This window comes from Hakea prostrata, chromosome 3 (genome assembly GCF_041222555.1).
Source record: "Hakea prostrata isolate BN-2017 chromosome 3, UWA_Hpros_2, whole genome shotgun sequence".
In the NCBI taxonomy this organism is placed as follows: domain Eukaryota; kingdom Viridiplantae; phylum Streptophyta; class Magnoliopsida; order Proteales; family Proteaceae; genus Hakea; species Hakea prostrata.
This window is the reverse complement of record NC_142602.1, coordinates 64,077,449-64,149,537: the sequence shown is the minus strand read 5'-3', so window position 1 is coordinate 64,149,537 and position 72,089 is coordinate 64,077,449. Positions and strand designations below refer to the sequence as shown.

Sequence of the window (72,089 nt, the reverse complement as noted above, 5' to 3'; positions counted from 1 at the left end):
TCTCGGGTTTAGCTTCATTTGATGTTTCCGCAAAGATCGAGAATACCTCACCAAATCTGCAATATGATTTGCTTTTGTAAAGCTTTTCACTAGCATGTCGTCAACATAAGCTTCAACATTCTTTCCTATCAGCTCTTTGAAAATCTTGTTGACGGCCCTCTCGATATGTTGCTCCCGCATTCTTCGTGCCAAAAGGCATGACCTTGTAATAATAGCTCTCACGATCAGTCATGAAAGCCGTATACTTCTCATCCTCCTTATTCATAAGGATCCGATTATACCCCGAGTAGGCATCCATGAAACTTAAAGTTTCATATCCCTGCAACCGCATCTATCAAGAGGTCAATCCGAGGCAACGGGTAGCAATCTTTTGGGCAAGCTTTGTTAAGATCCGTGTAGTCCGTACACATCCTCCACTTCCCATTCGCCTTTTTTACCATTACCACGTTGGCCAACCAAGTTGGGCACTCAATTGGTTCTATGAAACCAGAATTCTTAAGTTTTTCAACTTCGCTTCGAACGGCTTCATACTTTTCAATGGAGAAATTTCTTTTTTCTCGTATCACCGGTTTCGCCTTAGGGTCTATCCGTAGTTTGTGCTCGCAATGGCCCGATCGATTCCGGCATGTCCTCTCAGCAGACCATGCAAATACATCTTTATTCTCGCTGAAGAAATAACTTCAACTCATCTTTAAATTCTTCCAAACTGCTCGTACCCGATATAAGTAATCTTTTTCTCATCCTCGGCACACACTGGATTTGTTCCAGCTTCTCCACCGGTTCGGGTCTTTGCATCTCTGTCTCTTCCCGATCATCTCGAACTTCTATGGGGAGGGCAGTTACCTTCCTCGGGCCCTCCTTGTCTTTTAAATAGGCAACATAACACCGCCGAGAGATCTTCTCGGTCGAGGAGACTTGACCAATTCCCATATCAGTCGGGAATTTTATCTTCAGTGTGCTTTGTCGAAACAATAGCACCTATCTTGGATAAAGATGGTCGCCCGAGGATCATATTATAAGTCGGGCAGTTCCCGAACCACCAAAAAATTGATTCGGACAGCTTGTTTCCTTAGGAAAACTTCCAATGGATAAATCCAACCGGACCGATCCTTCCGCCACCGCAGATGACCCCCGCAAAACCATATAGATGTGTGGATGAAGGTTTCATCAAGTCCCGATCCACCTTCAATTTTTGATACACTTCGTAGGAAATTAGGTCACCGCAGACTCGTATCAATCAAAACTCTATGCACTTCCCGTCGTGCAATCTCTACCTTGATGACTATAGCATCATCATGAGGTAAACAAACATCTCTTTCGTCTTCCTCGCTAAAGGTGATAGAATCTTCACCATTCAGCTTCTTCCGCTTTCGCGTCTCTCCGGCTCCAACAAATTTGGATTTTGTTTTCAAACTCCGGAGTGATTCGGGCTCGGTCCCCCCGAAGATGGTAAGGATTGGTGACCGAGTAGCTTCAATCACCTCCTTGCCCTTCTTAGATTTCGGGGCCTCCCTTGATCGTTCCGAACTAACCGAACGATCCCTTTTAGGAGCAGCCGCACGTGGCTCACGTGGCTCCTCCCTTCTTCTCGCTAACGAAATCGGGACAGATGTCCCCGAGATATTAATCTCTCAATATCCGCCTTCGTATGACGACAATCATTAGTATAATGACCATAGTCCTTGTGGAATCGGCAATACTTTTCTCGATCCCCGTCGCTTCTCCGGTTTCAAAAGAATTTTAGGCGGCCACTTTAAAATATTTTTTCTTTTGAGGATATTTAAAATATCAGCCCGAGGAGCATTCAATGGAGTGTACTCACTTTTACCGGGGGACCTTTGGCGCCAAGGCCGAGATTTTCCAACCCGATCACGAACATTTTTCTTTGGCTTCGCTTCGCTCAGAGCCTTCTGTTCCTTATTGGAGACTTTATTATCTCCTTGGCGCGCATCTAGAATCTCCATGACTTCAGCCCGCTTTCGGCATCTCTCGTACCAACTCAAAGCATAAGTCGCAGGCATATCCCGTAGTAATAACTCCAGGAGTTTCCGATTAGTGAGTCCCGTGAATAGAGCAGTTTTGGCTACTTGTTCATCCAAATTTTCTATCTCCATCGTCACTTTGTTGAATCTTTTCGTAAACTCTCTCGATTGATTCGCTCTTTCCTTGTTTGACAAGAAACAAGGTTTCTTCCGTTTTCTTGACCTCGTATTCCACTCGAATCGCTCTATGAATTGGCGCGCCAATTCGCCAAAGTTTACGATCCTTCCAGTAGGGGAGGTTCGAAAACCACTTTTGTGCTGCTCCAGTAAGTGATGAACCAAAAACCCCGCATAAAATTTCATCGAATTACCCGAAACCGCCATGGTCTCGTTGGTAATAGCCGATGTGAGTCGTTGGATCTCCGGAGCCATCGAATGTTGAAAAGGTAGGCAAACGGAAGTTACGGGGAAACCGATATCCCGCAATTGGCTCGGCAAAGGGAGTCTTCCGAATGACCGAGTAAATATCCTCGCTATTCTTCCCTTAGCCAACCGCCCTAATTTCTCATTGATGTTGGCCAATTCCCGACCAACTGGGTCGGGTGATCTTCAAGCAATATGATCACGACCTCGATTAACACGATCATCCCGTGCTACTCGATCATCACGAACAGCCCGTCCTTCCCGAGCATTCCGCTCGTCGCGAACCGCTCGATCATCACGAACGGTTCTTCCGACAAAGGTGAGTGAGTTCTTACCCCCGTATCCAACCTTGTGTTTGAATCAGCTTGTACTCTCTTGCGGTCCGTCGAACCGATCGTCTCGCCTCGGTTGATCATCGATCCTCCTAAGTCCTCGGTCTCCTTCACGGAAATTCTGATCGATATTCCGGTCTTCAGCCAATCTCTCGGTCACGTGGCAATGCACGTCTCCCCGAATCGCGCCGATCGTGCTCTTGTGGTAAAACCACTCGTCCGGTGAGCATGCGGAGTGCTTGGCTCACCTCCAAGAGTTGAATCTTTACCTGATCCAATTGATCTTGGATTGTATCAGGAGGAGGATTACGTCCTCCCCGGCCACCATCTACCTCGATAGGATTTTGGCTTTCCGGGGAATATCTCGGATTATTCACCCCGTGGATCCGAACACCGGAATTGCGTTGTGCAGCAGCAGCTGCGGCTGCCGATCTAGTCACCATGGCTTTTCAAGTTGTTTCCCACGACGGCGCCAATTGATGCGTCCAAAATCTGCTCAACCCTTAGATCTCCTCGTGATGTCCTCGCAAAACGAAAGCGTCAGATGTGGCCCGACCGCCGGGGTCGGGAGTCCACCTCCGAAGGCTAAGTCGCTTGATGAACTTAATCACAAACGGCTCGCTAGAAGCGCAGAGCTAAGGAATGAAGAACCGGGAAAGGTGATCTAGATAGCAGATCGCCGATAGTTTAGGTCTATCAAGCATGTATCCGAACCCGAGTCTCGTATAGTATTCTTTTCCATCCCCTCACCTTGTATGGTAGTGAGGTTTATATAGAGTGTACCTTCGAATCTCCTTCGTTGGATGCACTTGAGCCTTCTTCGGGTAGTCGTTGGATCTTAACAGTTAGATCCGTTGAGCAATAGACTTCTACTAGTTTGGACTAGTAGAGGACTCCTGAGATAACCTTTAGGTTATGTGATGATTATCCCTTCGATAATGATTATCCGCAGCCATCAATTCGAGTCGGCCATCATTAGGGTGATTACCCTAATCCATAAGTAGGATTAGGGTGCGCTTGCAGCCGAATAAGATTTCTTCTTCAACAAGCCATCTTCTGGATCCGGTTCGCTCGGGAGCGAGTCGGTTCTCTCCGTCTCGACTGGGGTCGAGGGTCGGACAGGTATGAACCCGGTCTCGATCATAATCTCTCCGTATGGTATGGAAAAAAAAAATAAATTTATTGTTAATTGGGGGGGGGAAATATATATTTCGTGGGGGGTTGGGGGGTGGTTGTGGTGAAATATATTTTTTTTTATTTTTTTTTTTGGTGTTGGGTTTGTGGGTGGTTTTTTTGTTTTGGGGGGGGGGGGGGGGTGTTTTTTTTTTTTTTGGTTTGTTTTTTTTTTTTTTTTTTTTTTTTTTTTTTTTTTTTTTTTTTTTTTTTGTTTTTTTTTTTTTTTTTGTGGGGGGGGGGGGGGGGGGAGGGAGAGAGGGAATAAGGGGGGGGGGGGGGGGGGGGAGAGAGAGAGAGAGAGAGAGAGAGAGAGAGAGAGAGAGAGAGAGAGAGAGAGAGAGAGAAACTTGGGGGAAAACAAACTGGAAATTTGGAATGAAGTTCGACCATCTTAGAAGTTAGAAATTAATTGAAAATTGAGATAAATCTTTTTCTTTTTCCCTTCGAGCTTACATATAATAACCATAATTTTCATCGAATAGCAAATTAAAAAACCCTAGAAATTTGGATTTCTCTATTTCTCTAAAATCTAAATGGGTATAAATAGTTAAATACATATTGAATATAAGTTTTGGATTATTTGTTGACATCTTTACTATTTTATTTTCCAGAACTGAGTTTGGAATTTAAGAATTTAATTACTTTAATATGTATTTTAATTACTACCTGTCTTACATTTGATATTTACGACCAAAGATATGGCCAATTAAAGCTAGGGACAAAGCCAATTAGGGCCTGGGCCAATCAGGGCCAGGGACAAGGCCAATCAGGGCCAGGGACAGGGCCAATCAGGGTCAGGGTCAAGGCCAATTAGGGCCAAGGACAGGGCCAATCAGGGTTAGGGCCAATCAGGGCCAATTAGGGCTAGGGACAGGGCCAATCAGGGCCAACCCATCCCGACCCGGCCCAATTAGGGCCAATTAGGGCGGGAATGGGCTTGGCTTGGCCCTGTAGGGCTTAGGGCCAGGGACAATAATCATTGGCCCTGAACTAACGCCAGGGCGGGAAAGGGCTCAAATTATACCATATAGGGCTGGGCTTGGGATTACAAAAGCCCGGCCCAGTTGCAGCCCTACTAGCAAACACTCTCATTCCTTTTAGATCTATTTTTCTCCATTGAATCTACAAATTAATGAGATCATGAGGAAGGTCACATGCTACTATAATGGCCAACTTCTTTATTCTCATAGTCTTTGAGTGAATCCCCATTCACTCTTATTTTTCCATGAAGATCACGATGTGATTTTGGTAAAAGCCTAGTATGAATCTATGTAATCATTATTCCTTTGATTTGATTGATTTCCTATCCATGCTAGATATATTTCTAAGTTTTTTCAGACCTTGATCCATTGTTTTCAGTCTCAGAGTGAGTCTTTGTTCACTCTAATCTATTCGTGAAATCTACGGACTGATTTGAATGAAGTTTAATATTGGACATATTAGATTTTTGATCCGTTGACCATGATTGATGCCTATATCACGTTAGATAGTCTCTTTATATTATTTCAGGGTTTTTTCCTATGAATTTTGGAATGATTGGATCTCAAACGATGAGTTTTCGGTCAAATCTAGGTTTTATTGTCCGTACACAGTATGCTTGGTTGACTGCCTTGGTCGACCCAAGCGACCAAAGGGTATAGTGACAACTATCCCTGTTTTGGTCTTGTTTTGTCTCTGATCCTTTAGGATTTGTTCCTAATGATTAATTCTCATATGATTAGGGTTTCTTTGGCAACTATGAATGTAAAACCCAGCCCTAACCTTGACCCGGAAACCTTGTTATTTGTAGGTCCAGTGACCCGAAGTAAAGTAAGAAGTCAGCTTTGGGCCATCCCAGTGGAGGACTTGTTGTCTGGCTTTGAATCCATGAGAGTTGATGATGAAGTTCTATTTATGGAAACTGAATCTTGATGAAGATCGGATTAGTTGATGGACTTGGAGTGCTCTCTATCATGGTTTGAAGGCATTTCTACCTATTAGGTAAGTCACTTGATATGTGTGCAAAACCCCTTTAGGATTGGATTTGATCTGGGTCTTCAATTCCCTGTTTTGGAATTCTTGCCGCATTGGTCGACTGATTGGTCGACTGGACCAGTCGACCAATCCACTCGACCAATGGGTGCTGTCTTTGGCAATTAGGTCTTGCGTCCAGTCGACCAATCCACTCGACCAATGGGTGCTGTCTTTGGCAATTAGGTCTTGCTTGCTCTATTTAAGTCCAATCTCGAGTCTACTTCGTATTTGCTGCCTCCAAACTCTTTGGAACGAACCAAAGACCTCTCGCAAGTCATCTCCCTTGCATCCTTGGTGATTTTCTTGACGGATCTTCGTCAAAACTCTTCCTTTTGCATCAAAGGTATGTCTACACTCTCTTCTTCTCCTCCATCTCTGTTTTTCTTTCCTTTTTGAGTTGAGACAGTAGAGGAGATGCTGCATTCTCTGTTGCAAACATCTCTGGACTTGTCTCTCATGATCATCCTAAGGATTAATGGCTAAAACAATGATCTTAACCATGATCATTGCAAGCTTTTGAAGGAATCATGATCAAACCATGATCTAGTCTTTGTTTAACTTTTGATTTGAATTCGATCTCCTTGGATCTTCTATATTGATCATGTTAGTAGTCAATTGCTGTGTTTTCTTTTCATGATCCATGATCTATCAATCTCTAGTTGTTTCTCTTCTACCATACCATGTTTTCTTCATGAATCATGATAGTTACATATATGGTAGGTTTTGTTTCCTTATTTAGATTTATGCTCTTAGGTCTATTTTCTTGAAGATCTAAGTATGCTTTTCATGATACCTTTACCTGAATCAATGATTCATTCTCCTATTGTTCTTGTCTTTGATTTCTATCTTGAATTCTTCAAGATCCATGATTGATCTAATTATGGTAACTTTTTGTTTCCTAATTTGGATCTTGATGACTTGATTTGATTAGTGTTTTGAGATCCCCTATATGTTAGGATACTACTAATGTAGTTTACCCCTTGATTAGTACCCTTTTGAACCACCAAATTCGGATTTTATATCTCAAAACTCTGATTTTATAGGCTATTGTCGCATTGGTCGACTGATTGGTCGACTGGACCAATCGACCAATCCACTCGACCAATGAGTACAGCAACTCCAGAATTGGTCTGTTTTGGATGTTTTGATATCTTTTCTGTTAGGGATCTTTCCTAATATGTTGTATACACTTGTTTAGGACCTTCTTCTCAAGTTTGTCAAGATCTTACTTGATTTCTTAGGATTCCTTTGCGAGTTATAAAAGGTAAGGATGGTTACTTCTTTAACAACATAAATTGCATATCTTAGTTTCTATATTTGAATCTTGTTAAGTTATTTCTTTAATTAGATTCTTATAATGTCATACTACTGTGGTACTGTCTTGACATCAGTAGCATTACTTATTCATATTGAATTGACTCATGTATGATTTACTTACCAGTTATATACAAATTGATTGTAGTTATTGATTTCTTTCCATATATGAAGTTACCATATATGTGATGATATGAATTGATGCATGTGTATGCTTAAGTATGGTTTGGAAAGGAGAGGTGTCCTTTTGACACTTCTGTCCTTGGACTACTACGGGAATATTATGGGATGTTTCCGGAGATGCCCTCTGGACACCTTCCTAAACTGTTGGATGACATATCTAGGACTGTCTAGTAGTGTTGGGCTAGGATGTCCCGTTATGTCAGACCCTAATCGGAGGGGTATTGAGACCGAACGACCCGTGGTAGCAATGGGGATTCATGGGCGCTCAAGACCGGTAACCAACCCGTGAGAAGACAGGAATCACATTGTGGGGGCCATTTATTGGTAGGGTTGCATATGGATAGACTTGGGCTCACGGGCGCTCAAGACCGGTAACCAACCCGTGAGGGGACGTGAGAGCTTCCCGTTTACCATATGTGGATAACCAATAGGGTTGATGAGTCCGTAGTCAGGGACTATGATGACTCTAGTGTGAAGGATACCGGAAAGGATCGTCAGGGACGAGGAATGGACGTATCTGGATCTGACTTGATGTAACTAAGTAGAAGACTTGCATTTGGCTAGGCTTTACCCTGACATGCGCCGGTACTTAGACCAATGGTGATGTGAGAGAGTGGTGACCTATACCCCTAGCCATGGAATGTCCCGAGGGATGCCTGACCCATTACCAACTGATGATGAGTGATTGAGACCTTCCTAAAGAAGTACGGTGCTATGACTTAAAGCATGTCTGCCAATAGAGACCAGCATATGTAGAGTTAGATTCATTCATTCATTGTTTGTCTCATACCATATTGCATTTATGTTTGTTACTGAAATCCCGCCATTTATGTTATTATGGATTTAACTGCCTTACTGAGTTTCTTTGAAACTCATTCCTTTATTGTACAATGTTTGTTAGACTATTCTACAGGTATTGAATATTATGACGGTCCCTATGAAGAAGCGCAAGGAGAAGAGGCATATCTCCAGGAAGGTGATTGCGGTTACAACAATTACACTGAAGATCCCGCGAGTGGTTATGCTCCGTACGATGCTTAGTCCGACCATTGAGTGGAAGCGCCCTTGTGCCGTTTATGAGATTTATACTTATAGGGATGTTGTCTATAAAGTTGAGCACAATTTAGTTACCCATTGTACCTGCTACTGGGATTAGATTCTGTCTTGCTTATTCTCTTTTAGAACTACTTTTCCGCTGGTTGTAGAGTGGGATTTTGCCTCACTTTACTTATCTGTTTTAGACACTCTGACTATATCTAGTACTCTGATTTATATATATGATTCATTCTTTCCTTATTTGGATCTATGGTTTATCTTCCGCACTTTTATTATTATTGTTCATGATTATGTTATTGTTTATGTGGGAGGTTGATTACTCGATACCTGATCTTCGGGCTGTGGATCACACTCTCGGGTATACCAGATAGGGTACCGGCTGGGAGGATGTGACAATGAATCTACCTTTTGATCTATTCTTCGGAGATTTCAAATCAAACCTAAGGTAAAGATGTTCACTTACAAATATCCTAGATTACATTCTTATGAATAGTGGAACTTGTATGCACGATCTTATTATTATCTTTAGAACTTGTTTATGAATGGTATATCTCTGTAATTTTATAATGATTCATTATATGATTATGCATAATTGTGAGAATGTGATTGATTGGAATGGATTATGATATGAATATGGAATCATATTGTGATGTGATTGCCTAGGTTGTAATTGTGGAATGAGGAATGCCACTTGGGTGTTTTTGTCATTGGACACCAGTGGAGGTGGTATGGGATGCATTCTTATGGTGCCCCTTGTTGCTTTCCGTGATTACTAGTTGATATACCTAGGACTTGTCTAGAAGTGTTTGGCTAGGAAAACCTCATCATATCTTACCCTGTCGGCGTGGGTATTGAGGCCAAGTGACCCATGGCAGCAATGGGGATTGTGGGCACTCAAGACAGGTAACTGATCCATGAGAAGATGCAATTACATTGTGGTAGGGTCGCATATAATAAGCCTGGGTTCATGGGCACTCAAGACCGGTAGATACCCCATGAGATGACATAAAAGTTTCCCGTTTATTATATGTAGATGACCAATTGGGTTAAGAGTTCGTAGTCCGGGTTGGTTGGAGCCATAGGATATGATGGCTCTAAGGGGAAAGGTACTAGAACGGATTGCCTAGGGCAAGGAAGGGAAGTATTCAAACCCGAGATTGATATGACTTAGTAGATGACGTGCATTGGGCTAGGTATAACCCTAACACACGCCAGTACTCATACCAATGGTGATGTGAGAGAGAGGTGACCTAAACCCCAGCAATAGTGATTGTCTTAGATGGATGCCTTAACCCAACCATCGCAAAGAACCCATGAAACAAAGATTTTTTAGGGAGAGTGACTGAGACTGCCCAGAGGAGTATTGGTGTTTTATCTTAATGCATGTCTGCCACTAGAGACTAGCATATGTTAGAGTTATAAGCATATTTGCACATTGTCTCATATCATATTGCATCGTGCCTTGTTATTTGTACTTGAACTACTTGATGAGTTCTTTTGAGCTCACCCTTCAGGGACAATGTTTTCTCTAGACTTTGCAGCAAGTTTCAATGATGCCGAGACCCAAGAGTACGAGACCACGACGGGTGATCCATATAGTTTACAAGGTATTGCGATCACGAACATCAAGGTGAAGACTACTCATGTGATGACTGTGCAAACCAGGATTAGTCCAATCCTAGAGTTGGAGTACCTCGTGTTAGAGACTGAAGTCTTAGAGTTTAGACATTACCTTTTTGATAAGGAGGCCTATTTTGACTAGGATTTACAAGAGTTTTGATATTCTTTTCAGTTGTAATATATTAGTTTGGATTATACTTCTACTTTGATTTTAGAGTTTAATTCCACTATACTCTATACGATTAAACATTGGAATCATATTTCTTCAACACTTTGATATTGATTTGATCTTTCTGAGATCCATTCATTGATCATTTTCTTTTAATGACAATTTTACATTGATTTAATCTTGCTCTTAATTATACTATTGTGCTATGTGGGAGGATGATTGTTGAGACTTGGTCTTCGGGGCTGTGGATCACAGCTCTAGGTATTGCAGTTAGGGTACCGGCTGGGTGGATGTGACGAAGTGAACCCTAATGTAGCCGGCACAACTGTTGTAGGTGGTAATGCAGTTATACACAATGGAGAGTTTCTTGAGACTTCAAGTACTGAACTTCACTGGTGTGACCAAGGATACTCTGTTTCCTAACAAGTGACTTTGAGAAATGGAGAAAGCTTTTTGGAATTTGCAATGTTCAAAAGCTCAAAAGATTATCTTCACAAAACAAAAACTCCAGCATGAAGTAGATGCATGGTGGAACACAACCTGCCCAATTTTAGAGGCTTTGTGTTAGATTAGAGAACCAACATTGGCATCAGAGCCAAGTTCCACCTTTCTTTTTTCCTCCCGAATTCTATTGTTTCATATCTGGATTGGATCCAAGTGGGAGGATCAAGGGTTTTATTGGAACCCTAAATTATTATTGAACTAGATAATTTGATTTGATTTTGAATGATCTAACTGGAAGAATCATGTGTGAGTTTCCTTCCATTTTTTTGGATCCAAGTGGGATTATCCTCATAGTAGACGTTGTTAATCCATGAAAATAGTTTTTTTTTTCCTTGGATTTTTTATGCATTTTTTTTTTTTATGCATGGGATGATGAGATCCAATAATCTAGTCATGTGTGGGCATTAAGGTTTGTTTTTGGAAGGAGGAAAAAAAATTTCCGTCTAGATAGAGTGTCGTCTCATACAAACGAACTTCCAAGTGACCAGACGGAATTTCTGTCTGGGCAGATGGACTCCCAGACAACAATCCATCTCAAATAGATTGCCAAATGGCGATCCGTCTCAAAGTCCGTTTGATAGTCCATCTAGTTCAGAAGGTGTTTCAACCTTCTAAACACCTGTAGCTCGACACTCTTAGTGATGTTTGAGCATTGAGAGGCTAATGGGGCTAAGTGGGAGCTATTGGGGTAAAAGCGTTATGTGTGAACCACCTCATAGCAAAAGCATGAATTTGTCTTTTACTTTTATAAGTAGGAAAGCAATTTTAATATGGGTTATTTAACTAATGAATCATGCTTCTAGCATAGAATGAAAGTAGTATATAAATTCTCTGTGGATTTGCATGAGGATTTGATTGGATGTTTGTTGGCATTTCTTTTAATTCAAATGTCTATCCCGTAGGTTGACCATGCTAGTGTGAATTTGTTTCTACTTGTGTTTTATGCTAGAAATTTTGAACTCATCATTGCATGTATTATCTCTAGTTGATATGGTTGCAACTAAGAGCATTGTTGCTGACCTCACCAAGGGAGATAAGCTGAATGAGATGAACTATGATCTTTGGCACCAAAAGGTGCAATATCTAGTTGGAGAGCAAGACATGCTGGAAACCCATAAACCAGATAGTGCCCCCACCTAAAGAAGGTACCACTACATAGCATCATAGGGACCTTGAGATCTACAATTCTTGGAAGAGGAAGGATAGGGTAGCTAGGATTACCATCTTGAGCTCCATGAGGGATGACCTGATGCTTCGATGTGAGAAGCACCTAACTGCAAAGTCTTTTGCGGCAGGCAATCAAGTTCCAGTATGGAGGGACTTCCACCACCAAAGGCCACCAGCTCAAACTCACTTTCAATGGTTATAAGATGCGCCAGTGTCATACCATGATGCATCACATAACCGTCATGTCCAACATGATAAGTGAGTTGAGCGCATGTGGGCACCAAAAGATTGATGAGGAGCAAATCTCTGCAGTCATCAGGTCATTGCCCAAGTCTTAGGAGCACATGAAGATCTTCTTGACACATGTCAATCATGTCAAGACATTCAATCAAGCTACCAAGCACCTTGAGCTAGAGGAGGACCGGATGATAGTTGATGCCCTCCCACTATGATAGTTGTTGATGAAGCAAGCACTAGTAAGGGTGAAGGCTTTAAGTGCAGGAAGGATAAGGTTCAAGCTTAACGTTCCAAGCAAGGAATGGTCCCAAGCGTTCCAAGGATCCAGAGGGGGCAAAAAGAAATCGCCTATGATTTGCTTCAATTGTCGGAAGCCTAGTCACTTTGCTCATGATTGCACTGAGTAGGAGGTATGTACTTTGTGTTATACTTCATCTTGTTATGTAACAAGATGACTTCAGTGCTTGTTGAATTAAATCCTCTGTGAATTGTTGATTCAAGTGCGATAAAACACAAAACAATTGAACATTCGAGCTTCGTGGAATACCGTCATATTCTTAGAGGAAGCAGAAGAATAACAATGAGGGAACAGCTCGAGTGTGGAGGTCCATGGTGTTGGCATGTGCAAATTAGTTTTGCAAGGTGGCCAGACGTTGTTACTCTATGATGTGTTGTATGCTCCGGATATTTGGCGAATCTTGTTTCTGTTATTTTCTTATGAGACATGGTGTCACATCCTCCCAGCCGGTACCCTAACTTGCATACCCGAGAGTGTGATCCACAGCCCCGAAGATCAGGTATCGAGTAATCAACCTCCCACATAAACAATAACATAATCATGAACAATAATAATTGATGTGCAACAGATAAACCAAAGATCCAAATAAAGAAAGAGTAAATCGTATATATAATCAGAGTACGAATTATAATCAAGGTGTCTAAATCAATAAAGTAAAGTGAGGCGAAATCCCACTCTACAACCAGCGGAAATGTAGTTCTAAAAGAGAAGAAAAAAAAAAGGAAATCTAATCCCAATAGCAGGTACAATAGGTAACTAAATTGTTTTCAATCTTATAGACAACATCTCTATAAGTATAAATCTCATAAATGGCACAACGGCGCTTCCACTCTATGGTCGGACTAAGCATCGTACGGAGCATAACCACCCGCGGAATCTTCAGTGTAATTGTCGTAACGGCAATCACTTTCCTGGAGATATGCATCTTCTCCTTGCGCTTCTTCATACGAGCAATCATGATACTCAAAACCTGTAGAGTAATCTAACAAAACATTGTACAAAAGGAATGAGTTTCAAAGAAGCTCGGAGCGTTAAACCATGACAACAAATATAACAGGATTTCAAACAGAGTAAATGCTATATGGTATGAAGCACATGATGCAATATGATTCTAACTCTATGTATGCTGGTCTCTATTGGCAGACATGCTTTAAGTCATAGCACCGTACTTCTTTAGGAAAGTCTCATTCACTCATCATCAATTAGTAATGGGTCCTTCATCCCTCAGGATATTCCATGGCTGGGGGTATAAGTCACCACTCTCTCACATCACCATTGGTCTAAGTACCGGCGCATGTCAGGGTCAAAGCCTAACCAAATGCAAGTCTTCTACTCAGTTACATCAAGTCAGATCCAGATACGTCCATTCCTCGCCCCTAGCGATCCTTTCCGGTATCCTTCACACTAGAGTCCTCATAGTCCCTGACTACGGACTAATCAACCTTATAGGTCATCCACATATGGTAAACGGGAAGCTCTCACGTCCTCTCACGGGTCGGTTACCGGTCTTAAGCGCCCGTGAGCCCAAGTCTATCCATATGCAACCCTACCTATAAATGGCCTCTTTCGAGTATCCACAGTGTGATCTATGTCCTCTCACGGATTGGTTACAGATCTTGAGCGCCCATAAATCCCCATTGCTACCACGGGTCGTTCGGTCTCAATACCCATCCGATTAGGGTCTCACATAACGGGACATCCTAGCCAAACACTACTAGACAGTCCTAATATGTCATCCAACAATTTAAGAAGGTGTCCAAAGGGCATCTCCGAAAACATCCCATAATATTCCCGTAGTAGTTCTAGGACAGAAGTGTCAAAAGGACACCTCTCATTCCCAAACCATACTTAAGCATACACAAGCATCAATCCATAACATCACATATATGGTAACTTCATATATGGAAAGAAATCAATAATAACATTCAACTTGTATATAACTGGTAAGTAAATCATACATGAGTCAATTTAATATAAACAAATAATGCTCGATATCAAGACATTACAAAGAGTATAACATTGTAAGAATCTAATTAAAGAAATAAACTAACAAGATTCAAATATAGAAAATATACAATTTATGTTGTTAAGGGAGTAACCATCCTTACCTTTTATAACTTGCAAAGGAATCTTAAGAATTCAAGTAAGATCTTGACAAACTTGAGAAGAAGGTCCTAAACAAGTGTATACAACATATTAGGAATGATCCCTAAAAGAAAAGATATCAAAACATCCAAAACAGACCAAATCTGAAGTTGCTATACTCATTGGTCGATTGGATTGGTCTACTGTCTCAGTCGACCAATCGATCGACCAACAGAAGGGTGGCCTACAAACATCAGAGTTTTAAGAATAAAGAACCGAATTTGGTGGTTCAAAAGGGTACTAAACAAGGGTTAAACTACAATGGTAGTATCCTAACATAAAGAGGACTTCAAAACACTAATCGAATCAAGTTTTCGAGTTACAAATTAGGAAATAAAAATTACCATAATTAGATTAATCATGGTTCTTGAAGAATTCAAATTACAAATCATAGACAAGAACAATAGGAGAATGAATCATTGATTTTGATAAAGATATCATGGAAGGCATGCATAGATCTTCAAGAAAATAGATTTAAGAACATGAATCTAAATAAGGAAACAAAACTTACCATAGATGTATCAGCCATGATTCTTGAAGAAAGCATGGTATGATAGAGGAGAAACAACTAGAGATTGATAAATCATGGATCATGTAAGGAAAACACAGCGATTGACTACTAATATGATCAGTAAAATAGATCTAAGAAGATCAGAATTTAAATCAAAGACGAACGAAGACAAGATCATGATTACGGACATTGCTTTAGCCATTAATCCTTAGGAGGATCATGAGAGATAAGTTCGGAGATGTTTGCAACAGAGAATGCAGCATCTCACCGTCTCAACTCAAAAAGGAAAGAAAACAAGGATGAAGAAGAAGAAGAGAGTGTAAACATACCTTTGTGTAAGAACACGAGTTTTGACGAAGGTCCGCAAGATAAACACCAAGAACGCAAGGGAGATGACACGAGGAGGTCTTTGGCTTTCCAAAGAGTTTGGAGGCAGAAAATACGAAGTAGACTCGAGATTGGACTTAAATAGAGCAAGCAAAACCTAATAGCAAATACAACCCATGGTGATTGATTGGTCGAGGTCCAGTCGACCAATGAGTCGACCAATCAATTCAGCAAGTTCAAAACAGGGAATTGAAGGCTCAGATCAAATCCAAACATAAAGGGGTTTTGCACACACACCAAGTGACTTACCTAATAGGTAGAAATGCCTTCGAACCATGATAAAGAACACTCCAAGTCCATCAACTAATCCGATCTTCATCAAGATTCAGTTTCCATAAATAGAACATTGTCATCAACACTCATGGATTCAAAGTCAGACACCAAGTCTTCCACTGAGATGGCCCAAAGCTGACTTCTTGCTTTACTTCGAGTTGTCGGACCTACAAACAACAGGGTTTTCCAGGTCAAGGTTAGGGCTAGGTTTCACACATGGTGTTAGAGTTGTATTTGATAACAATTCTATAGTTTTGAATCTAAGTGATACAGTTTATGGTAGTGATTTTCTCCAAAATGGTTTCTTGTATTGGATACAATTGATAATTTATCTAATTCTAGTAGTGTTTTTGTGTGTCAAAATACTATATATTGATTCTATTGTGTGGCATGCTAGATTAAGGCATATTGGCCTAGATAGGATGAATAAGTTGGCAAGGGAAGGCCTCTTGGGCTAAGGTTTATTATCTGAATTGTCAACCTGGGAGTCATGTCTAGTAGGAAAAGCAACTAAAAAACCATTTAAAAAGTCTTTGAGAGCCACTCTTCCTTTAGAACTTATCCATTCAGATGTTTGTGAACCAATGAATGTGCATATTAGGAAGGACAAACTTATTTCATCGCATTTATAGATGACTATACGCGGTATGGTCATATTTATCTAATTTCTCATAAGTCAGAAGCTTTAGAATGTTTTAAGAAGTTCATGAGCTTAGTTGAGAATCAGTTAGATAAAAGAATTAAGTCTTAGAACGAATAGAGGTCAAGAGTATCTCTTCAATATGTTCAAAGGGTTGTGTGATGAAAAGGGGATATCTAGGCAACTTACTATTCTAAGGACTCCACAACAAAATAGAGTTGCTGAGAGGAGGAATAAAACGTTGCTAGACATGGTGAGATCCATGATGGTGCAAGCAAACCTACCCATCTCTTTTTGGGAGATGCTTTGTTGATTGTAGTCTATATCCTCAACAGAATTCCAACTAAATCGATTCCGTCCACACCATATGAGTTATGGACCGGAAGGAAGCTAGATTTGAATCACATGCATGCATGGGGATGTGTAGCATATGTTCATTCTACCTCTCACCAATATGGGAAGCTTGGACCCAAAGGAAGAAAATGCATCTTTGTGAGATATTCTGAACACTTGAAGGGCCATGTCTTTATTGGGCTAAATGAGAGTGAGAGGAGAACAAAACTAGAGTCTAGGGATGCGACATTCTTGGGAAAAAATTTTCCATCTCTTGCAGGAGTTAACAAAGAGTCATTGGAATTCTTTGAAATACAAAATAGTGATCTTGTCACTCCAGGAACTCAGATTCTAGATAGTGAACTAGGGGTTCATCAAGAAGATCCTAGTGGGAATGGGAGTGCAGATGTGATAGCTCCCTCAGAGGATGAGCAATCTAACATGCACTTGCATCATAGTGAGCACGGACTAATTCCTCGATGACATTTAGACACAGTGGATGAAGCTACATGGGAGCTCCTAAAGAGATTGATTATGAGACAACTGAGATGACTCCAGTCGATGAGCAGGAACCAAAAAGTGTGCATGAAGCTCTTGTGGAAATGAGCTCAAAGAAGTGGCTGAAACCTATAGAGGAAGGATTGGATTCAATGAGAGTTAACCATGTCTGGGACTTGGTTGACTTATTGTCGGGCCAAAAGGAAATTGGGAACAAGTAGGTTCTTAATATTAAAAGAAAGCCAGATAGATCTATTGAGAGATTCAAATCTCATTTGGTGGCTAAGGGCTACACCCAAAGAGAAGGTGTTGATTATGAGGAAATCTTTTCCCCTATGGTTAGGTTTGCCTCCATCCACCTCATATTAGTCATTGTTGCTCATATGGACTTAGAGCTTTACCAAATGAATATGAAGATTGTTTTTCTCAATGGAGAACTTGAGGAAGAGATCTATTTGGATCAACCTCAAGGCTTTGAAGCTAAGGGACTACAACGCAAAGTGTGCAAGCTAAAGAGATCCATATATGGCTTAAAGAAAGAATCTACACAGTGGAATGTGCGCTTCCACCAAGCTATGATGGAACATGGTTTTTTCACACTTGAGGAAGACCACCGTTTTTACACCAAGAAATCCGATGGTAATTTTTTCATTCTAACACTGTATGTAGATGACATACTCATGGCTAGCAATAGGAAGAAGCTATTGGAAACTATTAAGAAATGGTTGTCCTCCATATTTGATATGAAGGACATGGGTGAAGCAAGCTATGTGCTTGTTGTCAAGATTGTCAGAAATAGGCAAAAGAGATTACTGGGTTTATCTTAAGAGACCTATATTGACAATGTCTTAAAGAGATATCAAATACACAACGGCAAAACCAATAGATACTCCAATGGAGAAGGGTTTGCATTTGAGCCTTGACATGGGTCCTAAGACTCTAGAAGAGAAAACCAAAATAGAAAGAGTTTCATATTCCAATGTTGTGGGTAGCCTTATGTACGCTATGATATGTACTTGGCCGAATATTTGTTATACAGTGGGTTTGGTTAATCGGAACCAATCAAACCCAAGCATAGAGCACTAGAAAGCAGCCAAGAGAATATTGATATATCTTAAAGGAACGACTAACTACATCGCTGCATTACCAAGGATTTGATTTGTGATTGGTTGGTTATAGCGATGTTGACTAGGCTAGAGACATTGATGACCGCAAATCAACCTTTGGATACGCTTTCTTGCTAAATGGCGGGCCATTTTGTGGTGTAGCAAGAAGCAGACTTGTATAGTACTCTCGACCATGGAAGCAGAGTATGTGGCATGCTCAGTTGTGGTATAGGAGGCTATTTGGTTGAGGAGGTTCCTATGACATACTAGATTTCTATTAACATCCAAAGAGCCTGCCCTTGTCTTCTATGATAGTACGGCAGCTCTTAGTTATGTCAAGGACCCTACGTCTCATGGAAAGACCAAATGTATACAAGTGAGATATCATTTTATTAGAAACATTGTAGGAAGGAAGAAAGTTGTATTTAAGCATATATCTACTGGTTAGATGGTAGTTGACCCTCTTACCAAACCTATGTCAAGGATGTTTTTATTTCTCATCTAAAGTCCTTGGGCTTGGTAGATTTTGAATTATTTATGTACTAAAAATTTCTTATTATTGAGTAATATGAGTTAATTCCAACCTTTATTTTTCACTTTTTGTGTGATTGTGTTCTTCTAGCATGGAACATGAAATGTCAATAAGCATGATAATGGCTCACTCACACAAGCATTCACTTATGGCGATTTGGTAACGAGCAAAGATGAGACAGATTGTGAATGACCTTGTGTAGGTCAAATCAAAATCATGTTGTCACCTTGATTTTGGAATCAAGATGAGATTCTATATGGTGAAAACAATCGACATGAATGTCTCCACTATTCATGTTGCTTATAAAAGCTACGTGTGAGTATTTTATGTGGCGCTGGGATAGCAACAATAAAGAAACTCGGGTTAGGCACAAGTGTTACAACTAGAATAAAACATGTATGGTGTTGGGAGAGACATACATTCTATTGTGTATAGAATGTTTCACTATAGCACGTATATCATACTACATGTGCTTAGCAACCATCGAAAATGAGAGGATGGATCCCTTCTCCTTTCATTGTGTGAGTCTTGGACTTTATGGTCCATTAGTGTCCTGGACTATGTAACATGGGAGATAGCATGATAGTCTAGATATATTATTCTAAAGAGGAGAAGGATAGATCCTTACCTGGATGTCGTTAATCCCAAAATAAAAATTGCAGCGGAAGAAAATAAAGATCCACGTACTCGTTCCTCCACGAAATCCATCACCATCAAATCCTCCTCAACCTTGTGGAAAGAGAATAAAATCCACAACTCAAGTACCTTTGTGGATGGATGGTCAAAGTGCAAGATCGAAGTAAGCAAGAAGAAAACCTCCATGGATTTTTTTCTTCCACCGTTCTTGCGTTTCTTGGAGAGAGAGAGAGAGAGAGAGAGAGAGAGAGAGAGAGAGAGAGAGAGAGAGAGAGAGAGAGAGAACGAGAGCCAATCCAACAAATCATGTATCTCACTTGTGTGTTAAGTGGGTCAACGATTACCAAAATATATCCTCATATAAATAAATTTCCACAATTGCCCTTGGGCATATTCAAAATCCCAAAACTTTGCATAACAATGAAATTACTTGGGTTATGTTCAAGAATGCGTTATGTAAAAATTACTTCCTTGAAGCAATTAAGGACGCTAAGGATTCTGAATTTATGGCACCAGTCCAAGGACCCCTGTTGGTGTTGGAGTACCAACAAAAGTTTGAAGAACTATTCTACTTCGCTCCTAAGTTAATGAAAGTGAACAGTGAAAAGGTGAAGAAGTTTTTCAAAGGACTTCAACCTTCTATCAAGACATACCTCTCAGTTCTACCTATAGAGAGCTATACTAGATGGTTTAGAATTCGAAAAAGGTGGAAAAGTCAGAAAAGGAGAACTATCATCTTTAGCGGACTTTGCAGAGCAAGAACACTGGCTATGTCAACAGAGATGATAGAAAGTTCAATAGACCAGCTCCATACCCTAGTCCAACATTTCAGCCTAGGAGTATGGGACATGGACATGGGAATGCACAAACTGGACAGCGCGGAGTGGTGTCAATCGACGAAGAACAAGAAAACCAAGAAAGAGGACACCGAGGGAAGTGTAGAAAAAACAGGGGACAAGAGACAAACAAAGAACAAAAAAACGAACAAAAAAACAACACCAGCCAAGGCCACAAGGCAAAGGCCCAGCGAAGAAAGCGAAAAGCAGAAAAACGCAAGACACCGAAAAAGGCAAGGAGGAACAACCGGACAAAGAAGCACGGGGGAGGGGCGAGAAGAGGGGGGGCCGGGGGGCGGGGGGGGGGGCGAGGGGGAAACGGGGGAGGGGCAAACGGGGGGGGGAGCAGGGGGGGCGAGAGAGGGGTGGGCATTGTGGGGGGGACGGCGAACCGGGGCGGGGGGCCGGAACAACAGAAGAAGAAAAAGAAAACGGAAGAAGAAAACGGGGGGGGGACAGCGAACGGAAGGGAAGGGACGGACCGAAAGACGGGGAGGGGGGCGGGGGGCGCGGAGGCAAGGGGGCCGGAACCAAAGGCACCAAGAGAGCAGCGCACCGACACCATAGGTCCCGAAACCGCCATGAAAGTTGAAAGGGAAGAAAGAAGAAAAGCAACCGCCAATACCGAAGAGCAAGAAAGAAGGGTCACGGGGAAGTAGATTTACGGTTTGCAAGATTGTTCAATCAATTGTTCAATTAAAACTGTTCAAAAAATCGGTCCATTATGGTCTTTCAGACTAGTTGGTACTACTCAAGCCCTTCAAGCCAGTTTATGCTAATCAAAAGCCAGTGAATTAGTGTTGTAAGAGCACTCCATGCACCCACAAGAAGCTTTGTGTTGATCATAACTATCTCCCATTGACGCCTCCAATATCTCTTTAGAGGTGTCCTCCCATGCATAGGGAACTTCTCCTTATTTCGGTAAAGGCATCTAAATGAAAATACAAAAAATCCACAAGGATGAGTTCTAATGAACTCAGTAAGGCAACAATTCCATATACATACTACAATCACATCATAAGCAAAAGATGAAATAATGGAATGTTACGTTAGGAATACACCCTATCATCTGACTATGTGAGTCTCAAGCTAGCAGACATGCTTTAAGATAAACACCAGCCTTCCTCTAGGTAGGTCTTATCACTCTGATCTCTCACGGATTGCTACCTCTGTTGGGATCCCAAATTAGGGGTATAGTCCTCATCATCAACTATGGCTAGGGTATAGGTCTACACTCTCTCACCACAACCAGTGGTCTGAATACTGGTGCATGTTGGGGATTCTAAACCCAATGCAATGGTCCTAAGGCAACACACTACATGTGGCCCAAATAATTTTCTTCATGTCTAGTGCCCTTTTGGCAAAGTGTCCTTCTCCACCTATGAATGTAAATTCTCACAAATTGATTACCTCTACTGGACCTCATTCCTTAAACCTATGGTCACCCACATATTGTTGGGAGTACCAAGTCTGATAATCCCCAACTCATAGTCACAACATTCAACCACATCATACCATGAAAGAAGTATAAGTACAATACACATCATCTACAATTCATCATCAACAAGTAAACTAATATGACAGCATAACAAGTTATAGGTGTAAAATCCCTCGGATTTCTATCCATTTAACCCTACAACTTTGTACCATTCAAGTTAAGCCCGAAAGTTCGAAAATGGACCCCATGGTAGTGGATAACCCTATAAACGACTCAGCCATTCTATTAAAATTCAAGAGGAGAGAGAATGACAATCATTAAGGCTTTAAGAGGAGATTTTGGCACGTCCGAAAACCGATGGAGGAAGACTCAAATGTCAAGGTAAATACATCAATATGTAGGCCTTGAAGAGACCTTTCAAACCATTCGGGGATCACCGAAATCGGCCCCAGACTAGGGGCATTGAAGGGCCGGTCGACCAGGCCAATGGATCGGACTGGTCCGACCCCCCTGCCTAGTTCGGGGTAAAAAGGGCATTTCGGGCTTAAAAACCATATTTTATGTTTCCACTCCTCATAAACAGATTCTTTATGCTAGAGAGGTGCTGAAGGCCTAGGAGAGGAAAAACCTATGGGATTTGGTGATTCCTTCACGTATGGTGACGCATTAAAGCCCGGATCGTCACAATAATACTTAGAATGGTGAGTATTCTTGAAAACCCTCTTTTCTAAACCTAGTTTTGATGGTATTTATTAGCAATAAATGCTAGGTTATGGTTGTTAGCATTGTTGGGTTGTATTGAATGCTTCCCCTTGTTTCTCTTTGTGTCTCCCAACATCTTTGAGAGTTGGTTTTGAGAATCTTTGCGTTCGAAACCATTTTGAACCTCTCTTGAGATGCATGCGGACAAACATAGAGAGCCAAATTGGGGCTTTTCATTTGAGACTTAATTGGGATGTTTGGATGGTACTTTGGGGACCCAAATACTATTAATTTGAAGACCCCAAAGTCTCATTTCAAATTGATTTCAAATCGAGTTGAAATTGGGGATTTTGCTCATGACCATCCTAGCGAGGTGGTTGACTAACCGGTCGACCGGTCCTGTAGACCTATCCAACCGGCCATATTCGGGGTGTGTGCTTTGGTTCTCTTTTGACCCTCGATTGATCCCCGATTGTTACTCACTCACTTTCTTATGTACCTAGGGTTTATTTTGGTCTAATTGCACTCTCTTTGGTGAATCTCTTGGGACTTTGAAGAGAATTATTAACTTTAAAATGTGACAACAACACTTAACCATATCTTGTGTAATTGTTGGTGTTATTTGAATCATATATTGCTATCTTATATTCTATTATAAATTGTGACTTTGGGCAAACGGAAGATATTTATGTGCACTTAGACCTAAGTACATTGTAACTAGGTGTAACGCTCCGATTCCCAATATGGGAAATTAGGTCGATACTTAACCCAAGAATCAATTTCCCTTAGGTAGCGAACCAACCGTGATAATGACCATAAATTCTATAACATTAAACTCAAAAAATTTAGAATATTTAAGCACAAAAGTCTATTTTTAAATTGTAATAAACTAAAATATTTTCATTATTCTAAAATTTCCAAAATAAAGGGTTCGACTATTATATTTATCAAATAAAACATTTCATCACCAATTACATAATTATTTAAAGATAGATAAAAAAAACATATTTTATGTCCTTAATAAATAATATATGAATGAGGTTCATCAACAAGATGGGTTTCTTTTGTCTCACGACTCATTAATTCCTCAAGGTCATGCTCTATACATTCACCATCTGGAGAAAAATATTAGGTAAATTTCGAAAAACTTAACAAGATCAAATCCAACAAGATATCGACATGTTTAAAACAACATATCAAAATAACACAAGAAATCACAATCAAATGCAATAAATAATGTAATAATGCTAATGTACAAAATTATTATTTATCTTATTTGGAAACAATACAATGCCCCATGTCGTTACATGGCCTGCACGTTTTATATAGCCTTGACATGCGTATTGCTCCATTTGGTATTCAATACATCATACTCCATGCCATTACATGGCCTCCACGTATTATACAACCCTGGTATGTATGTTAATCCCTCCAGTGTTATCATGGGTTTTCCCAATAGGAAGGGATGAAGGTTGATCCACGTCGTTACATGGTCTACGCGCGTTACACAACCCTATCAACCCATCCAATTCTCTATCGGACCATGATAAATGGAAAAGTTCATGTCTTCTTCTTTTTATAATGCAATATGCAATGCAATGCTAAATTTTGATATTCATATAAATTTATAAATATTCAATAATCATGGCAAATCATAATAGCAAGAAGATATATAACACAATGATTCAAATTTCATTCATAGATAATAAGGATTATCACTAATAATCAATGTTGAGATATTTCAAATTGTAGATATTATAAAATATTCACCAAAATAAAACATAAACGTCCAACTTGGAATCCCAGAAGGATCCCCCCCTCCCCTCCTAAAAAAACAAAAAAAAAAAAACAACACACACATTCCCCACAAAAAAAAAAAAAAAAATCTCCCTCTATCTTTCCAAAATTTCCCATAAGGTGATTAAATCACTCCCCCTGCATTTATATGCAAGAAATTCATAATAACAATCAATTAAATTAAAGATGAATTCAAGGTTAGTATTGTTTAATTATATAAACTTTTTATTTAAGGATATTTTGTTGTCTCTTGACTTTGTTATTACTATTTTATCCCATGTACTTTTCCAATTACTATTCCAACATTTAACTTTATCTAATTACAATGCCCCCTAGCTCCATACAGTTTACTAATGATGTGGCATCTATATTCTTGCAAAATCCCATAAATCACCCCCATCTTTTTTTTTTTTTTAAGTTATAATACTACCCTAATCGGAAAAAATTCAATACTTTTTTAAAAAAAAGATACCCATGAAGGAAATTCTGATTTTTTCCTTCTCTAAAAAAATAGACTAAAGATGTAATTAAATAGAAATATCAAATTTAATTCACAGCTGAAAATTGAAATCAACCAATATATACATTATTACTAATATATCAATTGCTCTCATATGCTAATTTGTTTGGAAAACTTCCATCATGGTGATTATGGAAAATTTAAGTGGATGTGAAAGTTCAACAATCACTCCAAATCACTAATTCTTATAATATTGCAAGGATAATTGCATGCAATATAGTTTCAATATGAAGTTAATGCCAAATTTTTACTATTAATTTTAAAGGCAAATAGAATTTCAATTTGATGTTAACCACTTACACCGAAGGGGGGGGAAAGACGGGGTGTTAGTAATAAAACCAAGGGGGGCATAGTGGATTTCACAAAAAGGGAGTATTGTTTAATATATACAAAGTATAAGGAGGCAATAGTAATTATCCCTTTATTATATTATGTTTAAAATATTTTAACTCTCAACGTAATTGTTTTTTTCTTTATTTTGTTTTCTTAAGTTTACAACACAAATGAAGTATCTTCCTAAATACTTAAAGTATTGATTATAAAGTATTTAAGATTTATTAAGCAAATAATAATAATAATAATAATAATAATAATAATAATAATAATAATAATAATAATAATAATAATAATAATAATAATAAATACTTAACTGATATTATATTTATTAATTTAATATTTGAGTATATTTAAGTAAATTGAATAAAAACAATTAATGCACTTGTTATTTAGTTATTGGTTTCATTACTCCCTTTTCATTAAGTAATTAATTTATTGTTATTTTATTATTTTATAAAGAAAAGGTAATTACTATAAAACAAAATAACATATATAACTAAATAATATAATTAATGATTAATTTATGAGAAAATTGACCAAAATACCCTTAGTAAAATCTAGGGGTATTACACTACATGTCTAGTTGTGTTGGCTAGGTAACCCCATGAGTGTTACTACCCTTTTAATAGGGGTATTGAATCCGATTAACCCATGATATCAGTGGTTGGGTCCTATGAGCATCAAGCAGGGCCACTACCATCATGAAATGGTAAGGTTGCATATGTATAGTATTTGGGCTCATATCACTTGCAGCACGATGTGCGATTTCGCAAGGAAGCTACAAGAGCGTCTACCTATACATATGTGGATGCCATAGGGTTGACAAATAGAATCTAACAGATGCCTCCCGTTGAGAATCCCATTTCTAGGTGGATAATTATATCGAACCAACAAATGCCTCCTGTTGAGGAATGATATCTAGACCATATGTCATACAAGACAATATGACTATGCATTGGGCCTAAGGTTCTCTTTGAAACGCACCAGTTCTCATACCAAATGTTGGCCTCCAGAATAGCTAGGGCATTCCTCAATTACATGTGTAGAAGACTGACACCATGCACACATAGCAATAGATTTGTCAATAAAATGTGTTTGACTTGGTGTGATGGTGCAACTTTAACTACCAAAGTCTCTAACTTTTTCAAAAGATTATCTATTTGTACATCCTTATGAACTTGGCTATCAATAAAATATACCCTACAAGTCCTTTTAGATTCTTGAGTTGACTCCCATTCTTTAGTTCTATCTGCTAAGTCTAAAAAAAATTCTAAGCTTTGGAATCATTAGTGAATGATTTAAATCATGTGGGATACATAGATTCCAAAAGTTGCTCGTCAGTACCCTTATAAATTAATTTGCATAAATGTCATAATTCTAAACTGTGGTGAGGGCATTCTTGGAGGAGGCTTTGGAACTTCTCCATTACCTTAGCAAAGGACTCATTGGGTTTTTGACGAAATTGAAGAATGTCATTTCTTATTTTATTCATCTTTGAAAAAGGAAAGAAATTCTTCAAGAATAGAATAGTGAATTGTTTCTATGTGATAATGCTATCCAGAGATAAGCTATAAAACCACTTTTTGGCTTGGTACTTTGATGTAAATGTTATAAATTGTAGTCTTATTATATCATCAATGAGTTGTTGTACTTTCATAAGGACACAAACCTCCTCAAACTCCTTAAGGAACAAATACGCATCTTGATCAGGAAACCTATGAAATTGGGGTAACATAGATAAAAAATGAGGTTTAAGTTCAAAATTATTACCTCTCACGTCAATAAATGTATACGAGAGGGTTGTGCAGATCGAATTGGATAAAATCTATCTCTAACTCTTAGGTAGAAGAGGTTCTAATAACTAAGGGCCTCACATGGTCGAGATTTCACAACAACAAAGTATACTTGGATAAAAGTACGGTTTGGTGTGGAATGTCGAATTCACCTAAATATATCGACAGATTTTTGTGACACACATAGCTTGAAATCTATCCACCTAATGCAATTATTAAAGGCTCTTATGAAAGAATGAGGATTTTTTTTTAAACTAAAATAACTAAAGAAGTAAATATAATAAAATAATAAAAACAAAAACAAAAGAGGAAGTAGTAAGTAGTGAATTTTCCCACCACAAAGATTGAAACAATGATTCCAAAGTTGTAAGGTTGTCGTACAGCTTAGCGCTGTATAGGTTTGATAGCAAGGGAATCTGTAATCTTTGGAGCCACCTACAATTGAATCTTAGGGACTCTGCAGTAGAGTGGGGACTACTATACATTTTTGTTTATACTCTAGTTAAGAGTAATATCTTTGAATTTTGCTTTCTTTTTTTTAAGACACTTCAATTTACCTAAGAATAAGAAAAGTAAAATGGACTAATACCTCCTCAGCAATGGTGTCAAAAACTTGTTCGTAAAATAAAAATAACTGCAAATGCACGGTATCATGTAGCTAATGGGTCGATCTCAAGGAGATATACCACTTTAGAATAATCTCTTAATGGTAATGTGAGAGTGCAAGGATTCGAAAATTTTAACTAATTAACAAATCTAAATTAGCAGTCCTAACACATACATCTAATGCGATTGAAATGAGACTAAAATAAAACAAACATAACCTAACCATTCATCATCTAATAAATAAAAAAAATGCATAAATAAAAAGCAGGTAGAAAAGATGCGAACAATAAATAACTAGATAATAAAATTGAAGTGATCCGAGTGTCAGCTTTGGATCGAGGGAAAAAGAGTATAACTAAGATGACTTTGACCGCGAGACACTTTGCCATAGCTTACAATACACTGATCGAGGGAACGGATATTAAAGAAAAAAATGCAAAAAGTAAATAACGAAACAAATAAAAAGCAATTAATGAAAAAGGAAAACTTTAACCAAAGAGAGACACGATTGTAGGCATCTTTGATTAAGGACCTAGGGGATAAGAAAATAATAAATAAACACTGAAAAGTAAATCATAAGTTAAGAATATAGAGGAGTATACAGAAGTGGGAATGGAGGGGGGAGAAGATTAATAATGAAGGCTACTTACTTGCATCCTCGAATCTTGAATAACCAAAAAACCTTGAATGATCAATTCGAATCTCACCCAACCCTAACAACTAAATCTGGAATGATCCAAATCTACAATCGCTAGACTCGAAGAAAAACGAATCATTTTCGAACTTGAGACTTGAAGCTTGAACTTAAAATTGAAATTGAAATTAAAATTGAAATTGAAATTGGCATTGATCAAAAGAAAGAAAATACACTTGCATAAAATAAACTAAATAACTTGAATATTCATTGCATTACATAGAAAAATTGAACCTAAACATTCAATCTATAAACTAGAACCCCACAAAGCAATCAAAGAACTAGAGAAAACCTAAACAAACTAAAGAGAATAGAAGGTAGACAACCTAAAAAAAAAAAACTAAAAAGAAAAAGAAGTGTAACCTACGTCTAAGAGGAGAAGGTATATTTATAAGAGATGATGAATAATTTACAGATAAAAAAAATAAATAAAAAAAAGTAAGAGAAAATTGCACTTGCATCCAAAATGGAGCCTTAAAGCATTGACACCCCACTTTATGTTTGAAAAACATAGAGACCCCAAAATTTGATTTTATTAGATAGATTAGTCCAGTTTGTCACTAAAAACCATTAAATCACCCTTTATTTTCTTTTAATTCCAAAAATATCCCTATAATAAACAGTGATTTAACAGTTTTCAGTGACAAATTGGACAATGTATAAAAATCTTATTTTAGGGTCTCTGTGTTTTTCAAACATAAAGTGGGGTATTACTACTTTAAGGCCTCCATTTTGGGGTGCCAGTGCAATTTGCTCTAATAATAATAAGTAATAAAATAGGATAAGGGAAAAAAAAATAAAGAAAAATGTAATTTCATTGGAAAATCTAAGGAATAGAGAGAGAGAGAGAGAGAGAGAGAGAGAGAGAGAGAGAGAGAGAGAGAGAATAAATATATATATATAATAGTAATGTACAAAGGTGGAGAAGGAATAAGGAGGAAGGAGAGAAAAAAAAAAGAAAATGTTTTAAGAAAAGCAATTTGACTTAATTAAAGAAAAAAATAAAATAGTAAAGTAAAAGAAATAGGAAGTGAGGAGAGAGAGAAAAACAATTAGGAAAATAAATAAAATAAAATATTCTAGAAAATATGTGGAAAAGAAAATAGAAAATCCTAATCTTTGACTACTTATGGGTCCCATATATTTTTCAATTCTACATAAAGAAAAATAAAATAAAAATCCTAACTAATATCAGTCGTAAATCAAAATTGGCTTATTTATTCTAAAATATTTTTGGAATTGACCCATAATTGCATCTCTAGTCCATCATGTTCCAAATCAGACTCTTTTATCATTTGAGAATTTGAACGAATCTCTTGACGTGTAAAATTGCATGTTTCATACTCAAAACTCCAAATATTTGCTTGAATCCTAAAATAATCTTATAATCTGCAAAAACAACATAAAACCCAAGATAACTTTGATATAAGTGTACAAAATGCATATTTTATGCTCTAATATTTCACACATAAATGTGCTCATCGAATTGCCCCCGCACTTAGACTAAGCTTGTCCTCAAGCAAGAATATAAAAAATGACATATACAAAAAATAAACTAATGCAACAAAATAAAATTCTAACTCACTTTCTTCGTAGGAATCATGATTACATTTAGCATGTACAACAACAAGCCTTTAAATCACTAGGTTACCCCTAGAGGACGAGTTTTGTCTCATAGGTGTATGTAGAGAATATACATCCAAAATTTGATAGTTGCTTATTTTTTAACTTTTTTATATTTACTTTTCAATTTGGTGTTATTTTTTTATTTTTGTTATTTACTTACTAGTTTTATGTTATCAATTGTAGGAAGTTCCTACCTCCATTAGGTTTTCATTTATTTATTATATAATTTGACGTTATCAATTTTAGGAAGTTTTTTTCAAAAAAACAATAATTTAGGTAGTCTTTTTTTTGAATTCAAAATGATAAGAATACAAGTACAAAATTGGTCTTAATATGATTTTTTTTCTAAATGAAGATATTATTGTGTTTTGATTTTTTAATTCTAAAATAATAAGATAGACATTAAACATTCAAATGTAATGGTCTCTTAACACTGTTAGAATTGAGAGGACAACAATAATTTTATAAAGAGCAGGATCCTTTTAGTAATTTAACTATAATACATAGAGCAGCAATAATTATTTTTTTTTATTATTATTTTTCAAAAACTAATCTTATCAATGACCAATAAAACCATTTTTGTATGCTTAATTTCATGGTGATAAATCTAAAATAAAAGCAATTTCTAAATTATTTATATTCCATTTAGATGGGTGAAAAAGCATTTGTAAAATGCAATTTTGTTTTGCATCTACAATGATTCTTGTAGAATATTTTTTCTTTTGAGGCCAACTAAGATTAGGAAATGAAAGGAGAAGCAAAAGAAACCACCAAACATTTTATAATGAATTATTCCAGTTTTATTACAAAATCTCCTAGGGGTTCTTAAAAGAACTCTTCACTAGAAGAAAATCAAAATTCTGAAAGGAGAGAAAGGAGAAAGAAGGAAAGTGCAAAACAAGAACACAAAGCACCCATCAACCCTCCTAAACTTTCTTCCTGTAGCTTTCCTATGCATGCATGCATGCAAATCACTTCCTGGTGGTGTTGGTGGTGGTAGTGTTGGTATTGTCACCCACTCCAAGTGTGTTCTTCACAGTATCCGCAGCACCGTGTGCCATATTCATCATTTGCTCTCCTGTCTGAAACACAAGTAACACCATTAAACCACATTTGATCTATTGAAATATAATAATTTAATGCTTATCTGGAGAGATGAAAAAAAAATTATATAATAAACCACATTTCATCATTTCTTGACTTGAACCTATGATCATTAGCCTCAGCATTGTTTTGAGCTATCTTAGCCAAGGTCCTACTATTGCATGGGTCTAGTTTAACAGAGACACTTACACCACTAGCATAAGTCTTTGGCTCTTTCTTGGGTCCTGTCAAGTCACACATTGTCAGTCGAGATTCAATTTCGACTGGGACTTTTTGGATTTAACGGTCCAAAATATCGGCTTGACGAATGCGCATAACCCAAGCAATTTTATAAGTCTTTGAATTCTCATCGGTCTCCTTTTTTCATTGGTCCATATATGTTAAGTTATACCCCTAACATAAGTCTTTGTATTCTCATGGGTCTCCTTTTCCCTAGTCCATGTTAAGTTATAAGGACTCAATACTAGTCTACCCAATAAAACCAAGGTGGGCCATGGGTTCTTCATTCAAAGCAAGATAAAAGAAAATTACATATGCACCCTTTAGGTTTGCAAACTGGAATTTATTCTATTGCAAACATCCTCTATATCTAGGCCCATTAATTTTAAATGAAAAATGACACATTTACCTTGTTGTATCTTCTTATAGATGAGGGGGAAATAAGAAATGCTTCCAAATCATTAGTTGTTGCTCTTTAGCCACTCTTTGATTTTCTTTTTTTTTTCTTAGAAAATCAAAATAGTTTTTGAAGGGGATAGAGGGTAGTATGGGAATTTTGAAAATACAACAATGGTATTAATTTATCATTTAACCCTGTTACTCTAATAATAGAAGCACAATTGGCATAAGGGATGTAAACATAATAAAATAAATTTTAATGGATATAAATATAATAGTTTACAATTCTAAGGAGTTTATAAATAATTGAAAAAATTACATTGACACCCCAAAATAGAGGCCTTAAAGCAGTAACACCCCACTTTATGTTTAAAAAGCATAGAGACTCCAAAATTAGATTTTCATTGGATATATTTTTCAAATTTATCATTGAAAACAGTTAAATAACTATTTATTTTCGAAATATCACTATAATAAATAACGGTGTCAGAAAGGTTTTCAGTAATAAATTGGACAATTATATCAATAAAAATTCAATTTTGAGGTATCTATGCTTTTTAAACATAAAGTAATGTGTCAATGCTTTAAGGCCTCTATTTTGGGGTGTCCAGTACAATTTATTCTAAATAATTTGCACAATAGACATGAATTACCTCCGCTGATGGATTTTGGCTAGAAATAGGGATGGGGCCCAATGGTAAGTATTAAAAATAAATGAAAAATGAAAATCCCACACCCATTAGCATTTTTATGGTTAAGATGTTCAGGGAGGTAATCCAGACTCGTGCAATCGTGCGGGGTTTAGGAGAGAGAAAAACTGCTGGAAGAAGTTGGCAGACTCGTCCTTGTGTTGATGGGCAGCGTCCATGGTGTTCTGAGCCGCATTGGACACCTTGTCACTTGCGGCATTTTTGGAATCTTTTGCTGACTCAAGCCAATCTTCCGTCAAGGCCTAACAAACAAACAAACAAATCCGTCAAATCATTAAAACTACAAGCCCACAAGTGCGAATAGAGTTTCAATGCTATATAATTAATGCACAATACTGAACTGCGTACGGTGAGAATTGAAATGAATGATTGATATCAAAATCTCGACCACTCATTTCCACGAATGGTTTTCAATTTTTACCTTCACTTGGGCTTGGCCTTCACCTGCTCGGAATTGTTGGGATGAGGAATCCATCTTTTTCTTTCGTTATCTGTCGTTTCTGAATTTTCTGGCTTTGATCGTGAGATGTGTCTGAGCTTCATTCATGGAAGATGAAAGATATATATAGCTCAGGTGGATTCATAAGATAATAACACGTGGATATTTATGTGGCTCTGGTTGTTAGAGCGTGTCAAGTGATGATTGATGATAGGAAACAACATGCGGTATCGCTTCTCCTAATAGTGATATGGGGAGACAAACTCGGTCAATCGCAGTATTGTACAGGGTTTAAAGTATTCAACAATTCCATATTAACTAATACATATTCATATCCATTAGATTGTACTAAAATATATCAATAAATACAATACGATTCTCAAGATGATGTGTCACTTAAAATCATCTGACCGATACTATACTGAATACCTATACTTTAAACATTTGTCTGGACTCTCGGACAAGGTTTAAATTTTGGTATCGAGTATCGTATCGGTTAGGTGATTTTAAGAGACGTATCGTCTTGTATCGAGTATTGTATCATGTTGTGTCTTCATGTAATTCAATGGAAACACGTATCGAGATGTATCGTATCGGTTGGGTCTATCGTATGGTATCGTGGGATACTTTAAACCTTGCTCTCGGACTCTAAAACAGTCGAATCTCAGGTGGGCCGAATCTTGGTTCTGTTATAGGTACAGGTCCAGCCCAGATTGGGTAACTTATTTTGTCCAATTCATGTAGCCCCTTGTGGGTGGTATCTGTCTCGACTCTAGCTAGTTAAACCAATGACTTGTTTGGGTTGGACCGGTTGGCTTTTAAAACTTTAATACAACACTAATTACTCTTAACTCAGCCCAGGCCCACAGTTCCTAGGTTCAACCCAACCCAGCCCATAATTTCTTGATTGGGCTGGGCTGGGATGAAATTGGCTGTTTTGATGGACTCTTTAGGATGGGATTAATTCTCAACAGAGAGAAAGAAAAATCATTGAGTGGTATCTTGGTGTGATCAGAGATTCAGAATTTCTCTCTCTCACACATACACACCAAAAAAAAAAACCTTCTTTTGAAAAATAAAGAAGGAAATTTAAAAGCAAGCAATGTGCTTATAATTATAAAGAAGGAATGTAAAAGTAGCTATGGTTGATTTTTTGTAATGTATAGAGTTGTAAATCTAGGGTTTATACTTATATTTTATTTATTCTTTTGGATTAAAAAAATTTGTTAGTGGATTCAAAGCATGGGGATTTGAGGGGTGAGAATTGCTGTGTGGTGGTGTCAATAGTTTAGTCTAGATTAGTTTTGGTTTTAGGCTTTTCGTTTTGAATTAAAAATTTTGGGAAAACTACACCATTAGCTATTTTTAGGATTTCCTTTACAAAAATAGTATTTAAGTGTTTCAATTAACCGTACTAACTAAAATTGAGTTTGGATTTACAAACTAATCAGAATAGTAATTTTTCATTTCCCTTTAAAAGTTTTACCCCTAGAGTTACCACACTGAAGTTGAACAATCACCATATTGTCTAGAGGCAAAAAATTACTATTTTTATTCATCCCTTTTTAGTATTTTTATCCCCATGTCAGTATAGTCAATTTTAGGAGTAAAAATTTCTAAAAGGATGAAAAATCACTATTAAAAATTTCTAAAAAAATTCAAAAAAAATATCACTATTTTAGTTAGTTTTGTAATTGGAAACCTAAAAATAACTGATCACAATTTTTAGGTTGAATAGAAATCTTTGATTTTGATAATTGGACATGACCCAAATAAGCCAATTTCTTTAACCTTTTTAAATTGAGTTATAATGACGACTCATCACCCAAATAAATTTTTTTTTTTTTTTGAAAGGTAGCTTGTTACTAAGGGTGTCAATTTTCAACCCAAACCATTAAAACCGGACCGAACCGGCCGAAGCCCGAACCGCCCCCGACCAAGGGCGAAGGGCGAGGGCCCAGCCCGAACGGCGGGCGGCCCGGCCCAGTGCGGGAGCCCGTTAGTCTATTACATAAATAAAATAAAAATATTAAATGTAATTAATATTTTTTGGTATTGTCAAATATAATTAAGATCCATGAACCGGTGTTTGAGACAATGAGACTCGAGTTTGAGTAGTTGAGAGTTGAGTGTTAATACGTTAACGGTTAAGTTTTAAGTTTTAATTTTAAATTTCAAATTTCATTAATTATTATTTTAAAATTTAAAAGTCTTAATTGATAACCTAACAAGTCTTAACTAACGCGACGACACATGATAGAAAAATCTAAACTTAAGGGTGGAGGGGGGGCAGCAATGCCACACCGGACACGAGCTCACCATCTGAGGGGAGAAACAGGATTTGAAAGACGAAAAATAAAAATAAATTTCAATATTGATTTTAATTTAGTTCAAACCATTAGCCAAACCGAATCCAAACCATTAGGCCAAACCGTTAGTCAACCTCAACCCAAACCGCACCAAACCGAAATGTATCTTTAAATGGGCGGTTGGGGGTTCCTAACCGTAGGCGCCCGAATCGCTCCAAACCGCACCGTTGACACCCGTACTTGTTACCATGGGGTGGGAACTAAATTACTAATATAGCAGCCCCTCCTCGTGGGAGGGCGGGTTTTTAACCGCTTGAGTAACCCATCATTGGCTCAAATAAATCAATTTCTTTAACCTTTTCAAACCGAGTTAGAACGATTGGACTTCAACCTAATCTTTTTTTTTTTTTTTTTGTACAAGGAATTTTTTATGTATATAAAATGGAGATATTACATAAATCATTAATAAGAGTAAAAAACTATGACTTCTTCACTAAGAGATATTAGTCTTATCAATCAAGCAATGCTACATTAGTATGATTCGAATTAAAAAATTACTAATGAGTTAGATCAAATTAGTTTGCACTCAATAGGTTTTTTAATCCCCCGGTACATACCAATGAGTTAGGGTTTTTTTTTTTTTTTTTTTTTTGGTAAGAAATGAGTTAAGGTTGGAGATATAATTTGATCTAAACAAGTCGATATAATTTGATCTCATAATTGACACCGTTAAATTGGGTTGCAGCCGACGACAAAAGCCAGTGGGTCCCACTAGTGAAAAAACACATTTTGGAAAGAAAATTTTTTCACCTATGGGACCCACTGGATTTTTGTGGTTGGAAAGCAGTCGAGAGAGCCCGATTCAGACTCAAAATTTTACATGTGGGTCTCACTGTATTTTTGTAGTTGGGAAATCGTCGGATAGCACTTAGTACTCTCCCGATGGAAGGATGATCCCAACTCAAATAGCAGATCTACGAGTCATTGTTGAAAGTCATTGTTGAAGGTTGAAGTATTTAAAAAAGGTTTCAAAAATTTGAAGTTGACCATTTTAAGCTTAGATTTTTTATAAGATTTTTGAATCTCTGTCTATTTCTCTCCGTCACGCTACACGAACATTTAATGCCTGAACGTGTGTGTGGGATTGTTGGTGGGGGGGGGGGGGGGGGGTTGAAGGAAGCCCCATCTCCGGAAAACCTTAATCATAGTGGTATCTACGAGAGATCCTGTGGATATCCCATTTTGGCGGTTTCGCTAAAGAATCGCAACAAAGGGGTCCATTCTAAATTTTGGTTCTTATGGTAATTTGGATGTTATTGTATCATCTATGGAGTGCTTTATGTCGTTTGATTTCCAAATCCTGTAATGTGGCTTTTTTTCATGAATATTTTCCACCTCTATCATCTACTTAGAGCTATTTTCTTACTTAAAATGTTGAAATCCAGAAATGGTGTCAAAGGTCATCGGAACCCACTTTTGAGGAACACCACCCCCTCTAGGTGCATGAGGTCGATATGTGGATGGCTCCTGGTCATGAGGCTAGTAACAAAGCTGGACGGGTTATACTTCTTTGGGACCCGCACAAAAGTTTTATCGAAAATTACTTGGGTGTTGCGTAATTAATGTCCAGCATCTACAGCAAACGGTCGAGATCCAGATCTCTACTGTCCATTTTTAAAAAGTATGTTTTCATACTTTTAGAACAAACAACAAACAAACCACACGGCGCAGCACGCGGTGAGCCTAGCCACACCAGGAAAAGGTTTCATGCAAGCACCTCATAGAGCTAGAGGATTAGGGATGGTATTATTCTAGCACGGTCAACACACATACCTTGACTTTTGGTGTCTTCGAATTGTAAGTCTGCAATTTGGGCCCTTGATGGGTAGAACCCTATTTTTTGGATTGGGCATGTTGCAACTTAGCTCAGGAGATTAAACTGGAAGTCTTTGGTGTCAATTGGGTTTGGTGGACGTTACACCTCTTTTCATTGTAGACAACTCTTGTCTTATCTCCGGCAGCATCTGTTTGGAGGGTCTAATAAAAGTATCTTATGCGTCGGAAAAAAAGAGAGGAAGAAGCCAATAAGAAGCAAAAGTAGAACCAATGCTCCTAAGTGAAAAGGCTCTGTAAAACCAAGCATTACACTCTCAGAAGGGGTAGGACCAACGCCACTTAATGAAGAGATCGAGATTCAATTATCCTACATGGTATATTCAAATTATATATGAAATTAAAAGTTACCATGAAGATATAGTTGAAGTGTGCGTAAACTGGTGTAAATGAATTGTATGACAATTTTGGTACATGCATTCAATACTGTACCCAAACCATTTCGTAAAATATCATAATAAAAACCATTTTGAAATCATAGTGTGTTTTTTTAAAAGATAATACGAGATGATACAAATTTATATAGATGTTTTTTTTTCTCGATATATTGTTTCGATATTAAATTAACACCTTTACTCATGACCTCTAATTGAAGAGTTTACGATTTTCTCCTCTCTAATCTTGGTTAGAAGTTAGAATTCTAATTCTTTTTTATCATTGAAATATTGCTTAGTTGGTGATGGACTTGCATTTTTTAGTAAGGAGGTAATAGATCTAGCTAAGGGTGTTCGTAGGCTTCAATTGACTCGGTTTTGGTAGTGTTGGTTTATTCTATATTAGTTTTAGAAATAGAATGGAGAATAATCCTTACCTGGATTCGCTTATTCCAATATAGAATTTTCGCAACGGAACTAAATTTAATTCCACGTCCTCGTTCCTCTACGAAATCGTCACCGGTAAATTTTCACAATCAAGCGGAAAGGGAATGGATTTCACAACCCAAATGCCGTGTGGATGAAAGAAAGTAGAAACCAAAACTAAGGAGAAAAAGATCCTCAAAAGCTTTCTCCTTCCTGTGTTTCTTGGAGAGAGGGAGAAAGAGAGAGCCACCTTTTAGAAATTTCACGTATGCGTAATTCGATCACTCCAGAAGTGATGCGGCGGTTACCTAAATATAACCCTATATTTTGTCACCGCTCCAAAGTGAGTTTCCAATTTTGCCCTTGGGCATATTATTATTAATAATTAATAAATGCCAACATCTCCCACTTGTACAAGGGCAAGTGTTAATCTCTCTGTCACAGTGTGTCCCATACCCACATGTAAATCCCAGATATACACATTCGATCTCTCTATCACAGTGTGTCCCAGACACACATGTATATCCTCAGATATACATATGTTGATCTATATGCTATATATCACACATACATAGACCACTTGTGTTTCAGACACCAACATCCACAAATCATACTGGCAAATGGGTTGTGCGACCGGTGATATACCTACACTCGTGAGCCCCTTCCCAAAAGGGCTGAATGGCACATCACTCAAAGAAACAGATCAAATAAACATTAGTATACCACAATGTTCTAGATTTATTCAAACTCACCAGACAAAAGGTATCTTGATTCATCTGAGAGATCACCTTCTTGTCTTTAAGATGTTCATTACTGTAACAAATATAGCTAGCGCTAGCAAACACTTTTAAGGTGTAGTTGAATCAAACATTTCCTTTCGCCTTAGACCATCATTACACTTGGGATTGACTCCTTTCCGGGTAATGCCCCTTTAGGTCAAATCAATCATGACCATAGGTAACACCCCAAAGTAGCCACATAACACCATACAGGTCTTAGTCTAGTCACAACCTCTTGCACCTAACCCGAGTTTCTTTATTGTCGCTACCCTAGTGCCACATAAAGTACTCGCACATGGCTTCTATAGGCAACATGAATAGTGAGAACATTCTTGTTGATTCTCTTTACAATAGAGAAACTCATTTTGATTCAAAATTAAGGCGACGACATGGTTATGAATTGACCTACAAAAGGTCATTCACAATCTGTCTCATCTCTGCTTGCCTCCAAAGTGCTAGAGGCGAATGCTCATGTGAGGGAGCCATTTTCATGCCTAAGGATATATCACATTTTATACTAGAAGAACACAATCACATAGAAAGTGAAAAAAATAAATGCTAAAATGAACTCATATTACTCAATAATAAGAAAGGTTCAGCACAAAAATAAGTCACAATCTACGCAAGCCCAAGGATTTTACATAAGAAATAAAAACATCATTGGTTATAGGTTTGGTAAGAGGGTTAGCTACATCTGACTAGTAGATATGTGCTTAAGTACAATTTTCTTCCTTGCTACAATATCTCTAACAAAATGATATCTCACTTGTATATTTTGGTTTTTCCATGATACTTGGGGTCCTTGACGTAACTAAGAGCTGTCGTACTATCACAGAAGACAAGGGCATGCTCTTTGGATGTCAACACAAATCCAGTATGATGTAGGAATCTCCTCAACCAAATAGCATCTTGTACCGCAATTGAGCATGCCACATACACTGAAATGGTCGAGAGTGATAAACAAGTATGCTTTTTGCTACACCACGAAATGGCCTTGCCATTCAGCAAGAAATCATATCTAGAGGTTGATTTGCGCTCATCAATGTCTCTAGCCCAGTCAACATCCCTATAGACAACCAATCGCAAATCCGATCCTTGGTAACACAGCATGTAGTAACTTGTTCCTCTAAGATATCTCAATATCCTCTTGACTACTTTCTAGAGCTCTATGCCTGGGTTTGATTGATACCAACTAACCAAAACCACTACATAACAAATATCCAGCCTAGTACACATCATAGTGTATATAAGGCTACCCACAACACTGGAATATGGAACTCTTTCAATCTTGGTTTTCTCCTTTGAAGTCTTAGGACCCATGTCAAGGCTCAAATGCAAACCCTTCTCCATTGGAATATCTATTGGTTTGCAGTTGTGCAACTGGTATATGTTCAAGACATTGTCATATAGGTCTCTTGAGATAAACCCAGTAATCTTTTTTACCTATTTCTAACAATCTTGACACCAAGCATATAGCTTGATTCACCCATGTCCTTCATATCAAATATGGAGGACAATCATTTCTTAATGGTTTCCAATAGCTCCTTGCTATTGCTAGCCATGAGTATGCCATCTAAGTACAATGTCAAAATAACATAATTTCCATTAGATCTCTTGGTGTAAACACAGTGATCTTCCTCAAGCATGGAAAAATCATTTTCTATCATAGCTTGGTGGAAGCGCACATTCCACTGTTTAGATGCTTGCTTTAAGCCATATATGGACTTCTTGAGTTTGCACACTTTGTGCTCTAGTCCCTTAGCTTCAAAGCCTTGAGGTTGATCCATATAGATCTCTTCTTCAAGTTCTCCATTAAGAAAAGCAGTCTTTACATCCATCTGGTAAAGCTCCAAGTCCAACTAAGCAACAATGGCTAATATGAGGCGGATGGAGGCAAACCTAATCACAAGGGAAAAAGTTTCCTCATAATTAACGCCTTTTCGTTGGGTGTAGCCCTTAGCCACTAAATGAGCCTTGAATCTCTCAATAGATCCATTTGCCTTTCTCTTGATCTCAAGAACCCACTTGTTCCCAATTGCATTTCGGCCCAGCAGTAAGTCAACCAAGTCCCAGACATGATTGACTTTCATTGACTCCAGCTCTTCCTCTATTGCTTTCAATCATTTATTTGAGTTTGTTCCCGCAAGAGCTTCCTGCATGCTCTTCGGTTCATGCTCATCGACTGGAGTCATCTCACAGTTAGTCTGCAGGAGCTACCATGTAGGCTTCATCCTTTATGTCGAAATGTCGATGAGGAACTAGCCCGCGCTCACTATGGTGCAAGTGTAACAACCCATGTATTTCTAACCCGAGATCCGTATTGCAGGTCCGAGAACCCGAAGGTCTAGTCGGGTAAACTTGTGGAGTGTCCAGATAGAAGTCCATGATCCATACCCTGAACCCATGGATCTGGATCCTTTGTTTGAAGAGCCTGCCTTGCTTGGTAGTTGGTCTTCTGGAAGACAAGTGTTGTTCGGAGATGTCCAAAATGAAGGTAAGATCTCCCCCATCTCTTCTTTAGGGCTAGGTTGTACTTGGATATCAACCCCCTAGCAAAAGCACCCTTGTATGGCAAAATACATGGGGGCGGTTGCTAGTGGGCGGTCGATCAAACGGAGCGACCGCCGAGCGACCGCCCGGTCTGTTATCGGAGTTTTCCCCCTATTTTGCCCCCTGACTTCTATAAAAGGTAACCCTCGTCCAAGTAACGAATATTTTATTCATGGTTGCTAAATTTGGAGGTTAAACAGCTGCGGGGAAGTTCCGAAAGTGGATCTGAAGTGTTGGCAGTGATCTGGAGATCAGTCCTTCCCTTTTTCTGGCTTTCTGAAGTGAGGTAATGGATTCACCCTTTATTCTTTATCCTCTTTGTCTGTTATTTTAGTGTTAACCCATCCCCTCCTCATGGTGGTTACCCTCTTTGATCATTGTGACTCTCTTTCCAATGTACTTGAGGTGATTTATCCGAAAATGAAACCCTGCTTTCGTGAGAAGGATAATCCAGTCAAGGGGAGAGTTTTGGGTAACCCAATGATGGTAATTGTTAGGATTTCCTTCACCCTTTGGCTTTGGGAGTATTAGATTTGAGACTTAGGCCATGATCACTCAAAACTCAAAATCTGGATTGAAAACGGGTGATCAGAAGCCTGAGTTTCGGATTGAAACTCTCTGTTTTTTGGGCGGTCACTAGTGGCGGTTGCTCAACTTAAGCGATCGGCTCGAGCAACTGGCTGGTAAACAGTGACCAAATGACTTTTGGTTTTGATTCACTTTGATTCAATTAACTTATGTAATATTGTAACATTGTGTTTAGGTATACTCTGTTTGAAAAGAAAGTCTTGTAATAGTTAACGGATCTCTTTTTACGGACAGTTTACTTATATGCAGGTAAGGACAATCAATCCTATCTTTTGAATAAACTTGAACATGCTAGTCCAGTGTCTATTAGAATTAGTATTTCTTTATATATATGCTGTTGTATTCATGTCTTATATATTAATCTTGTTATATTACTGTTGTTTGTCTTGATTACATATATACTTTGTTGATTATGATTGTTATGTACTGATGATGGTTAGTATATGGTTTTGATAGATGAGGTATTCCTTTGGGATATCTTAGCTTGGGATATCAAAAGGCTGTGGAATGGGACACATGCTTGCTGATGTCTCCAGTCACTGTCATGATTGTTTGATGACATTCTTAGGAAGAGTCTAGAAGTGCATGGCTAGGTATCCCACATGCTACTACCCTTTCGATAGGGGGATTGAAACCGAGTGACCCGTGATGATAGTGATGTGACATTGGTCCACTGTTAGTCATGTAAATGGTAGGGTTACATATGTTAGGGTTGGGCTCATGGATGTTCAAGGAACGGACCGGGTGTCATGAGGAGTCATGAGAGCATCCGCCCCAATAATATGTGGATGACCATAGGGTTAAGGAGTGGAATCCAATAGCGATAGCCAGTCTATGAGGGTTCTCATTCCTAGGTTGCGAAGGATACTGAACCGAGTTGGTTGGTGCCATTGGGGATGTATTTTGACTTCATGTAGACATGTTACCAATATGACTTTGCATTGGATTAGAAACCTCGACATGCGCCAGTACTCATTACCAACGGTCGTGGTAAGAGAGTGTGGACTTAACCCCAGCCATGGTTTGTGAGCCAGGTGTGGACTTTCCCTTTTTCCCAGGATCCCTACAGAGGTAACCAGCCATTGCCGGATCAGAGTGATGAGACTTACCCAGAGGATGGCTGGTGTATATCTTAAAGCATGTCAACTATTAGAGACCTGCATAGTTAGAAATCATAGTATCATTCATACCTTGCACTCATTCATATCATTTATGTATTTATGCTTTGTTGGATAATTGATGGGATTTGTGATTGTTTCTTACTGAGTTCTTTAGAACTCACGCCTTTATTTTGTATATGTTTATTAGCCTGCACAGAAGAAGGAATTATACAGGAAGATGGACTGATTTCCTATGAAGGAACCATCCCGTATGAAGAGGATGTGGCACCGTCAGTGGGAAATGGAGATAGCCTGTGCAGGAGCTCCTGCGGGTGCATGGAGTGCGGTTATTGCACCTATTGATGGCCAGAGAGGGAAGGTGGTTAGAAAGTTTGATCAATGAATGGAGAAGAACTGGAGGACTCCTCACCTTGTTAAACTTGAGTCTAAGTTTATAGCCTTAGAAAAGGAAACTGGAAAGAAATTGATATAGCTCTTTTGTTTACTTCCATTGAACTCGTATTCGTTTTATTTATTATTCTTTCCTTTTATTATTGTTATTGGAGTATTTGGACTCCTGTAATTCCTTTAATTCATTTATTGAACATTTATTGCTCTTGATTATCTATATTTGTGTTTAATATTGTTGATAGACTTAAACCGTGGATCCTGTGACGGATCACTCCCACGGGTTGTCGGGCGGGTAATCGAGACCGGCGGGTGGGGTGTGACAGCCAGTGCATGTTAGATTGCTCACCCTCTGAGGTAGCTATCACATCTACACTCCTACTCCCACTAGGATCTTCTGGATGAACCCTAGGTTCATTATCCAGAGTCTAAATCCCTAGAGTGACAAGATCACTATCTTGTATCTTAAAGAATTCCGATGATAATTTTCAAGAATGTTGCATACCTAGACTCAAGTTTCGTTCTTCTCTCACTCTCATCTAGCCTAATAAAGACATAGCCCTTCAAGAGTTCAGAATATCTTACAAAGATATACTTTCTTCCTCTAGGTCCAAGCTTCCCATATTGGTGAGAGGTAGAGTGAATGTATGTTGCACATCCCCATGCACGCATGTAACTCAAATATGGCTTCCTTCTAGTCCACAACTCATATGGTGTGGAAGGGACCGATTTGGTTGGAACCCTATTGAGGATATAGGCAGCAGTTGGCAAAGCATCTCCCCAATAAGAGATGGGTAGATTTGCTTGCATCATCATGGATCTCACCATGTCTAGCAAAGTTCTATTCCTCCTCTCAGCAACCCCATTTTGCTGTGGAGTCCCTAGAATAGTAAGTTGCCTAGATATCCCCTTTTCATCACATAACCCTTTGAACACATCGGAGAGATACTCTCAACCTCTATCCGTTCTAAGAGTTTTAATTCTTTTATCTAACTGATTTTCAACTAAGTTCATGAACTTCTTAAAACATTCTAGAGCTTCTAACTTATGAGAAATTAGATAAATGTGACCATATCGTGTATAATCATCTATAAATGTGATGAAATATGCCTATCCTTTTCTAGTATGCACATTCATGGGTCCACACACATTTAAATGGATAAGTTCTAGAGGAAGAGACGCTCTTAAAGCCTTTTTAAATGGTTTTCTAATTGATTTCCCTGTTGAACATGATTCATAGGTTGGCAAATCAGATATTGAACCTTGGCCCAAGAGACCTTCTCTTGCTAATATGTTCATCCTATCTAAGCCAATATGTCCTAGTCTAGCATGCCATATATTAGAATCAATACACATAGTATCTTGGCAAACAAAAGCATTACTAGAATTAAATGAATAATCAATTGCATCTAATACAATGAAACCATTATGAAGAAAACCACAACCATAAACTGTATCACCTAGACACAAAACCAAAGAATTGTTCTAAAAAACAACCTTAAAACAATGTTCCATAAGAAAATTAACAGAAACAAGATTCCTCCCAATCTCTAGAGGATACAACACATCATGGAGTAACAGCATCCGGCCATCTCACAAAACTAATTTGCACATGCCAATGCCATGAACTTCCAAACTTGAGCTATTTCCCCATCGTTATTCTTCTACTTCCTCTTTGAACACGACGGCATTCCACGAAGTTCAAGCGTTCCCTTATTATGTGTCCTATCGCACCTGAATCAACAATCTACAAAAGACTTAATTCAGCAAGCATAGTAGAACTTATTACATAACAAGATGAGGTATAGCACACAGTACATACATCCTACTCAGTGCAATCACGAGCAAAGTGACCAAGCTTTCAGCAATTAAAGCAAATCAAAGATGATTTCTTCTTGCTAGCACTAATCCCCCTTGAACACTTGGGGCCACCCTTGTTTCTGTTCCCACCTCTGTTACTCTGCCTGGGACGCTGAGGTTGAGCTTTTTCCCTCTTGCGCTAGAGCCTACACCCTTACTGGTGTTTGCTTCAGCAGCAAATACTTCCGTGGGAGGGGCATTAGCCAATATCCGATCCTCCTCCAACTCAAGGTGCTTGGCAGCTTGTTCAAAAGTCTTGACATCATCAGCATGAGTCAAGAAGATCTTCATGTGCTCCCAAGTCTTTGGCAGTGACTTGATTACTGCAGAGACTTGTTCTTCATCAGTCTTTTGGCACCCACATGCACTCAACTCACTTATCATGTTGGATATGATGGTTATGTGCTACCTCATGGTGTGACCTTGGCGCATCTTGTAACCATCAAAATTGAGTCTGAATTGGTGGCCTCTAATGGTGGAAGTCCCTCCATACTAGAACTTCACAGCCTCCCACAAAGACTTTCCAGTCCTATGCTTCTCAAATTGAAGCATCATGTCATCTTTTATAAAGCTTAGATAGTTGTGAAATCCAGCCCTAACCCTAACCCGGAAACCCTGTTGTTTGTAGGACCTAAGACCCGAAGTGAAAGTAGAAGGCAACTATAGGCCATCTTAGTAGAAGACATGGTGTTTGATCCAAAATCCATGGATATTGATGATGGTGTTCTATACTTAGAAACCCTGTCTGAGTTAGAGAAGAAGTTGCACATTGATGAAGGAGAGCCTGGTTGTTGGACTTAAAGCTTATTTGGACATGGTTTGAAGACATCCCTCAATGCTAGATATGTTGTTTGAGGTGTTGTATGAAGCCCACGCAAAAATAATGAAGTCTAGACCATCAATTCCCTAAATTGGAGTTGTTGTCTTGGTTGGTCGACTGATTGGTCGATTGGCCAATCGACCAACAGGGTTATAATGGTCAATTTTGGAAATCCTAGCAATTTTGGGATTTTTATGCTATTTAAAGGGGGGGGGACTCCGTGTTTTTCACTCACAATCAGTTCCAAGCCTCTGGAGAACGTGGGAAGAACCCTAGAACCTCTCCTCCAAAGCCAAGGAAGATTCTCAAGCATCCGTTCGAGTTTCTTCGTCGATTTTCTTCTAAGAGGTTAGTAATCAATTCGTTTCTTCTTTGATTCATTCTATCTTCTATACTTCTGATCTTCGATTATGAGAAGGGTATTACAGGTAACGTAGGAGACATCTCTATTCTTCCCCCGGGGGATCTTTCGAATTACCACTGCTTAGCTTTCAATTCGCCTCGGACCATCAAATGAAATGTGAATAACCCGTCCTCCTCTCTTTGAAACAAGGGGCGCTTCCGGTTCTGTCGGTGCTTCAAACAATTTTGTTTTGTCTTCTCCATATTACCATATCTCTAGAGTCAATAATTTGATAGGAGGAACTACTGAACTCAATCACTTGCGATTACTCATCTATTTTTGAAGAAAAGGTCTATCCCATAGCTGTACTCAAATTGGATCAGTGAAAGATTTCTAGGATATTATACGTAAACCTAATTGGTTACTTCCAATTACGTAAATCAATAGTTCAAACCGCACTCAAAGGTAAGGGCATTTCCTCGCGTAGGGCATTTCCCATTTTTATAGAAACTTCTGTACCAGAAAGAATGGAATCTCCAATTATATTGTATTACACTACTGTAATGGCCTCTTCTTTGTTTCTCCTAGCCATAAAGTGAACCCCAATTCAGTCTATATTCTTGAACCATATGGCGATGTTCTTGTTTCTTAGATCTTACCTGAATTCTTGATTACTCCCTTGTATTGTTTTTCCTTCAAAGTTTATGATTGTGGGAAGGTCTCATATCATTACCATGACCTTCCCTTGTGTCCTCATGATTGAGGAGTTGATCCTTAAATTTTTCCCTTTTAACTGGGAACCTGCTATTGATTGATTTTGAGGAAAATGTTTGCTAAACCTTCAAGAAATGTTACCCAATTGGGTAACCCTCATGAGAGGGTAACCAATTTGGTTAAGACTATTGTTTATGTTAACTTGGTGGATCCTCCCCAATGCCATTCTTGATTTTGAATTACTAAGCATATGTTTCCCTTACCCTCTGTGAACCTACCTTGGTTATTTTGAGAACCAATCTAGGGGAACCTTCATGAGATGATATTCAATTGAGAACCCTAATCCTTTATTAATTATTGGATCATCCCCAAAGCTTTCCTTGATGTGATTTCGTATTCTTTATTTTGCCTAAGGTGAATCTTTATTCTCCATGGCCTTTCCATGAGAGCCATGGTTAGTATATGTTAAGACCCTAAATCTTTATGGCTCAATCAAGAACCTATCTTTTGACCATGACTTGATGCTTTGACCTTCTTAGATAGTCTTAATATGTTCTAGGAAGCTCTCCTTCGAATTTTGGACCAATCGGACTTCAAATGAAGAAGTTATGACCAAATTAAGGTTTGCAGCCCCGTACTGTTCCATTGGTCGACTGAGCCAGTAGACCAATCAATCGACCAACACATACAGTAACCTCAAATCTGCTCTATTTGCTTACGTTTGACTACTAATCTTCTAGGTCTTATTCCTAATTATCATTATATGCTTATTTAGGTTTTAATTGCTAGTCTTGGACCTCTTCCTCATTATTCTACGGAATCCTTTAAAGATTACTTAAGGTAAGGATGGTTGATTCTTAATAACCTAATATGCATGTCTACTTGTATTTTGCTTAGAATTACATGATTATACTACTGCGGTACTTAGTTTCTTATAATTATATGGCTGTTGTAGTTCTTCAATTACAGTAGTACTTGTTCTTATAGTGAAATTGTTATTTCAATTATGAATGATCACTTACTTATGTTTTATATTATTAGTTCTGCTTGTGAATGACTGATTGGGAATGTGATTGCTTAGTTGTGTGGGGATTGGGGAATGCCTTTTTAGCATTTTTGTCTTTGGACACCAATGGAGGTAGTATGGAACATTTTCCTATGGTGCCCCTTGACGCTTTCCCTGATTACTGGTTGACATACCTAGGGCATGTCTAGAAGTGTTTGGCTAGAATGTCCCTGTTATATCAGACCCGATCGGAAGGGAATTGAGACCGAGCAACCAATGGTAGCAATGGGGATTTGTGGGCGGTTCGGATACTAGAAAGTTACATCCATAAAGGACATGAATCACATTGTGGATACTCATGAGAGGCCATTCGTTGGTACAGTTGCAGAAGTGGAACAAGGGCCCCTGAAATCAAGACCGGTAACCAACTCGTGATAGGAAACAAGAACTTCCTGTTAACTTGATGTAGTTGACCAATAGGGTTGATAAGTCCGTAGTCCGAGTTGGTTGTAGCCATAGGATACGCTGACTCTAGGGTGAAGGATACCGGAAAGGATCGCCCGAGGCGAGGAATGGAAGTATCTGGATCTAAGTTGATGTAACTAAGTAGAAGACTTGCATTTGGCCAGGCTTAACCCTGACAAGCGCCAATACTTAGACCAATGGTGATGTGAGAGAGCGGTGACCTAAACCCCAGCCATGGAATGTCCGAGAGGGATGTCTTGACCCAACTACCACCGGCAGACCCAAGATACCGAGATGGTTGAGGGGGAGTGATTGAGACTTACCCAAAGAAGTGTGGTGCTATGACTTAAAGCATGTCTGCCAATAGAGACCAGCATATATAGAATTAGAAGCATATCTGCATTGTCTGTTTCATATCATATTGCCTTCTTTATGACTTGCTATCATGTGTTATTATGTTATTATGGAGTGAAATGCCTTGCTGAGTTCTTTTGAACTCACTCATTTTTGCAATATCTTTTGTTAGACTTCTCTGCAGGTAATACTACTACTGTTGACTATGATGGTCAGTACTATGAAGACCAGGTTGATGACCCATACAGTACTGACTATGGTGACTACGTTGGTGAAGACTATCAGTACGAGACATTTTCCGCACTCTAATTGTATTCTTAAACCTTATCTTGATATTTTGATTAACAAAGTTAACATTTGATTTAATCTTGTTCTAGATTATATTACTGTGAATGTGGGAGGATGATTTCCTCGAATACTAGATCTTTGGGATTGTGGATCACACACTCGGGTATTCCAGATAGGGTACCGATTGGGTGGATGTGACAATATCCTAAATACCCTATTCTTTCTCTTCCAGACATTATAAAGCTCAAGGTCCCTACGATGCTGTGCAGTGGTACCTTCCTCAGGTGAGGACATGGTCTGGTTTATGCAAGCATGAGTTCAACTATTCTAGCATAAAACACAAATAACAACAATTCACACTAGCATAGTCAACCTATGGGATAAGCATTTAAACCAAAAGAAATGCTAACAAACATTCAATCAAATTCTCATACAAATCCACATAAATTTATATACTAGTTTTATTTTCTTCAAAAAAACAAAAAAAAGGGGCGTTGACGTCTAAAAATGTTTTTGGCATTCTTTCTTCTGTTCTTAAGAACGAGCCAAAAAGGCTAAAGAACGCATAAAAGGATGTTTTTATCAAAGAACAGAAACGGAAGTGATAAAATTGGTTCAAATTGAAGCCTTAGAACAAGTTTATCAAACACCAACTTATTTTTCAACTAAAAAAAAAAAAAAACACACTAACATATTCTATTTAGTGTTTTAAAAATATTTTCAGAACGGATTTATCAAACGCCCATTTTCAAGCAAAGAACGGTCTTTTAGCACAGAAACATTATAAAACGGTTTTGCATAAGAACTAGTTTCTCAGAACAGAAACGCCAAACGCATACTAAATGACCCATAATCAAAACTGTTTTACTAGAATAAAACACCCAATCATGTTTATGCTATGAGGTAGTTCACACAGAACGCTTCTACCTCAGTAGCTTCCACTTAGCCCTATTAGGCTCTTAATGCCCACACTTCACTCAGAGTGTCGAGCTTCTGGTGTCCAATAAATTATAAACACATTCTGAACTTGACAGACCACCGTCTTAGAAACCATCTCCCAGACAGACTTCCTTTTGGCCAAACGGAAATTCCTTCTAGCCAAAAGGAATTTCTGTCTGGTCCTCTGTGACTAGACGGACGCTCGTCTAGTCCAGACGAAAATTCCAATTGGTCCACTGTGACCAAATGGAATTTTCGTATAACCAGACATAATGTGATCAAACGGACTTCCGTCTGGTCCTCTATGGACCAAATGGTGTTTGTAACTTGTACAAATTATAGATCCAAAAAAACAAAAAACAAAAAAAACCGTTTTTATCCAAAAATTTCCCAAAAAACACATGAAAAAAATCCAGCAATCATTAAACAAAAAAAATACATTATCATGGATTATCAATTCATGCAGATTTTACAGAAGGAAAATTAACAAAGATCCTCCCACTTGGATCCCAACAAAAATTTAGGAATTTTATCAAACCTTCGATCTCCCATGGGTTTCCATTAAACCTTGGATTTCTATCAAACCCTTGATCCACTAAGAAAAAAAAATTGGGAAGAACAAAGAATGTGGGAAGAACAAAGAATGCCCGGATTTTTTTAAATTGTAGGAACCTTGTTTTCTCTAAAAATAAAATTTAAGATGCCAATGTTGGGTGCAAAGTCATTATATTCTTTATCTATGAGTTCTCAGAAATCTAAAGTGGAGAATAATCAACTAAAAAATAACTCACGATCCATGAATTTCTCCTTATCCTCCCAATATCCATGAATTTTTCTCTTTTTTTTCTCCACGTCTCACAAAATATTGAAATAGTTAGCAAACTTTGGAATTTTCCTAAACTTCTCCCACGGATTCCACTGTCTCACACTCATGAATTTTCTATTAATTTACCTCATTTTTAATGTGACTCCCATTAAAAATAATAATATATTCAAATGGGCCTGAGTCCCACATTGGCCCACTACATTCGCCCCCCCAATGTTCACCAATCTTTCACGGGGAACTTTATGCCAGTGGTTTAATATGAGTTTAGAAAGAAAGTGGAGATAATCCACAACCCAAATGCCATGTGGATGGAAGAAAGTAAAGGGAATGGATTACCCCATGCATGTGGATGGAAGAAAGTAGAGACCACTAATAATGAGAAGAAGATCATTGAAAGCCTTTCCCTTCCTACGTTTCTTGGAGAGCCACCTTTCAGAAATCTCACATATGCGTAATTCGATCACTCCAGAAGTGATGCGACGATTACCTAAATATAACCTTATATTTTTTAACCATCCAAAAGTGAATTTTCAATTTTGCCTTTGGGCATATGATTATTAATAATTAATAAATGCCAACAGGTACGATGTATTACTAAACATGAACTCTTCTTTTTTGTTTTTAGGTCTCTCGAACTTGAGAGGTTATCTTATAAAATTTCATAATTTTTAAGTGAAGAAATAAATAAAATGTCACAGATTCAATGCTCCTATGGTATATGTAATGGTCCTATCAGCCAATGGAAGGTTGGCCGATTGATAATATCTATACTTTTTAGTTATGATGTTATAGGTTTAATCCTTGTAGTGGCATATGTATTATTCCTATTCCTTATATAAAAAATTATATTCTTAACAAACAAAATAATAATAAAATAAAATAAAAATAGTCTCACTACAAGCTTTAGTCATGCACATAATACAGCAGTCAAGATAAAATTTTAGACGGTTGAATCTAAAATTTCGATTTAAATTTCAATCTCCACCGAAGCACCTATAAAGCCACCCATTAGAGAAAGAAAAAAAAAAAAAATCAAATCCGTGTTTCGAAACATTTCGGTTTTTGTTTGTAGCCTTTAGATTCTAGCATATCCCCCGTCCGAGAACTCAACAATGACACCACAAAAGAGGTGGGCCCCACCACTGAAAATGTAAAAAAGAAAAGAAAAAAAAACCCCTCCCATCACCACCCTGGGCCCCCCTTTTTTTTGTGGTGGTAACCCGTCGGGGGAGCATTAAGTCGCAGATCCGGACTCGATAAAAGTCACATATCCGGATCCGGACTCGGACCCACAGTGATCGGCTTATTGCGATCCATAACGGTTCCGCTAACGTCCACGTGTCCACTCATTTTTGGGGGAAATAAATCCAAATTAAAAAATATTTATTCCATCTCACGTAATTTCAACCGCAAATGTCTCCATACTGAGGAAACAAAAAATAAAATAAATCCAACACCGTTTATATGAACCGTCCGATTGCCACGTGTACCCATCTCGGTTACCGCCAAGTTGTGGCAATAAAAAAATATTTTTCTACCGAAAGCTACCAACGCGGAACTGCGGAAGTAGGAACCTTCAGGGATCCATCACCGTCATGTCACAGATCCCGAGCATCAAATGCAAAGTCATGCTTTCCTCCTCCACGCCTAAGCTGACACGTGTCAATCATTTAATTAATATCTTATCTGGTATCGTTTGCTATAAATAGCTGAGCTCCGCTAAAATAAGAACAACCGCCACAAAACCCAAACGGCTATAAGAACCAAAAGAAAAAAAAGGCAAAAGCTAAGAACGAAACCCAAACCCAAAGATCCCCTTTCAAATTCTCTTTCATCTCTCTCTTTCTCTCTTCGACTCCTGAAATCCTGTTCGATCAGACGTTATGGCATCGATGGGCATAACTCACCAGATTGGATCTCTCTCTGGAACACCAATCCAGTCGGAATCCGGTAGCTCCGGCTGCGACACCTCCGGAGCCGTATCAGCTGCGGCGGTTTGGAAGAACCAACCGTCGAACCTCAGTTGCAGGATCAAGAAGCAAGGAGGTGAGAGTGAGTCAATATCGCAGCCTGTGAGTCCTTTGAGTCCGTGCAGATCTCCATCGCCGGTGTTTGGATCGATGAGGTCGGAAATGTCGATGGCGTGCCAGGCGTTTGTGACGGAGCAGGAGATGAGTGAGTTTCAGTACAGAGAAGGAGGAGACATGCAGGTGGTGAAGGATAAGCAGAAAGGGGTGCCGGTTTACGTGATGATGCCGTTAGATAGTGTGACGATGAATAACGGAATTAACCGGAAGAAGGCCATGAATGCGAGTATGCAGGCGCTAAAAAGCGCCGGGGTGGAAGGGGTGATGATGGATGTGTGGTGGGGCTTGGTGGAGAGAGATGCGCCTGGGTCCTACAACTGGGGTGGTTACACCGAGTTGCTTGAGATGGCTAAGAAGCACGGCCTCAAGGTTCAGGCCGTTATGTCATTCCATCAGTGCGGTGGCAACGTTGGTGACTCTGTCTCGTGCGTATCTTAGCTCTCACCCATCTTATCCTGCACCTTTTCCTTTTTTAATTTTTTCAGAAAATTTTATTTTTTGGTTTAATACTTTTCTGCCTCGAAAATGAAAATCGTCCCCACGAATCACGGCTTCACGAAGTCACGGGCGGGCCAGGGGGAGGCCAGACCCTCGTGCGGGTTGTCGTGGCATTCTCCCAAACCCACGGTGGGTCTGACACAGGCCTGTCCGTGATACACGGCCATGCCCGTGAGTGATCGTGCCTGGGTCCGTACCCGTACCCGTACCCGTGCCAGTGGGATCCGGGAACCGTACCTTCGACTACAACACAACCTGTATGTATTTTCATGATGTCTTCGTATCGGGTTTTGTGGTTGTAAAGCTGTTCCCGAATGCGGAGATGATCCCGCCATGTGGTTTCTAGGATCAAAGTTTAAAATGTATCGGATGAATGGGAGTGATTTTAAGAGATGTGCTCCCAAACATGTTTTCTAAGTATCATATCGGTATACTCTATCTTATTGTGCTGTACTTTAAGCCTTGCATAAGATTACTAAAATGCCTTTGTTCTTATTTGTAATGACACTGGGGTGTTGGGGTGTTTCAGGATACCGCTACCGAAGTGGGCGGTGGAGGAGATAAACAATGATCAGGATCTGGCGTACACCGATCAATGGGGGAGGAGAAACTACGAGTATCTCTCGCTTGGTTGCGACACCCTTCCGGTACTCAAAGGCCGTACGCCCATCGAATGCTACTCCGATTTCATGCGTTCTTTCAGGGATAACTTCAAACACCTCATCGGCGACACCATTGTCGTAAGTTTCCTATTTCTTTCTTGCACGAATTGAAAGTGGGTTAAGCCAGATTTGTTTCTAATCAACCTTCATGAAGTTAAGAAGCTCATAAGCAACTCTAATTTGTTTATGTTTTCAGGAGATCCAAGTTGGGATGGGCCCAGCTGGGGAGCTTCGATATCCATCATACCCAGAGCAGAACGGGACATGGAAATTCCCTGGAATTGGTGCTTTCCAATGCTTCGACAAGGTATAATGCTTCTGGGTTCTGGAGAATCTGGCTTCCAGTTTAGTTTTTTGAATTCTTGAGAGGGTTCTTACATGGTTTTGTTATGTATGGCAGTACATGACTAGTAGCTTGAAAGCTGCTGCTGAAGCTGCTGGGAAACCAGAATGGGGTGTCTGCGGTCCTACAGATGCAGGCCATTACAATAATTGGCCAGAGGATACGCAGTTCTTCCGCAAAGAAGGAGGAGGTTGGAACAGCCCCTATGGAGAGTTCTTCTTAACTTGGTATTCCGAGATGCTTTTGGAACATGGAGAGAGGATTCTCTCATCAGCCGATTCTTTGTTCAAAGACACAGGAGTCAAAATATCTGTAAAGGTTGCAGGTATCCATTGGCACTACGGATCCAGGTCTCATGCACCGGAGCTCACAGCAGGGTACTACAACACCCGATTCAGAGACGGCTACAAACCCATCGCGAAAATGCTGGCACGCCACGGCGCAATCTTCAACTTCACCTGCATTGAGATGCGCGACCATGAGCAGCCCCAAGAAGCTCAGTGTATGCCACAAGAGCTAGTTACGCAAGTTGCTTTGGCCACTAGAGAATCCCAAGTGCCTCTCGCAGGAGAAAACGCATTGCCACGTTACGATGATTACGCGCACGAGCAGATACTCCAAGCCTCGGCTCTGAATCTGGGCGGAGAAGATGGAGGCAACAGGGGTAAAGAGCAAGAGATGTGTGCTTTCACGTATTTGAGAATGAATCCACAGCTGTTTCAGGAAGATAACTGGAGGAGATTTGTTGGGTTTGTGAAGAAGATGAGAGAAGGAAGGAATGGGAAACGATGTAGGGAGGATATGGAGAGGGAAGCGGAGCATTTCGTCAATGTCACACAGACATTAGTGCAAGAGGCCGTGCATGCTCTGAGTCACTAGTTTCCATGAAAATTAACATAGAACTGTCTTCTTTTTCACCTTTTTGGGTTTTAAATTTCACCAAGATATGATTGGATATTGTTGTGCATACATATTATAGTACAGCTTATCTCTTCTCCTTGTAGGGGAACTTGTATTTTACTTGCAGCTTTCTCTGCAATTGAGAGGAATTGAAATTTCATTTTACATAGAATAACTCTAAATTAAGCTAAGAATAAACAGATCAAGATTAAGTATAGGAGGAGGATAGGAATTTTCCCTTAAAACAAATATAACCTCCTTGAATTTGCTTCTGTTTATTGAACTCTCTGATGGTTTTCTGGATCTACTCAATTGGGGTTGACAGCCCCGCGTAGCATCAAGCTTCTAACAGATTTTTCATTCTTTGATTGAGCCATAATAGAAATTCTTCAGAACTGTTTTATTTGGAGTCATTCGATTATCCAAGTTTTCTTAAAAATTCGTTAATTTTATTGTGGATAAGATGAATATTTGAAGTCGGGGAGTTGAAATCGAAAGTTCTAGAATATCAATTAAACAAGATTTTTGGTGTTTCTAAAATGTTAGACTCAGCAGCACCTATGGATCCCAACGGCCCATTACTAAAAGGAGTAGGGAGAATTTTTTTAATAGCTACATTATGTTGCCCAAAGAAAGAGATGGGCCAAAAGAATCAACCTCATTACAGTGCAAAAGCCTATTGACATTACAACCTGTAGACTTATTTTGAAAAGAACAAGGAAATACAACTGGAAATAACGTTGAAGAGAGCCAATTTTCAGCTGGTAAACAAGCAGATGAGTGTACCATTCCTTCATATGGAAATTGATCTTCGACAAACACAACATGTCTTGATATGTAGAGCTTGCCTTAACACCAAATCAAAACAGTAATATCCTTTGTAAGCTATTGGATACCCAAGAAAAATACATGGTGTAGACCTTTGATGTAACTTAGTGGAGCATAAGGCCTTAACCAGGGATAGCACAAACAACCAAATGCTTTTAGAAAATTGTACTCTGGAACAGTCTCAAACAATGTTTCTAAAGGAGAACAATGACTTAAAACATCAAGAGGCATCCGATTTAAAAGAAACACAGCAGTTTGAACAGCAACAGTCCAAAAAATTTGTGGGAGATGAGCTTGAAAAAGAAAAGCAAATCCTAACTCAAGAATATGTCGATGCTTTCTCTCGACAACCCCATTTTGGGACGGTGTGTAGGGACAAGAGATACGATGTGCTATACCAATATCAACAAGAAACTTATACAATTTAGTATATTCATACCCCCCCCCCCCCCATTTGTTTGTAAAGTACAAATGCGATTAGAAAAGTGATTCTCCACAAGCTTTTGAAACTTAGTAAAGACAGCATACAAATCTGATTTTTGTTTCATAGGAAACAACCAATTATATTTCGTATACTCATCAACAAAAACAACATAGTAACGAAAGTGATCATAAGAAACAAAAGGAGCTGGCCCCCACAAGTCACTATGCAAGACATCCAAGGGTCGTCTACTAACTGAAGAAGACAAAACAAAGGTTGTCTATGACTTTTTGAACAATGACAGGCATTACAATTTGTCAAGGACCCAGAGTTACCTAAACCCAGTTTTCTTAAAACTTGAATAGTCTTAGCAGAGGCAGGATGCCCAAGTCGCCTATGCCAAATAGAAGCAGCAAAAACAGTAGTTGAAGAACTAACAGACTTAGTTGTATGAGAATCAACAACACTTGAAAAAGAAACAACAACAACAAGATTCTTGAGAGCATGCAAAGAGGTAGTAGAACACTGCTTAGGAGAGAATTGAACAGCATACAATCCATTAAAAATCTATCTTCGTAACAACACCCTGTGAGTCTAATCCTTAATCACAAAACAATCTGAGTAAAACACAAAATAAACTCCATTGTCTTCAGAAAATTTATAGACAGAGAGTAGATTAGATCTTATTGTAGGAACACACAGAACCCCAGTTAACTGAAATTCATGACCAGAACACTAAACCATTAATCTGCCAACATGAGAAATATGCATAGATGTTCCATTGCCTACAACAACATGTTGAGAACCAAAATAAGGTTCTTGAATTGCCAAATGTGCTAAATCTGCAATGATATGACAATTAACTCCAGAGTCTAGGATCCAAAAAGAACGATCAAAAGATCCAAAAGAAGAAGTCAAGACTGAAGAGCAAACAATATTACCAATATAAGCATGATTAAAATGTTGAGGACATTGAGAGCAAACATGACCATCTACTTTGCATAATTAACAGATAATCCGAGGTTCATTCAGAAACTGAGATGCAGAACTAGAACTTGAAGCAGAATTGAAACCACTATTCTCAGAAGCATAACAAGAATTATATCCATTATTTTGAAAACGACCAGAGAAACCAGAATTATATCCATTACGACCAAAATACCTTCGATTCCAAGGTTGACCATACTTGCCTCCAGCCCTACCTCTTGAAGAATCTGGAACAAAACGATGAGAAACAACACCTCGATTAGTAGAATTTCGCACATCCACATTTGCAGACAAAATAGGCAAAGCATTTTCTTTTGCATAAAAACTCGCAAAAGCCTGTATAGGACTCTCTTGAGAGATAAGAAGGCCTTGTAAATCCTCGAAAGAAACATGATCTGCACGAACAAGCACCGAAGTGCCAAAATCCCTGAAATCTTCTCCTAAACCCTGCACAGTAATAAGAACAAGATCCTTATCAGACACTGGAGAGTTAGCAGCAGCCAACATATCAGAGATCAAAAGGATTCAAAGAATATAATCAGAAATTGTGGAATTGCCTTTCTGAAGACGAAACAACTGATTCTTGAGTTCAAGAATCTGAGTCCTTGAACTAGAAGCAAAGACTTTATTTAACTTTTCCCATGCTTCAAGAGATGTTCGAGCCGAAACGATGTGAGGAAGTACACGTTCAAACACTGAGGCAACAAGCCAACTGAGGATCAGTTGGTCTTGCTCCTCAATTGGTCTTGCTGTTCCCAGAGAACAGCCGCTGAAAGTTCAGAGGCAAGATCAAACGATGAACTCGACATAGGACGCAAACAAGAACCATCAAGATAGCCAAAGAGATCATATCCACGCAATAACGGGATGAATTGAGCCTTCCCCAACAAGAAATTGGAAGAATTCAATTTAATCGGCAACGCAGCAGCAACGTTCTCCGAGATTAATGGCGATGACGCTGGAGGAACAAAGGAGAAATCCGCAGAAGCCATAACCAGGAACTGTTTTAGGGCAAATACCAGAAATGACTAATTGATACCATGTTAAGAGGTAAAATGTATGTATTTCATATGGTATACAAGTAGGTATTTATAGAGTACAAAAGATGTATATAAAGATTCTAAACTGACGGTGTATCCATAACAGTTTCTAGCACAGGAAAGACACTAGTTGGTTTCACTGGCACCAAAAAGATGAACCAATATACTCAAATGGAAGACAACCCTCCCCCTCCCCAACACAAAAAGATGTTAAAAACAAGAAAAAGAAGCATTACCAAATATATGCACACCAAATAACTAAGTTAACTCCACTTGATGGCTTAGAGAGGATTCCCCTAGTGCTATGTGTTCTTTCTCATCATCAACCCAATCATAAGGAAGGGGACCCAAAAGTCAAGGGGAGGGGAAGAGGGAGAGGAGAGGGGAATGTGTAGAGGGACGGAGGCTCAAACTTGAGACCTACTTGGTTTTACTGCTCCTATATATGGGAGGCTTTACAACTGTGGTAGGAGCTCGTGCACGTTCTTCCGCTGTTTCAGAATAGATGCTTCTTTAACCACCACCCTCCAACAACAAAAAAAGATAAATAAATTAAATGATTCAAGTTGATTAGGTGGCAAAGCATGGAAGAAGCTTTAATCCTGCAAAACCATGCTAACATTGCGTTATTTTTTGTGGAAAACCTGCTTTAGTGGACTTGCATCTATAGTTAACCTTGCTTAGCATCAAACCCTAATCAACCTTCTTTGCCTTCGATATGGGTGAGGATGATGAAACCACATATCATATTTAATCTAGTTGTCGCTTCTCACAGGCAGTTTGGTTTAGATACCCCCTTAGCTTGTACACCCTCTAGCCACCAATCCTCAAATCGATTCTTCATATGAAGCCTGAAAATTTCCCTCTTCAATACTAAGGTAGAAACAACATATTTGGATCTATCCAAAAAAAAAATATTTATGTAAAAAAAAAAAACACAGTAATGGGCTTACTACTGTTGGTTGCCAAAAATTACCGATCGTAACCCGGTCCAATAACATGCTTGGGATTAAAACTAGTTCTATGTTGGTGTCAGTTAATGATGCCTTGAGAAGCTAGCCGATTGGGCTAGAGGTGAATTTGGTTCAACATATTTGAATGAGGTTGGGAAGATATGGTGGTTGTTAGTTATTTGGAAGTTGTGGTGGTTTGCAAGAGGTTATGGCAGTTTTCTTCCTTTCAAATGTAAATTGTAAAGGAAGTTATGGTACCATGTAACTACTTTTGTCTCTATTTAAAAAGCATTGAAGGAGATGTAAGAAGAACACAACAGATCTCAAATCAGCACTGTGCTTTGATTTTTATCCTATTTTGTTTTTTGTTTTTTGTTTTTTGTTTTTTGTTTTTTGTTTTTTTTGTTTTTTTTTTTTGTTTTGTTTTTTTTTTTTTTTAAGTTTTAGTTTAATTTTGTCCTTCATCCTTTTGGATGATGGAAACTTGTAGTTTTGGTGCATCTTTGGCCTAAGTTTCAAGGAGCATTTGTTGTCTTTTAGCCATGTTTCATAAGACAATCATCATCACAATCAAGTTGCAGGCCCAATAGTTCATGATGATCAAGACCATGGATACTACAACAAACTCAGTCAGTCTGGCATGCAGATTTCGGTCAGCACAGGCTTCACAAGAATGGGGTACAATGTATGTAAGAAGGACAAAATCTCAATCAACATGACAACATTACACTTTCATCTTTTATCTATTTAACTAGAAAAATATCACATGCAAATGCACGTGGTTTAGTGTTATTTTCTTTGGGTTGTGATATTTATGTTGGCTCGAATGTGAGCGTATGTTATTTGACGTTGTTGGTGTTTACCGAAACACTTCATATTTAGACATTACAAAGTGTAACAAACTTTAAATATTCAACTGTTTACAGAAACAACTGCATATTGAAGTTAAGAATAACAATACATATAGAAGAACACAAGCTATACTTGTTTGATTAATTCCTTATTAAGTCCATATGGAAGCTTGTAATTCACTTTAGGTAGCATAGGTTGTTGTAAATATGTTTAAAACTTATTTTATATAAATATCTGTTTTAATTATGTCTTTTATCCATGGTTTTATTTAGTCCCACATCGAGTTGATAGGATCTGATTATATGGTTTATATATAGTAAGGGCCCATGTATTAATAATTTGTGCGACACAAACCGAGCGAATGCATGTGGCAGGATCATCCCGTCTCATAATATATTATTATATTTTAATGTGGAGCCTACATAAATTAGGTAAATCAATAGATTATTCATGGAGATATAGATATTCCAATATGACTTGGTAATACCAATATTTTGTGAGACGTTGGGGGGACTTGGGGATTTGAGAGATATATGGGCTTTGAGAAATTCATGGCGGAGTTAGTTTTTAATTAGAAGGCCCATTTTGTCATGGGCCCTATTTTGGAAAGTCCGCTACTGGGTGATTACGTGGAGATGCCATTAGAGAGGCACTCTCCTGTAAGGAGGTCAACTGGATAGATACCTTCTTGAAGTGAGTTGAGCTGAAAAGTACCCTCACAAAGAGAGGTGATCTTACCCTTTCACCCACAGCCTTTGGAGCTCTATATAAACCCATTTCCGAGTTCATTCTAAGTACTGAATTACCTCCTCCTCAAGATGGTCCAGAATTTTTTTCCCCCTTGGTGCACAAGAAGATCTTTGTCCTGTGAGATGATTTTTTGCTGCTTGATCAACTTTATTGGTGAATAATACACTGCTCATCATTAATTGTCCACGTGTAATGCTACACTTGAGGGGGAGAATGGTACCTTATTATATATCTACTCAAGATGTACTGATGGATATTATTTGTGAAGATCTTTGTCCTCAACTTATGACATTCTACAACAATATCATTACCTATCATTACCTATCTTTACCTATATTGCTCTTTTACCTACCTACTTGATCTATAGTAACCCATACTACCTTATCTACTTTGTCTGCAGTAATCTATACTGTCTTTTACCTTACCTACTTAGTCCGCAATAACCCATATTGTTTTTTACCCTACCTACTTGGTCCGCAGTAACCCATACTGTCTTTTACCTACTTACTTGGTCCGTAGTAACCCATACTACCTTACCCATTGGTTCACAGTAACCTATAATGTCTTTTACCTACCTACTTGGTCCACAGTAATCAATATTGCCTTTTACCTACCCATACTTTACCTATTACTTGCCTTCTTGCGAAGCATTTATATGGACATTGGAGTTGCAATTTTGAAGATTTAGCGTGGACATGTCTCCCTACTACGGGCATTATGTGGATAGTGCCTTTTTCCTACCTACAACTTGGCTTCTTGCGAAGCATTTATTTGGACTTTGGAGTTACAATTTTGAACATTTAGTGTGGATATTTCTCCTTACTACCGGCATTATATGGATAGTGTCTTTGATCTTGCTATACTTATGGACTTTGTTCGTCTTCAACATCGTCGATTGTTCTTATTATTGGATGGTTCTATTGACAATGAAGAATTAAAGTTTTTTTAAAGTCGGTGTTGATTATCTCCTTGGTGAAGTTTTCTCAGTGTTTATCGACATCTGCCATTGCTACACGATTCAAGATTGGTGCTACTTTTCAAGTTTATTCTTATTGTGCAAGCTGAAGTTTTCTTTGTGTACACTCCAGCTTGAGGGGGAGCGTTGAAGTATATGTAAATTTGGGTTTACTGTTCACGTGAACAGTATTATGCTATTGTTTTTATTATATTTCCTATTTCTAATGTGGGGGTCTTGCTACATAAGTTTTGGGAGTATTTAGAAAGTATAGTTTCTATTTTGGTGGTAGTTTCTATTTTCAGAACTTTCTATTTTAGGAATTAGGAAGTTACTAAAGCTGTAATATTTTGTTTCCTTTTTCTAGAGGACAATTACTTATCTCTCAAGTTGTATTAGATTCATTAGAAGCTATAAATAAAAGTGCTCTGTGATTCTAGACTCTTAAGCAAGAATCACAAGCCTCTTCTACTAGTTCTTCATCTCTCTTCTCTTCTTCTTCTTCTCTCTTTTATTTGTTCAAGTTCAGCTGCTGTTTTGATTATTTAATGCTTGTTTTCTAACAAATTTTTATTAAGGATGTGTGGAAAGAGTATGTTGGTTAGCCTTTAAACAACATGGAGAGATAATATAAATTCATGGTGAAAGAGGGGAGACTTGGGAAGGCTACATTCCACAATACGTCCCCTTGTAAGTTCTTATCTTCCAATTTTTAACCCCTATCTATTTGAAGTTTTCTTGTATTCTCTACATTTGGGTGTTACATAGTTTCCCTATCCTCAACATTAAAAGTTCCAAGTTGTTTATTTCTTTTTTGAAATTTCAATTCCACATGTATTCCCCCCATTCATTGCCAATGTAAATAATGAAAGTTGCAGTGGTATTAACTGGAGTCCGGACACATGTGGTTTACATTTTAAGTTTGAAACTAACCAACCTTGACTGCTTTTAATGTATCTTATTGTGTCTCTAACTTATATATTGTCTGCAATTGAAGAGAGGTAGAAGCCGGTTTGATGGAGTATAAACCAGACATTATCATTAGTGTTCATCCTCTCATGCAACATATATATTCCTATGTGGGTACTTAAATGGCAAGGCCTTCAGAAGACAGTGGTATTCATTACAATCATTACAGACTTTAATACCTATCATTGCACTTTGTGAGTAACAGGGTTTCTAGAATTCCATGTTGGTTGCCTATTCACCTAAGGTACCTAGATTTTAAAGATGAATTTCTTATCTCATACATGTTTCATTACATTGTGGACCAAATGCTATTGTCCCTCAAAGGAGGTAGCCAATAGCGCTTTGCTAAATGGTCTAGACTCCTCTCAAACTTCCATTTTAACTTGCATCTGTTTTTCGTTGTCCCTGGAGTGATCATATTAAATATGTAGCTTTTCACTCGTCAACTCCAATGGGTTTCTGTTTGGAGGGTCTTCATCTTCTCAAAAAAGAAGTTCAAAATGGAAGGTGGTTCTTTTGTATGCTTATCATCATAAGATGGTTCATCTGGGTAGGTCGAAGTAAAATTGTTTTCAAACAACAACAAATGAATCCAGCTACTGCTACTGAGACTGTCAAATTTTGGTTGTCGTGTACTCAATCTAATGCCTTTGCATCTGTTACAGATCTTTCATTCTCTCAATCATCACTTAGTTGCTCTAATGAAATGGATTTGCTCAGAATTAAATGGTCTACTACTGATAGTGTTGTTCTTTGGCTTGCAGGATTTCCTATACATTGATTGAATTTTGAGTCTTGTTAATAGGGTTTTAGGCTTTATGTAGATAGTACTTCTGAATGGATGCTAAAACTTATGGGCTTTGCTAAGAGTCGTGTATGTGATGTTTTAACTTAATATATGGCGCTTTTATGTTTCTTATCGGGGGCAAAAAAAAGTGTCACTGGATGCCCCAGGCCCCAGACTTTGTGAAAAGTTTTCCTAGGTAAAGTGGTATCACATCAATGATACAAGCACCACTATATGTTCATGTTGATAGGTGAGATTCAAGATAACAAGGTAGAACAATAAAATTTGGAAGAAAAGAAAAATCATATTGTTATTATATTATAATATAAATACAGAAATACAAGAAGGAAACAGAGTATTAGTTTTAACACAAAAAGAGAAAGAAAAAAAAAAGTTTTCCAATTATTAATAGCATAAGCAGTAGAGACACTTAACAGAAATTCACCACTTTGAAGTTGAGCATTAGTTTTCATACTCAAAGAGCAACAATATTTAACTGTTAAATGGAAAAGGACTTAATAGCAACTGGATTTTACAATAATAGTTAATGGGTTGGAAAATTACCAATAAACCCACATAATTGTGGATATTATGTAGGGGGCATTCCTTGAGAATCCAAGTTCCATCTAAAGATAGTAATTGAGCCAATGATATGCCTACCCATATCAACTATAGGATTTCGGTTTATGCACTGCCAAATCTAAAATAAACTGAATTGAAAGTACCCAGCAATTTGTAACCAATGAACTTAAACATTGCATAAATTTGGAAAATGATATGAAATGGATAATACCATAGATAACTGGACAGGTAAAGGAATCAAGGTTTTGCGAAATAGATGTGCCAGTGCAAAGGACAAACCCCAAATATTTAGTGCCTCTTCACTTATGAAAAGTGCACAACCAGCAGCCATGAGCAACCAAAAGTAGATCCACCTACGAGTTAACATTTGTTAGTGTCAATTTGACAGAGGAAGTCAATAATTGGATAATAAAGAAATCCTACCAAAAATGGAGAATAAATGAAATTTCCTCATCAATAAAGTTAATGAAATGGAAGAAGAAATACTTCAGATTTAGTAAAGTAATGTCATCTCAAATGATAAGACAAACAATGGTGGGCAGAGAATGAATTACCACATACTCCCGTACGTATTCAGGTAGCACAATTCTCTGCCCAAAAACTTTGAAATTGAAGCCAACAGAGGTTGATGCATTGTCGATAAAAGGAGGAGTCTTAGGTGATGGTCCCAGCATCAGCCATTTGAAGCCATTAGACATTACAGTGATTGTTGCAGCAATGCGCAGAGTAATTGCTAACTTTGCCATGAATGAACTCTCTGGACTAATCGACCATATATTCACTCGCGTATGCTTGGGCGTTAACCCTAGTTTATGTGCCTTCACCTAGCAATGCAAAGGCAACCATGACGGTAATTGCATCCCCATCAGTCTTCCCTTGCATCAGGCCCATCACTTCAATGGTTCCATCTGATCGAGCATGATCAACCATCGTCGATAATGCTGAGAGGATAATTTTTGAGCCTTTTGAAGCAGTGGGGATCATTTGCTCATGGCTTATGTTGCTGGAAGTTAGCCTCTCCGGCCTCATCAGATAAGTAAATAGCGTGAAAATCCACAGACAGACTTTCCATTTTACTGTGGTTCCAAGCTCCCATGTCAGTAGGGCCATTGTTACAAAAGAAGAACACAGAGAATCTGCCAGCGGCAGGAGTGATGAGAGAAGATGTTTGCACTTCTTTTAACAACCAGAAAAGAGGGGATTCAAGCTACAAAATGTCCTGCTAATTTCAGAACTCTAGTTTCGACATTTGAGAATGGGAGAGAGATCGGTAGAGGTTGCTGGGTTTAGACGATGCCTCTGCAAAACGCATCAAAACCCGCCGTTTTGATTTCGATCTATTGAGTTGTGAGTTTTAGATTAAATGACAAATCCGGAGGGGGGCTCAAGCAGTGAGCGCTACCTGAGGGTGCGTTGTTTCCCAGGGTTGAGAGTGTCGTATTGTTCTCAAGATATGTCCGTTGGATTTTGAAAGGGGTCTGTACCTAAAAAAAAGGAATTGGAACATGTATATTTAAGGGGTATTTTGATCAAGCAACCAGAATACATACCACGACTGTTTAAAAAAAGGAACAGGTACATGTCGATTTAAAGGGTATTTTGGTCAATCAAGGTATCTGACTGTTAGAAGAAGGTATGATTTTTAAGGGGTGCAGTCGTTTGATTCCGGATTTTTCAAGAAGGTTGATGTCTATTTAGGAAGGTTATTTTGGTCTAAGAAAATACGTGCCACAAGTGTTGGAGGTTTTCCTTTTATACAGTAGTATGATAGTATGATAGTATGATAAGTAGGAGTAGTTCTTCTTCTTCCTTAGTCATAGCAGTAGGATGGTACAGGTTCGCTATTGAACGAACCTCATAAGTTTAGTCGTCTTCTCCCAAAAGGCATCGAAGTCCACGATAGGACCAGATAGAGAGAATCCATATAGCGTGGTTTGTCAAATCCCCTTGGGTCAATTGCAGACCTTAGCACATCAGCGCATCCACCAAAATTTGTGCTAACAAATACTCTCATCTGTTAACTCCTCGGGATGCTTAAAATGAACTTTCTTTCTTTTTTTTTTTGGTCTATAAAATCCCACTGAAATGATTCAAGTTTGAGTACTTCTTTCTATTAGGTATAAAGATTGTATGTATTAAGAAGTGAATAGAAGACAAACATACATCAGGACACTTAGTCCACACTGATGACTATAAAACAGAAATAAGAAGTCAAAACTAACAAAATATGAACTTAGGCTGTCTAGCTTCATCTATCCCTTTCCATTTCAAGAATAATCATCTCAAGTGAGTCCACCAGAGGAGTAGCTAGACACATTTATTTAGTCCTCAGTGTTAGAGAACCCATGAGAATCCCATATGTACTCAACAGAAACAAGCCTACAAGAGGCCCACATACTCAACAACAACAACAAGCCTTCAGAAGAGTGAGTGAAGAGTTATACCTCAACTAAAACACCTCAGTTTGACCGTTCAAATCTAGTGATCCTAATTATAAGCAATTCAAATTTGAAAGTCAAAATTAGAGTTGTAACAATATGCCACACTTTTGAGCATGTCTATAAAAGAACATGAACAAATCAAATTCAATCAATAAGAAAGATGAGCTGCAGTTACAGCCATGGACATGGGTTGAATATTCAACCAAATCATGTTAAATCTATCTCTTTCTTTTCATTTTATGCTTGTTTTACTTGTGATGCGGATCAATTATGCTTTTGGATCCGACTGAGCTTCCTCTCATATCCGGGACGATGGGTCCTGCAAAAAAGGTTAGATGCGGGCCGGCTTGTGTGCCGGGCAGCCGCCTCCGATGATGAAGTCAGATAACGAAGAGCGAGAGGTCTCGTGCAAAAGCTACACAAGAATAGACTCAGTGTGTATTGGATTGCTTACCAAGGAGATGCGTCCCCTTTCTTATAGTGATTAACTTACCTTACGTGTATTTGGTAATTTCCGTCTGACAGGAACCGTCGAATCCCTTAGGATTATGCCCTTCCGTTATTGGTTCCAGCGAGGTAGCCGTTTGAGTTGACTTTCTCGAAAAAGAGTGATTGCCTTATTTGTGTAGCGTGATGTACGTATTAACCAACAGGGTCGGTCATATCCCGATTGGATGTGGAGCCCCATTCGGGTGTAGCCTGCTGACACAAGAACTGGTGGAATGACCAGTTCAGGTCAATTCATAAGACCGGGTAAAACCCGATCAATCTGATAATATACAGACTTCGGGTTATACCCGTTTGGTGCTCATCTTTCCGTATCATAAGCCCCCTATCCCAATCGTTGCTTGCGATGTTCGGGATAACTAGGAGGTTGGAGCAAACTGTGCCTGATCCCGAGCACCACTCTGCATAACCCGGGAAAATGTAGTTCTTAATTGATACTCGTTGCTTATCCCGGTTTATGGGAAGATCCTTCTTAAGCTCTATTTGGTTTCCTCGGGAGATTCCAGGAGTATCCTTTAATGGATGCATTAAATGTCTGCAATGAAGTGACCAGCCGTTTTCTGTAACGGCTGTCCTCAAGGACCTCGCCCAACCTGGGAGCGACACGTCAGACGGCTAGGCGTAGGCTCATAATGAGAGCTTCGGGGGAGGCGAACCGTCTCCACTTTGTAACCGTTGATCATCAAGGGTCGTAACCGTCTGATTGAAGAGTGTAACGCCTCTTCCGGCAATATAAATAAGGACCTTCCCTTTCATTTTCTTTCTACTGTTTTCTTTGCTCTCGACTAAGAAATGCTCCCGACTGACTTCCGAAGTTTCTCAAGCCTTCCTTGCCTTTAAGCAGTAAGTTTCTTCTTTCTTATGGCCCCGAGGAAATATAAGGCCCCGAAGAGGCCAAAAGTGAGCTTGAGAGGGTTTAGGTATCAGAATAAAGTTCCTGTTCCCATCTACCGTGAAAGGCGTCGTCGGGCTGAAGGTTATACTAGTGAGGGTGATAGCGATCAGACCAAAAAGTATAACCTGACCGGGGATCGTCTGAAAGAATTCCACGAACAATCTTCTGACGAGGAGAAATCTAAGTCCTGCAGCTGTTCCACTCAGGACGATGATCCTCGGCTCCTTATTGAAATCCAGGAGATGTTCCGTAAGGATAAGGAAAAAAGGGAGATTCAGGTCCCGAATGCACCCCCGTGCACGATGAAGTAGAAAATGAGGTAGAGGCCGAAGTAGAGGCCGAAGTAGAAGCTATTCCCAGTGTTGAGTCTCGGGAAGGTCCTGTTCATAGTTCAAATTCAAATCCTGCCCCTGCTTCTGATTCCGCTACTCCTTCCGCCCAGAGCGCCTTGAGACCTGAGTCTACTGCCACTTCCCGGGATCCCCCGCTTCATCTTCCCAAGCTTACCTTCGGACAGATGTCCCGTCTACATCCCGAGTGTCTAGATCAAAAGCTCCGCCCCGTCCACCTTTTCAATGTCCCAGCGGTTTCCGAGGGGCCATTCCCCGTAAGCCCGATCGTAAAAAGCTTGATTCTGCCGCCTTGGAGTTGCTCCATTCAGAGCCCCTAAGTTCTTGGCACATTGACTTTGTCCAGAATTCCTCGGGACCAGAATTTTACCTCTGCTCCCTGTTTCCCGAAGATCTGGATAGATTTTTGTTTAGTTTCGGTATACCTGAGGGATATCAGGTTATTATCCCGACTGATAGCCAAAGGGTGAACAGTCCTCTCGAGGGATTTTATCCCTTGTATTATAATGCCTTCATCGGGGGGCTACGTCTCCCGTTACATTACATTTTTGTTGATTTTTTGGATCATTATGGGCTCAGCCCATCTAACTTGAGCCTGAATAGCTGGCAAATCATGATCGGGTTTGTCATCTTCTGGCATAACGTGGGAGTTTTCCCGACCTTTTCCATGTTTCATCAATTCTACTCTCTGCATCCGCACTCCCAGCGTGGCTGGTTTTTTCTTTCAAAAAGGATTTCTTCGTCTTTCCAATGAAGCTTTATCCTGAAAGACTCCCTCCCGTCCACCACTAAAAAATGGAGGGAGTTCTTCCTTTTCTTTAAACCTCCTATTCCCGAACCTTTCATAACTCAATTTCAAGAAGTGTCTAAGGAAGACATTGAGATGTTAAATAGTCCCGTCGATCTGGATCCCGACGAAGAAAGATGGGTCGGGGTCATTAACCAGGTGGACGATGACGAGTTTGCAGTCCATGGTTATTCCATGGAATATGAACCTGTACTTCAGAGATGGGGATTTTCCCCGGGTAAGCGTTTATTTTTATTGATTTTCCCGAGTTCATTCTATGCTGACCTGATTATATATTGTTTGTTTTGCAGTGAGTCATAACATCTCTGAGGATGATTTGATGGCAATGGCCCTCGGGAAGATGGACGAGGCCAAAAGAAGGAAACATGTGTCCACCACCAAGCCTTCATCCTTGGGAGTTCTGAAAACAAAAACTCCCGCAAAATCCTCTTCAGCCCTTGCATCAACAAAGGTTGCTGCCTCGAAGGGCTAGACTTCTGCAGCCGTCGTAACAGTCGGGACTGAGAAGAGTCCCAGAAAGAAAATCCCTTCCTCGGGATCCGAGAAACGGAAAGTTGACGGGACTCTTCCTCCTCCTAAGAGAGTTCGTATCGACGAATCAGCCCGGGAGGTGGCGCCTTCTTCAACTGGCGATCCCAGTTTTAACACGATCTTCACTGACTCAGGATATGCGGAGACATGGCTGAACGAGGCCACGAATGATGCCGATCAGATGTATCTGAGAACCTTCCCGAACAGGGAGTTTTTCAAAGAAGTACACATATTTTCCGAGTCTCTTCGGAGAGCCCGGGATCAAGCCAAGCAATTGGCGCTGGCCGAACAGCTCCACGGGGAGTCAAACGTTCGGGCCCGGACTGCCATTACTGAGAAGGAAGAGACAGAGAAGAAACTGAAAGAGGCTGAAGAGAAAGCAGCCAAGTTGAAAAAGGAGAAGGATGTTCTTTCCAAAAGCAAAAATAAATATAAAGGGAAAGTGAATGACCTCGAGGAGAAGGTCGGGAAGGTCACTGAAGACCTGAGGGCGTCTGAGGCCCTCTTGGTGGCAGAGAAGAATGAAAACGCCCAACTGAGGGATAAGTTGAAGGAGCTTGAGACCTCGGGAGCTGAAACCTCAAGACGAGGTGTGCTAGAGGACTACTTTCAGACTCAAGAATTTAAGAATCTCTGTTTGGCCATTGCTACTCCCGCCTTCAAAAGAGGCATGCGCATTGCTTTCAAAAAGGCTCTAGAGCAGACAGATCTTCCTCGTCCTTTAGAGTTAGAGAAGCTCCTGAACCCTCAGATTTATGATGAGCTCAATCGCCCCCTACCTGAGGGTCTCCCCGAGCTTGAATTCTTCCCTTTTCCCGATGCATTGGATTATATTGAACCTCTTCCCCAACCTTCTCCCGAGGAAGAAGTAGGAGAGGAAGAAGGTGATGAAGATGAGGAAGCAAATGCTCTGGGAGAGGCTAGCAACTTACTAGATGATAATTTGGAGAGAACTCTTGTGGAAGGAGAGGGTCAAGGTTCCCCAGCTGTCACTGCAAGCATGCAGGAGTCTCTTGAAGGGGTGGTCGAGGCAGCCACCGGAAAGGATCTTCCCGACATTCCATCTGTAAAGATTGACTAATGATTCTCAAGACTTGCTATCTTTTGATTTTGTCTCTTTTTCTCCTGATCTCAAATTTTGTAATCTTTTTATAAATGAATCAAATATTCTGCCTTCATTTTCCGTTGCATTCTCCTTAAAGTCTAGAATAAATGAAGGGTCACATGGAAGTGACCCGAATGACTAGTATCTTTTTAAGAAAAGACGTAAGTCCTTAAAAAATGAGTAATTAATCATACGGGAGTGATCCGAATGACTGGTATCTTTTAAGAAAAGATGTAAGTCCTTAAAAAAGGAATAATTAATCAAACGGGAGTGACCTGAATGACTTGTATCTTTTAAGAAAAGATGTAAGTCCTTTAAAAAGGAGTAATTAGCCAATCGGGTGTGACCCGGGTGACTGGTATCTTTTAAGAAAAGATATAAGTCCTTAAAAAGGAGTAATTAGCCAATCGGGTGTGACCCGGGTGACTGGTATCTTTTAAGAAAAGATATATGTCCTTAAAAAAGGAGTAATTAATCAAACGGGAGTGACCCGAATGACTGGTATCTTTTAAGAAAAGATGTAAGTTCTTTAAAAAAGAGTAATTAATCAATCGGGTGTGACCCAAGTGACTTGTATCTTTTAAGAAAAGATGTAAATCCTTCAAAAAGGCATTATGTAAACGGGATGGACCCGAATTTAAAAAGGGCAAATGTAAACAGGATGAACCCGAATTCATTATATCTTCTCAAAAGATATGGCCTTGTAAGAGACGTAGGCATAAACGGGACAGACCCAATTCCGATAAGGGTTATTGGTAGAACTTTCTTAAATTGGTGGAATTCCATGAACGATCGATTGGTTTTCCACTCTCCACATCTTTCAGTCAGTATGACCTCGGCCTTGTTTCTTTTTCTACCAGATAAGGTCCTTCCCACGTAGGAGTTAACTTTCCTTGATTTCTCGGATCTGAAGCCCCAGTACGTCTCAAAACCAGATCTCCCGATCTGTACCTTCGGCTTTTGACCCGAGAGTTGTAGTGTTGTGCTGCTCTCCTTTGATACAACAGATTCTTTTGTTGTGCTTTTGTTCGGACTTCTTGCA

General features: G+C 38.9%; 1 protein-coding gene across 1 annotated transcript; it reads left to right on the top strand.

Moving 5' to 3' along the window:
- Positions 1-52,512: 52,512 nt before the first annotated feature.
- LOC149022747 (beta-amylase 1, chloroplastic-like) lies at positions 52,513-55,473 on the top strand. Its single transcript, XM_089150692.1, has 4 exons — positions 52,513-53,308; positions 53,911-54,121; positions 54,240-54,350; positions 54,444-55,473. The coding sequence occupies exons 1-4, from the start codon at positions 52,680-52,682 to the stop codon at positions 55,263-55,265; spliced, it is 1,773 nt and encodes a 590-aa protein (XP_089006818.1). The 5' UTR covers positions 52,513-52,679; the 3' UTR covers positions 55,266-55,473.
- The last annotated feature ends 16,616 nt before the right edge of the window (positions 55,474-72,089 follow it).

What these genes read in the sequence shown, in the direction of transcription:
- LOC149022747 (XM_089150692.1), top strand. Translation starts at nt 52,680, where the DNA reads ATGGCATCGATGGGCATAACTCACCAGATTGGATCTCTCTCTGGAACA. An exon ending in TCATCGGCGACACCATTGTC is followed by an intron (nt 54,122 to 54,239) that starts GTAAGTTTCCTA and finishes TTATGTTTTCAG; the next exon opens with GAGATCCAAGTTGGGATGGG. An exon ending in CTTTCCAATGCTTCGACAAG is followed by an intron (nt 54,351 to 54,443) that starts GTATAATGCTTC and finishes TATGTATGGCAG; the next exon opens with TACATGACTAGTAGCTTGAA.